General features: G+C 44.0%; 1 protein-coding gene across 2 annotated transcripts; it reads right to left on the reverse strand.

Moving 5' to 3' along the window:
• Nucleotides 1–3,035: 3,035 nt before the first annotated feature.
• INO80C (INO80 complex subunit C) lies at nucleotides 3,036–26,048 on the reverse strand. 2 transcript variants are annotated; one of them, XM_043558606.1, is made up of 5 exons: nucleotides 24,375–26,048; nucleotides 11,889–11,999; nucleotides 10,849–10,960; nucleotides 9,855–9,922; nucleotides 3,036–3,458 (listed from the first exon to the last, which is right to left on the reverse strand). In XM_043558606.1, the coding sequence occupies exons 1-5, from the start codon at nucleotides 24,528–24,530 to the stop codon at nucleotides 3,327–3,329; spliced, it is 579 nt and encodes a 192-aa protein (XP_043414541.1). In that variant the 5' UTR covers nucleotides 24,531–26,048; the 3' UTR covers nucleotides 3,036–3,326. The 2 variants fall into 2 exon arrangements, with proteins under 2 accessions (XP_043414541.1, XP_043414542.1); XM_043558607.1 differs by lacking the exon at nucleotides 24,375–26,048 and adding an exon at nucleotides 15,692–15,913.
• Nucleotides 26,049–72,089: the final 46,041 nt, after the last annotated feature.

Here is a 72,089-nt window from a genome sequence, read left to right on the forward strand (position 1 = left end):
GCTCAAACTCACAAACCATGAGATCATGACCTGAGCCGAAGTCGGACACCCAACCGACTGAGCCACCCAGGTGCCCACCAGTAGAAGAGTATTTTAAATAACACTCATCATCTCATGCATTTGGAAGAGGACATCATTCCCAGTCTCTTCACAAGGTTCCTGCCCTGTTTGTTCTGTCCTATTTGGTTAGGTTCTTTACTCCCTACTCCACCCATTTCTTTCTTTACCCTTTATTTTTACTAAGTTAGGCACTCCCAACTCAGTTATAGGTCACTGGAAGCAGGATCAAGAGTCTGATGTCTCTTTCCAATGGCCATGGATTCAGAAATAAGATTTCCCACCAAAAACACTTTTGGCCCAATTATAAAACAAAATTCAAAATCCAGACGGATGTATCCTTTAACTTCAGAGATGGGGGCAAAATAGGTCCCTCTCATCCACATGGGCCTTGGAGATTACTTGTCCAACATTACAAGAGGTTCTAATCTATGTGTGATAGTAGATTGTCCTCCTCCTCTTAAAGTGAAGACAAGTTATCAGACAGATATTGGGAAAGAGTCAAACTCTACTCTGAGCAGACTGGACCTCAGTTTGGTCTTATGAAAACAATCTGATTTCTCAGCTAATGTTTTTCTTTTTTCTTTTTTTTTTCTTTTTTTTTTTTTAAGGGGCTGAGTGTATCCTTTGGACATTAGAGGCCAATGACAGAATTGACAAGGTACCTGAGACAAATTGGACATGATGGGCAAAGTCAAGTTCTCATCTGAAGTTGAGGAACGGCCCTCTGCTCACAGAGGGGAAAGCAGAGGGGTGGAGATTAGACCATTGGAAAGAGAGTTGGAAGGACAGTGAAAATGTCCAGGCAGGAGATGATGTATTCCTGAAGTTGGGTAGGAAAAGGACTAGACAGAAGAGGAAGGATCAGTGTGAGCAAAGAGGGGACATGGGGACATGGGGACTGATTAAACATGAGAAGAGGGAAGAAGGAGGAATCTCCAATGTGCTGGGATGCTGCATGAAAAGGAATCCTAACCACCCCCCGCCCCCTGCCACACACACATTTCCAAACTGCCCATGGCCCTGTAATGCAAGAGGCAGCTGATCTGCGGATTTGAAAAAATACCCCGTGTGCAATATTCACTTTGTAGTTAGAGCAAAGGTTCTTGACATGGCTGCACATTAGTATCATCTGGGGAGTTTGAAATTCTTGTGCCTAGGCGCCAGCTCAGGCCAGCTGAATCAGAATCCCTGGGTATTTTCATACCTCTCCCCACCTTCCCCTGCACCAGAGGTAAGGCTAACGTGCAGCCAGGGCTGGGAGCCTCTGGGCCGGGGGACACAGCACGCAACTACCTGCCTGGACTCCTTATTGGAAGTGTCCACAGCTTGAAGCTTAGTTTGGCTCAGCTTGGACCCCTGTTGCTTGGAGTGAGAGAAATGACCTGACCTGTGGGACTCAGCCCTCTGTGCAGAGGCCGGCAGGGAAAGCCTGGAAGGGAAACAGGAAAGGAAGCCAGGTGTATGGCACACGTGCTTCCCTCTGCCTGTGGAAGGAAGCAGCTGTCACACTTCTACATGTCACGTTCACCCAGGGACATTTGTCAGATGCAGATGCCTGGGTCTCACTCTCCTTGGGTCAGGAGTCTAGGGTTCGGCCCAGGAATCTGCATCTTAATGGGTCCCAGGTGACAGTGACAGAGGGTTCACCGCACACGTGTGCACGTGCACACCCCCCAAAACCCTGCGAGGCCTGCAGGAGCAATGGTCTATGGGCCCCTGTGATGGACGCGTACAGGCAGAGATTCTCCTTCACCCTGGACCCCGGTCCAGGAGATTCTGAACAGTTGGGACTGAGGTAGTGCCCAGCAATGTAAGTGTTAGAAACGATTAGGACTTCCATTTCTAAAAATGGTTAAAATGTCCACTTGGGGGCCTTCGTGGAAAAGAGGTGGACCTTCCCGAAGTTTTCTTTGTTTACTAGAAGGTGGAAGTGAAACCGGAAGGGCCCTTGGTTCACTTACTCCTTATTCCCACCCAAAGGGAAACTGGGGGGCTTTCCGAGGCTGACGCTAGCAGCAAGCGCCAGAGGTAAAGTGGGAGCCCAAGAAGCAGCCTCCGGTCTCAGAGAACTTCAGTTTCAGCAGTGGGTCTCAGGCCGGAGGACCCCTGCCCCAGAGGCTCGGATGTTCAGTGCTTGTGGGCTTAGGAAAGGTTCCCACCTGTCCTGGCCCTCCCTTAGGCCCTCTCCGTGGGAGAGGAGAGCCACACAGCCACCTTGCCACCCTCACCACTGGTCACTGAGAAGGTGCTGGATGATGCAGGGGTTGCTGTACCCGGAGAAAAGGAAGCCAGGTTCTGGGCAGGTGCCACCTGTCCAGCAGGCTGCTCTCCCAGCTTTGTTTTTCCTTTCTCTGAGCCAGGAGAGGGTTGTGGGAGGGGTGTTCCCTCAGGAAGAAAAGGCACCTGGCCTCCTAATCCCCCAAAGCAGAGGCAGCTCAGGCCCACAGGCCCCAGGGTCTGGTTCCACTGTCCTCCCTAGAGAAATATGGGAGTGGGCTCGGAGAGGCCCAGGAGTGCTTCCGTCTCTCATAGGAAGGGGAAACAAACCCTGCTGTTCCAGAGCAGGCTTCGGTCAGAGGGGCAGCAGCCGGTACCAGGACAAAGGCCCTTTTGGAGGAGGTGTCAGTGTTCACACCCCACACCCCAGAAATGGGGCCTGGGCTGGTGTTTTCGCCAGCTAAGGCAGCTATAACAAAATGCCACAGACTGGGCGGCTTAAGCAACAGACATGTATCTCAGTTCTGGAGGCTGGGAAGAGGCTGGCCCAGTGCAACAGGGCGATTACTCAGCTCTGTCTTCTCCAGTCCCAATTCTGGACCTCCTCCATGCATTCTGATCAAAAAGAAGGACTAATCTGCTCTAAAGTGGGAGTCACCAGGAATAACCCAGCCCTGTTGTCAGGATTCATTGTAGAGCTTTAAATGTGTTATAAGACAGTTTACAACGTTGAAGCAAAATCCAGGGATGTACATGGGTTAAGTTAAAAGCACAATTTTATATTTTCTCGTCAAACAAGTTGACTTGAGGCAACAACTGAAGTATAATTTAATTCAACAGGAAACATCCCACTTGGAGGGAAAACAGAAAACCAAAACAAAAAAACAAAACAAAAAAAACCCTTAAATTAAAGCCAAACATTCTTTCCAAGGCACAGCACTGACATTTCCAGATTGACAAGCACAATGAGTTTGTTTCCATGAAACAAAATCATGAGTCCAGAGTTTGCCTTTGAAACAGCTTTCCACATCATCTCCATTTCTCAAGGCTCAGGGAACGATGCTCGTGGCCTTCCTCAGGGCCAGGTAGCCAGTGACGACATCAGATGGCAGCCTCCGGATATAGGAAAACTCTTCAATGGTGCTGAACCGCAGCTTGCTCTGGGGGTCAGTGTAGTTGGCCTGGGTGGGAAACAGGCACAGGGAAAGGCAGAAAATTGTTGTTAGTGCTGAACATTTTAAGTTCAAGCTTAAAGTTTTTTTCTATTGTACTTAAAGTAAAATATCTTCATTTTGCCTTCCTCTGTCACCATGAACGCTAAACTGCTCACTCTGGCAAAGACTGGTTAATCTTCCCAGACTTGAGAAATAATTCAGGGTATGGACGAAGGGAAGAGGAGTGACCACATCAGACACTACGATTCTTCTGGTTGGTGTCACAAAGGCTAGAAGAAACAGGTCCAAAGTGGAATTCATGAGGATCATCCCTCCCTGGTCCCTGCCTTCAAACCCCCCCTGCTTTGGGGCTCCTGGGTAGGTCAGCCGGTTAAGTGTCTGACTCTTGATTTTGGCTCATGTCATGATCTCACGGTTCGTGAGACTGAGTCCTGCATCAGCCTCTGTACTGATGGTGTGGAGCCTGCTTGGGATTCTCTTTCTCTCTCTCTCTCCCCCCGCCCCCTGCTTCAAACAGATGTTCTAGCTCCATCCCCCAAGGCAGGGAACAGGGGCTTGCCGTGCACACTCGCCCCTCCCTGTCACACCACGCCTGCCCCATGTGCACTCCACTCCTGCTCCTCCACACCGTCCCCGTGCCACTCCTGTGGCTCCCTGGGCTACACCGCAGAGCTGGAGGGGCCGCCCACACCCACCCTCCCACTGGAAGGGACCACTGCCCTACAACTGCAACCAGAGCCATCTTCACAACTTGTGCTTCTGATCATGTCATTCATTCCTCAGCAGATCTCTCAGTAGCTGCTCTCTTTTCTCAGGACAAAGGGCCACATCCTCAAGCACTGCTCCTCAGAGCCGGCAAGCCCTCCTGGGCCCTCCTCCTTCCCAAGCCTCTTCCGCAGCCACACGTCCCCACTCTGGTTCCAACTGCTCTGGCTCTCAGGCCCTCCCTGCATTCATGCCCCATTCGCCCTTTCCTGAGGAGGGGCCCCCAACTGGGCCACTTTACTCCCTAATTGCCTGCTTGTCCTTTAGGACTCGGCCCCCAGTCATCTCATCAGGGAAGCTTTATCTGCTCCCCCACTCTCCCCACATCTGTCTCTCACTCTTACACTTATTATCTGCATAACTCTTTGACTAAGGTCTAGGCTGAGAGGCTCCATGAGGCAGGAACCCTGTGCTTTGCTTATCACCGCATCTCTGCCCCTAGTGCAATACGGAGTGCACGGTGGGCCTTCAGGTGGTGTTTGCACAGCGAGTGATGACTGAATGAATGAATGAACAAATGGACTATCAGGATGATCACAGAAAACAGAACTCACTTCCCACTGACATATCAAAATTATCTTTTAGTGTGTTTTCCCCACATGCAAAGTGGAGAAAATAAATTCACTGACTGTATTACCTCAAGTCATGTGGCTTCTACAGATTTTGAAACAAAACATGAGGATGAGTCATTTGGAACTCCTTGAAAAAATTATAAAAGATGCCATTAAAGTCTAGACAGATAACGTCCAGTTACTCGAGTGTGGACTGTCTGCTCAGTGCAGATCAGCTCTGTGTGGCCCCCAGACATGCAGCAGTGCTGTTATTTCAGGGGAGAGGGAAGGCTGAAGAAGCAGGAAGCTGAAGGGAGTCAGTGGTAGGTTTCTCACACTCTATAAAAAGTCCTCAATTCAGCCACAGGGGATCTCCCGAAGCTATTTAACATCCAATGTGTCAGGAAAATGAGATTATTCCTAAAGATTCATTAAAGCTCTCCATAAAATAAAACTTCAATCCTTTGGCTTAATCTAGATCTTGCTTTCTGTACCACATTTCCTGTAATGACAGTAATATCAAGGAAGGCTTAAGTAGAGAGAGCAACAAGTCCCCTTTGAGGGCTCCTGGCCACGCAGCGGCCGGACGAACTGGCTGGCAGGGGAGGCTCTACCGCAGTTCCAAGCAGGGGTGCAGGCCTGTGCGTCTGGCTTTGATCATCTGGCCTCCATATATGAACCAGCTCTGGCCTGGCTCCACTTCTGTGGCTGCCTCACTCCTACCACCACACTGTGCTGAGCCGGCCCGCCCAAGTTCAGACCTCGGTGCCAAGAAGGCTGAGGAATAAATAACGCAGAATACAGAGATACTCTGGCACCGACAGAAAGGTTACCAACAAAAGCTCGCACAGACCAGACCTGACCTAGTATTCTGAGCAGAAGGGAGGAGGCCAAGTGACACCCCAGAGGTGAACAAGGGAAAAGCTGCACTCCTCCAGTCTGCCCTCCTCGGATTCCACGCCTTGAGCCTGAATACAACAATGACCGCCTTCCCGTGGGGCGCCAGTAAAGACCTGTAAGGCTCCCCTGGCTGCAAGGTGACCGGCAGTGTTCACTGCTCACCCAGAACCACTGTACTTCCCATCGCTTTGTAATGAGGGCTAAACACAGGTGTGACCCTGCACACCTCCCTGCCTGCCCACGCCCAGCGGACAGGTGTGCCAGTGTTAACATGAGCTGGGCTTCATTTTTAATTATGTAACTTTAATTAAAAAATAAATTTTTTTTTCAATGTTTATTTTTGAGAGACAGAGAGAGGCAGAGTGTGAGTAGGGAAGGGGCAGAGAGAGAGAGAGAGAGAGAGAGAGAGAGAGAGACAGAATTCAAAGCAGGCTCCAGGCTTTGAGCTGTCAGCACAGAGCCCGACATGGGGCTTGAACCCATGAACCGTGAGATCATGACCTGGGCCGAAGTCGGACGCCCAACCGACTGAGCCACCCAGGTGCCCCTATGTAACTTTAATTTACATAAGCAGCAAATGGACATATTCAGAGGAAAGGGAAGAGAAGGGAAAAGGAAAAGAAAGGGAAGGAAGAAAACATTATGAATAAGACTAAAGTCCTCTTTTCCAACCCTCTACCATCCAAAAACCCTTGCCTTTCCCCAAGGAAACCACTGTAAGTGGGCACGCTTCCAGACCTTGTTTGTATATACCCTTACACACATATACAAACACACCAGAGAAGTTACCCAGTATATTTTTGTGAGCGGGTGTTAGTTTCTGCATAAGTGGTACAATGCTGCTTCTACTACTTTGCACCCTCAGTAAACGATACAACTTGGAAGTTTATCCATGTTCTTGCATACACGTCGGCCTCACAGGACAGTATGAAAACACCCCCAACCCCACACCCCGGTTGACTGACCTTGATTTTGTTTCCAATATTTTGCTCACCATCACATTTTCTCATAATCACTTCTGCATGAAGCTCCTTGTACACACTGCTTCCCTAGAAGGCAGACTGCTGGGTCCCAGGCTTTAGCTTTTCTGCCGCAATAGGTATTGCCAAATGTCTTCCAAATAACCCAGACCAAAGTATTCCCACTTCAAAAGGGCCATGTGTGAGGATATCCACTTCTCTATGTTGACGTTTATAACCAAACATTTTCATTTCTTTTTTTTCTTTTTTTAATTTACATCCAAGTTATTTAGCATATAGTGCAACAATGATTTCAGGAGTAGATTCCTCAATGCCCCTCACCCATTTAGCCCCCCCCCCCAACACAACCCCTTCAGTAACCCTGTTTGTTCTCCATATTTAAGAGTCTCTTATGTCTTGTCCCTCTCCCTGTTTTTATTTTTGCTTCCCTTCCCTTATGTTCATCTGTTTTGTCTCTCAAAGTCCTCATGAATGAAGTCATATGATTTTTGTCTTTCTCTGACTAATTTCACTTAGCATAATACCCTCTAGTTCCATCCACGTAGTTGCAAATGGCAAGATTTCATTCTTTTTGATTGCCGAGTAATACTCCATTGTAGATATATATACCACATCTTCTTTATCCATTCATCCATCGATGGATATTTGGGCTCTTTCCATACTTTGGCTATTGTTGATAGCACTGCTATAAACATTGGGGTGCATGTGTCCCTTCGAAACAGCACACCTGTATCCCTTGGATAAATGCCTAGTAGTACAATTGCTGGGTCGTAGGGTAGTTCTATTTTTTATTTTTTGAGGAACCTCCATACTGTTTTCCAGAGTGGCTGCACCAGTTTGCATTCCCACCAGCAGGGCAAAGGAGATCCCCTTCCTCCGCATCCTCGCCAACATCTGTTGTTGCCTGAGTCGTTAATGTTAGCCATTCCGACAGGTGTGAGGTGGTATCTCATTGTGGTTTTGAATTGTATTTCCCTGATGATGAGCATTTTTTCATGTGTCGGTTGGCCATCTGGATGTCTTCTTTGGAGAAGTGTCTATTTATGTCTTTTGCCCATTTCTTCAAAGGATTATTTGCTTTTTGGGTGTTGAGTTTGATAAGTTCTTTATAGATTTTGGATATTAACCCTTCACCTGATATGTTGTTTGCAAATATCTTCTCCCACTCCATCAGCTGCCTTTTAGTTTTGCTGATTGTTTCCTTCGCTGTGCAGAAGCTTTTTATTTTGATGAGGTCCCAATAGTTCATTTTTGCTTTTGTTTCCCTTGCCTCTGGAGAAAACATTTTCATTTCTTCCCTACTGATGATTTTTTTTTTTAAGTTTATTTATTTGAGAGAGACAGAGACAGTGCGAGTAGGGAGGAGCAGAGAGTCAGAGGGGGAGAGAGAGAATCCCAAGCAGACCCTTGCTGTCAGCACAGAGCCCAACGTGGGGCTTGAACTCACAAAACCATGAGATCATGACCTCAGCTAAAACTAAGACTAGGACACTTACCTGCCTGAGCTACCCAGGCACCCCTCTTTTCTACTGAGGAGGCTTTTCCCTTATTATCAGTGAGACTGAATATCTACTTACTGGTCATCTGCATTTCTTCCTTGTAACTGTATTCATATCCTTTTAGCCAGCCCTTCTATGGGATTGTCTTTGAATGATTTGGTAGAGTTCTTTGTATATTCAAATTTTCTTAATTCTTACATACAGTGCGGCAAGAAGTTTTAGGTTAGGTATGACATGACAAGTCCTTGTCCATTACACAAAGGGACCTGGAACAGTGCTTCTCAAAACGATTCTCATGCCTCCTGATGTGTGCAAACCAGTGCAGTAGCCCATGAGCTGCCTAGTGGTGAGGATAAAGCTACCTGCCCATAAACCCTAGCTTCTCCAAGGAGAAATGTCCATTTGGAACCGTAAGAGAATAACTGCTGCCCGACTAGCTCTCCTGCTCTGAACAACTATTAAAAAAAAGGGTCAAATACATAAGGTGACTATTTTCAGGCAGGAGACAAATCAGCGTAGGACTACAACATTGCTCACAAGTTGAACTCCCCTCCAAGGTTAGAAGGGGATATGTACTCTGAATGGAGGGCAAAAGAATCCACCACACACACACACATACACACACACACACACACACACACACACACGCATGTGCACGCACACACACGCTGTGTTACAGCACTTCTACTCTCCCTGTTGTTTTTTTGTGATCACTGTTTAAGGGTCTATGTTAGAAAGTTTGTAGTGCACCGAGGAGTGTGTGCTTTCCGGAGGAAAAGCTATAATACACAACTGATTCAGAAAGTATAACTAATATTATTTTCAAAAATATAAAAAAAACCTCAAATCTTCCCCAATGTAAAATGTAGCCCATTAGTTCAGTCAGTTTGTTACAGATGTTTGGAGTCCTACATTTTTATAAAAATGTAAAGCATTTAAATGATGTCTATGAGTTTTGAAAAGTGAAGTGTGCCTCATTATTTCTACAGTTATGAGAAAAGGCCCATCTTCCAAACATAAGAGTGGTGAAAAGGACAGAGAAGCGGGGCTGAAGGAGATGAGGTTCTCTGAGGTTCCCAAATTCAGCAAGTTGCCCAAGTCTTACTTGTCCAACAACGTTGCTGGTGTTGGAACTGTGTTCCCCAGAAGCACTTTAGGGGTCACAGAAGTGGGGAGGACAGAGGACCAGATCCACAGGGGACCACACTCGATCAGTGGGCTCCCAGGGATTCTGTCAGAGATTTCACTTGGAAAAGCGATGCATAAAATGTTTCCAATGCTTACAAATAAGTTTGAAAATCATTGCCTTTACCATAGTGTGTCTTTAGTCTTTGGAGAAGTTTAAATTTGTTTTTTAGAGTACGATCATTTCTAAGATGCGAGAAATTTTTTAAACCTCAGCAGTTAAAAAAGAAATTATTGTTTCATTCATGTTATCTCATATATTAATGAGAAAAGGAAGGGGAAGTGAAACTCGAGTCTCCCACCTTCTGGAGCAATCTTCCCTCCAGCCTGCCCACACGGATGCCCCAGGCTGCAGCCACTCTAAGATAAGCCTGCGAGTGCTTCAGCACAAACCCATTACCTATTCAAAGTATGCAGGCTCCAGGCAGGGTCAGGGCTGGTCGATATCAACACTGTCTAAATAGTATTGTGAAATCTCCTCTTCAACTCAGTGCTAGGAGACAGAGATGTAATTATACTCACAAGAAGACCTGAAACATCAGAATACTTCTTAGCTGGTTTGAAGGATGGAGGAGCATCAATACTGAAGTCTATGGGAGGAAAAAAAGAAAAAAGGAAAGAAGATAACTAGGCTGGCTTTAAAATATTCAGATCCCTTTCCTTTTCTCTCCTAAAATGCTGTTGGATAATATTTCTGAAATTAATATTCTGCGATCAAGTGCTCCCAAAACTCTCCAGGGGGATAATGCATTACGTCACAGACCAACTGCAGGCTCTGGATGCAGCCCTGCCCTGTCCCCAGGGAGCCTGTGCTCCAGCAGAACCACCGGAAGAGCTCATCTGCCCACAAGCCACTCTCACTGTCAGAGGCTACATGGGCTGAGGGCGATGCCAAACAACCCCCTAATTGGGTCTGCGCACCCGGACACCGGAATGTCCACACCCGGACTGCTGACTAATTCACTTGTCACCCATCTGAGTCACCCCGTGAAAGATGTGCCATGGGACAGGACGCAGACAGAGATTTGACCTCTACTTTCCGATGAAGTTGAACAGAACTTACAACAGTGCTTTACACAGATTGGAAAATACTGCAGCATAAAGCATTTACTCTGAAAAACAACAGCCCAGAAAGCAAAACAGAGTTAGCCTCTAAGCTAGTTGTTAGAAACCCTCCTAAATCTTGGGCAGCCTTGGAAAATACATTTTAAGGGGAGACTCTTGAGTAAGAAGTTTGCCTGACAGAAACGCCAGTACGACCATATCAGGACCTATTCCTCCAGACGGAAATGTTAACGGTGACACCAAAAACCACACACGCATGACGACACAAACAGGTTCAACACAGATACAGTTATGAGGAAATACGTACAGTATCTCCCTATAGTGAGGCAACTATAGAATTCTTAGGCTAAAAGTCGTTTCCTACATTAATGAGGACACAGCCAAATCATGTAGGTTTGCTAGAAGTTGCTAGTCTGAACATTATAAACATGAAAGGCTCCAGACAGCTCACAGTTAGGGTCGTTCAGTTGCCACGGCAATGCCCTTTCCGAAGCGAGGATCTGTTTCAGGTTCTTCCAGGTTCTGTTCTTCTTGCCAGCTACCGCGCCACCGTGGCCAGAGTGCTTGAGTTAAAGACGTGGATCAGAAGAAACAAAACTCAGTGGAGGCTACCATTTCAGAATCTGAATCATGCTCATTCATAACTGTAACACTGCCCTCATTCTGTCAGCTCTCTTGTGCCCCAAGGGCTGTTTTTTTAATTTTTAAGTATGACACTGTACACTTTAATCTTACTTATAAAAACACAACTTTTGGATTATCAAAACCCATGAGTTAGTTGGTGATAGAATAGAAATAAAAGGTGGTTTGTTTGTTTTAACATGCTTATAGAAAATCACATCCTTTGTTAGGACTAACTTTATAGAATTCACTCATGAATTTCCCATTACTTTAAAAGAAATGCATTACAAAATTAGATTTAAACTCATGACTACATCTCTAAACTCCCTTCTGAGGGCAGGTCACTGCCTCATAAATTACTGGAGATCCTGGAAAACCCAAGTAAGCCTCCCATCATGGCATGGCAAACCTTCTGGAAATTTCTTTTTTGTTGTCATTCTATAAAAATGACAAAGTAAAGTGGAAAAGAATAACAAAGTCTGTTGCAGGCACTGGTAATATTGTATTTTCAAAACTAATTAATGAAAAACTCCTAATGATGTAATATGAGTCTCTATAATAATATAATTATTATATCCTTTAAGAATGAAAAGAAGAGTAGCCTATTTCTACTTTAGAGCAACATAAGTTAGATTTACTTATGCTAAGGAGGAGCACTCCTCCTTCAGTTAATTATTTTAAGCCTCACCTAAAACTTCTGTAAAACCAATGAAAAGGGATGGTGAAGAATCATGGAAATGACCCACCCTCAAAATAGTAGCTTTAACCAGTTCCACAAAAGACACCCAAATCCTTGGGAACCAGCACACTGGGAGATCAGTGGGAAGGGCCCTCCTTCTGCCCCCACCCGTCTCCTAGCAGCCTCCTTACCACAAAGTTTGGATCCTTAAATGGCAATGGCTTGGCAGCTTTTTCCATAGGTCCTGTACTATAATCAGAGGGCACCATTTTATTCTCACTCATGGCTTCCATGCTGATACCCTTAAAATATAATAAGGATAGTCTGAGGTCAGGTTCTTCTAGGTGAGTTCCCTAACTCGGCTCCCAGCAAGACACAAGATGATACCACAGGACATGTGAAGAAAGACAGTGTCCCAGAGCCCTAGCAGGTGGCCTGCACCAGAGAAGGCCATGCCAGACTGGGAGCAGCCCCTGTTGTGCAGAAGCCACAGCAGAGACAGCCAGGACCCCAGTTCCCGGTTCCCTCAATGTGCCAAGCATTAGAGATGGGTGTCCTACCTGAGCCAGCTCATTTAACTCGGACAACTGCTCTTATCCCCAGTTTCCAGAAGAGAAAATAGAGGCTCAGGGGTATGGCTTCAAGGCCACACAGTGATTGCCTCTGGATTCAAACCTGCTGATCTTTCTTGTCAAACTGTGTCTCAAAACATTGAGACAAAAAACGCTCCAGCCCTTGTAAGGGTGTCATCAGCCAGAAAACCCAGGCTACAGCTCTTATGCTTAAGGGGAGCAGCAGGATAGAGGCATTCGGAAGAAGGAACAGAGAGAGGGAGAGGAGGCTGAATGTCCACAGGTCAGCTGGCTAGAGCCAGAGCATCCTGACAAGCAGGCTAAATACTTTAAAACAAAAAACATTTTTATTTTTATTTTTTAACGTTTATTTATTTTTGAGAGGGAGAAAGACAGCTGTCAGCTATGTGCTGACAGCAGACAGCAGCGATGCAGGACTCGAACCCACAAACTGTGAGATCATGACCTGAGCCAAAACCCAGAGTCTGACGCCTAACGAACTGGGTTACCCAGGCATCCCAAACAAAAAACCTTTTAAGTCAACCATCACCTAGAAAAAAAAACAAGCCAAACTAAGAACCACTTCTGATTTTTAATGTGATTTCCAGACTACCATATTGGTTTTTTTTTTTTTTAATGATACATAATTTACATACAATGAAATGCACAGATCTTAAGTGTAGGTTTCAGGAGTTTTGCCAAATATTTACACTTGTTTCATCTATGTCCCTATCAAGATACAGAATATTTGTATCATCCCAGAAAGTTCCCTCAGGCCTCTTCCTAGTCAATACCTTCCACCCTCAGGTGGTATCTCCCAGAGATGGGATCTGACAGCGGGTACTCTTGTGTTGGCTTCCTTAGTTCAGCACAGAGCATTTGAGACCTGCAGTCTTGCTGCAGAGGTCAGTAATTTGTTTCCCTGTATTTGTGGCCACTGAGCAGAGGAACGCCACCACAGTTTGTTTATCTACTCTCTGCTGATGAACATTTGGGGCAGTTTTAGTCTTCGGCTATTATAAATAACGCTGCTGTGAACATTGTGTACCAACCTTTGTGCAGACCTGTGTTTTCACTTCTCTTGGGTAAATACCTAGGAGCAGAATGGTTGGGTAATAGGGAAACTGCCAACTCATTTTCCTAAATGGCTGCCCTCTTTTACACTCCCAGCAGCAGTGTAGGAGAGTGCTGGTTGTGTGTGTGTGTAAATTCCATCACCACCGCCCCCACCCCCGCAGGGACATCCATGTGGGGGCCACGGGGCCACTCGCTCTGCTGCAGTGGTTCTCTGAACAGTCTCCTCTCAAAGACCATCCCAGACTCTCTGCCAAGGTCTCTGCATGTGGGCCTGTGCCCCTCCTCTGTCCATACCACCTCTGCTGTCAGGCATGCCCCTCAACTCATTCCCCCTTCACGATCTTTCCTAACTCTTCTCTATTCCAGAGCCCAGCTCGGTGTCAACTCTGTGGGAGCTAAGAGGCCTCCAACTTCTCAACCTTTTCCCACCATCTGTAGCCACGAATGTTCTATCTCTTCTCTCTCCCTCCCTGCCCCATGAGTCCTTCCCTCGGCCCTCAGCCTGTATCTGCACCGTCCTCAGCTCTCGGCCTGAGGACGGGCCCTGTGGTGCACACCTTGCCCACTCCCTTCTCTCCAGCACAGTCAGTGACACACTCTTAAATGCAAGCCCGGTGTGAGTCCGCAATTTACAGCGGGCCAGTGGGCCCCACTGACCTTCAGATTAGAAACACACCCTGGCCTCCTCTCCTGCCTCAGCGTTCACTCCCCCATCTTCCTGTATTTTTGTATTTTCTGGTACAAAATCCATCGAGTCATTTTCTATATGGCACAAACAGTTTCCAATTTTCCTGTGCTCATTTGTGCTTTACTAAGATTATTTTCATTGGGATTACTCCATGTCAGTTTTAATTTTGTAACAAAGATTAGATTTAGCATTTTGTACATAACTTTTATTGCCCTTCTACTTTTTCCTTCATGGTCATGACATTTCTGCCAGGTACGTGTATCCTAGGAGACCCAATGTGATGAGGAAAATTTGATTTTCCCATCACATTTAATCAATAATCAATGTTACCTTGTATAGGTTTAGCCAGTTGTCAATGTCATTTTGTGTTGACTATTTGTAAGACTAATATCTATTATAAATTAGATAAATGATGGATAGTTCGTGTTTATGTCTTAGTCGATGAAAAAACAGCAGCTTTATGATATAGGGAACAACAGACCAAAAGAAGGAGAGACCAAGAGACAGGTGAGCAGATGAGAGACGAGACTCAGAGAGTGAGAAGGCAGAGCAGGGACACACCCTGCCTGCTTCACTGTATGGCTCAGTCTTCCGTCCCCTGCATCTAACCCAGTGCCTGGCACAGAGTAGGTTCCAAATAACAGCTAACTGATTACCTAGTTGGCTAGAGTTAAGAAACAAGACAGCACAGAGTAACTCAGTGCCAACATCCATATCTTAAGATGCACATGCTCAGGAGTTTATTGTAAGGAATCCTCTCTGGGGGGAATGCAGTGGCCGAACACAAGGAAACACAGGAAGGATGACTCAGAAATGACAGGGCCAGGTTACCTATGGGGCATGGGGAACCGGGTAGAAAGGACAAGGAGATGGGAAGGGCAGACAGGAGTAAAACTTCTCTGAGTACAGCTTTGTGTAGAGTTTTGACCTTCTGAACCATGTTAAAGTTTCACATACTAAAAACAAAAAGTAATAATAATAGTAATAAAACCAACAAGGATGGGCAGCAGGTAGGGAAAATGGACTACAAACGAAAACAAATCAACCTAACTGTATTTTGAATGACAAACATAACCACACTGAAGGGGAGGAAGGGAGAGAGAATTCCAGTGACCTCTGAACACAGTATTTTAGCAATATAACCTAAGGCTAAAGGCAAAAATGACCATAAACAATTGGTAGGTTTTTTTCTCACAAGGGTGCAGGTTAAGAATTCTGAAACTACTATATACATAGTCTAAGAAGGAGGAGATGAGGAATGACGGAAGGCTAGAATGAAGCCTGTGCTACGGGGCTGAAATCAGAGGTTAGCAATGTGGACTCATGGTTTTAACACAGCATAGATCGAGAAAGAGATACAGAGAGTAAGGGGGAAGAACACACACATACAGAAACACACCAATAGTTGCTAACTCTCTCCACTGAGAGGGCTGGAAAACAACAGGCACACCTGTGTTCAGATCCTGGTTTTTGAAAGTTATTCTCCTAGAACTACTGATCCTTAAAAAAATAGCTGGTTCTAGGGCTGGGGTAGAAAAGTACAAGATGAGCCTGTGGTTCGAGAAAAGTAAGAAAAGAGCTGTATCAGTTTGCTAGGGCTGCCATAACAAAATGCCACAGATTGGGTGGGTTAAACAACAGAAATTTATTTCCTCACAGTCTGGAAACTACAAGTCCAGGGCAAGATGTCTGCAGGGTTCTCCTGAGGCTGCGCTCCTTGGCTTGTAGATGGCTGTCTTCTTGCTGTGTCCTCACATGGCCTTTCCTCTGTACACTCCCCTCCCTGGTGTCTCTTCCTCCCATAGGGACAATGGTCGTAAGGGATTAGGGCTCCACCTTTATGACTTCATTTAACCTTAGTTACCTCTGTGATGTCCCTATCTCCAAATACAGTTACATTCTGAGGTGCACTAGGGTTAGAACTCCCTATAAATCTTGAAGGGAGGGGCACCTGAGTGGGTCAGTCAGTTAAGCATCTGACTTTTGATTTCAAAGAAGGTCATGATCCCACAGTTTTGTGAGTTCAAACCCCACATTGGGCTCTGCACTGACAGTACAGAGCCTACTTGAGACTATCCTCCTCTCTCTACCCCTCTCCTGCTTGTGCTGTCTCTGTCGCTCTCTCTTGAAAAAAAAAAAAAATCTTAAAGGGACATAAATTCAGTCCATAACAGCACTCAAAAACTGATGGGGGTATATTAAAGGACACAGAAGCCAATTTGAAGAGGTCCCCACTAGCTAAGGACACTTTGAGAAAAAAAAACCAAATAACACTGATCTAGAATATATAAAGAATTGTTATCACTCAACAACAAAAAGACAATTCCATTTTAAAATGGGTCAAGGATTTCAATAAACATTTCTTTGAAGAAGACCTACAAATGGTCAACATCATTGGTGATTAGGGAAATGTAAATCAAAACCACAATGAGATACCGCTTCACACTCACATGGCAACATACAGGATGGCCACAATCAAAGACATAACGTGCTGGTGAGGATGTGGAGACACCGTAGCCCTCATATGCTGCTTATGAGAATGTAAAAGGGTATGGCCACTTTGAAACATAGTTTGGTATTTCCTCAAAATGGTGAAGAGGATTATCCTATGACCCAGTAATTCAACTATTAAGTGTATACCCAAGAGAATTAAAAAAAAAAAATAAGTCTGTGCAAAAACGTGCATGTTCATAGAAGCATTTTTCATAATAGCCAAGAAGTGCAAACAACCTACCTGTCCATCAATGGAGTGTTATTCAACCATAGAAGGGAGTGAAGTACTGATATATCCTACACCACGGATAAGCCTTGAAAATATTATGGTGACTGAAAGAAACACACACAAAAGGCTGCATATTGTATGATTCCATTTACGTGAAGGGACTAAGATCAGAGATGGTCAGGGGCTGGGAGGTTGGGGGAATGGGGAGAGACATCTAAGAGGAAGAGGGTTTCTTTTCAGGGTCATGGAAATATTCTAAAATTAGATGGTGGCACAACTCAGTGAATATCCTATAAACCACTGATGAGTACACTTAAGAGGGTGACTTTTATGGTATGTGGATTATAACTCAATAAAGCAGTTAACAAATAAACATGGATGAATGAGTAAAGCTAGTCTCAAAAAAAAAAAAAAAAAAAAAGCTAGTCTCGAAGTATCTCCCCACGGGATACCTTAATACAAACAGTGGAGAAACCCTGCAGACACCATCTGACTAAGTGCTCCAAGCTAACACTGTCAGTAACAGAACATGTGGCCATCGTGTGCCAGGATGTGATGCACTGAGAAGGGGACAGTGTCACTTCTGTACTCCTGCCAAAAATGTATTACGCATATCTAATCACGAGGAAATATCAGACAAGCCCAAACTGAGGAATATGCTATAAAATAAGTGACCAGTACGCATCAACAGTGTCAGGTCGTGAAAGATAAAGACCGAAGAACTGCTCTACATAAAAGGAGGCTAACAACATATGACAACTAAACACAATGTGTGATCCTAGACTGGACCCTGGACCAGATCAAAGACAAGCGTATGTTCTATGTATCGGTGTCAGTGTTGCTTCATTGTGAATGCCCTAAATTGGATGGCTGTACTATTGTTATGTGTCGGAGAATGCCTTTGGTTTTAGGACATCCACACTGAAATATTTAGAGCAGTAAAACAAAACAAAACAAAACAAAACAAAACAGGGGTACCTGGGTGGCTCAGTCGGTTACACATCTGACTCTTGATTTCAGCTCAGGTCATATCTCACAACTCGTGAGTTCGAGCCCTGCATGGGGCTCTGCACTGACAGCTCAGAGTCTGCTTGGAATTTTCTCTTTCCCTCTCTCTCCGCACTTCCCCCACTTGCACTGCTCAAGTGCACACACTCTCTCTCTCAAAATAAATGAATAAATATTAAAAATAATAATAATAAATAAAATTTTTAAAAACTACAGTGGCCAAGAGAGATCTCTCCCCTGGGGTACAGCCAGCTGCTAACCTGATGGCGAATGAGCCAGGGGCTCCACGGACCTCGAGAGGAAGCTATAGCTGGCATGCAGGTCAGGAAGAGTGACAGTCACCTGCTCTTTCAAAAGGCAAAGGAGGAAGCCTAGCCCACTGCTGGAAGACACATGAGATGAACAGGTCTAAGAAAACCCACTGCTGTCAGAAGAAGCAAAGGGGTACTTTTCTCAAGAAGCTTAGAACCAGGGTGGCTACGGGACTACTCCATGAGGAGCAGGCTGATGGGCATGGACTTTCAGGAGGCTGGACCTACAGGAAGGCCTAAAGTACGTGACAGACAGGAAAACAGCCCCAAAAACCATGCAGGGAGCATCACATCAAAACAGAAAAGCATACTGTTGGGGTTTTTCATTAAGAAAATGACTACTTATGTAATGTCTCCACCTGGGAGAGAATAAACAAACGGAGCTGCTAAGGCAGCAAGGAGAGATCCCAGAGGGACATGGAAAAGCAGGCCCCAAGCCCCCCCCCACCCCACCACCCCCAATGATTACAGAACCATCCACAGAACACGCTCAGCTGGCAGCCACCAGCCTCAAGTTAATAGCCGTAAGGCTTTCCTCCCCTGCAGGAACTGCAGAAAGATGGCATCTCTCCCTTTCTCTGCATGCCTCTTTCCTGATTCCTAGTGGAATCAGGTGCTGTGTGCACAGTGAAATCCTGGGAAGGAATACGGGGCGCTCTTTGATGCAGGCTGTTCCCAGGCCCCAGGGAGAAACGGGAACGCTGGCGGGCAGAGAGGCCTCGCTGAGATTGGGGAGGCCACCGAGAAAAGCAGGTACCTCAGCAAGTGTGTGCGGGTGGGAAGGTCTGGGAGCTCTGCCAGGGGAGCGGAGGCACCGTCAGACAGGTGCATCTGCTTGGGGGGGGTGGGGGGAAGGGTGGGCGAGACGGCCAGAAGTCTGCATCGCCGCCGTTCCAGGAGGCACCACAGAGAAGGGGCAACAAGGGAACGGAGGTGCTGTGCTCAGGCCCTGATTTTCAAAGCGGACCCCACCTGCTCATTTGGTCCCTCCATCCTCTGTCCTTCCCTTGTCAGCAGGGCCAGTGAGGAGCCAGGCTGAGGAAGGCACAGAGAAAGGAAGCCATCCCAGCGAGACCCGAGCCACATGGCTCCAGAGCTGCCTCCTACCTGGCAAACTCATGGCTCTCCTCCCTCTCACACCAGGCTCTAAGAGAACACCCCCACTCCGGGCCCACAACTGGGTGTTCTGCCCTTCTCTCCTCCCTCACCCCAACCTCCCCGGGACTGCGCCCTCATTCTTCCCTCCCCAGGGCTTCAGCCATGCCCAGAGCCTGGTGCCTATTAGTGATGCGATCAGAGGGAGCGGCCTGCAGTCAAAGGGAGGATCAAGTCTGTGAGGCTGGAACACAATCAAATAACATTTTGAGTGATGTGCAGTTTCCACATTACTAAACCATGTTAACACCAAGAGACTTCATGAGATGAGCCATCCCATCCCTGAGACATGAACACCCTACGAAGAAGAAAGAAGTAATGCTTAGCACTCAGGGCTGCCCCTCTGTGCAGCTCGAGAAGAGCTGACCTAAGGCCCAGGGAGGAGATACCTGGCCGTACCAAGGCAACACAGGCCTGCAGTCCGTAAGGCCTCTGCTCGCCCAATAACAGCTACATCTCTCTGGAGGGCAGCCTGCATAACTGACCCAGACTTCAGGATAACGTGGTCACAAAGAAGAGAGACAAATGCCCTTTGTCTTATCACTGAAAACCCAAATCCTCAGTTACATCCATCTAACAGTATTCTAGAATCAAATCGCTGAGCCTAAACCAAAACTATAGCGTTGTGGTAGGGTTACTGAAAATAGCTCAAGTGTGAGAAGCAAGCTAACTATTCAATCAAGTCGATTAAATAAGAGCACTCAATCCCTTGAGAAGTCTGTCAACACAGAGAGATTCATGAAATAACGCTAAGTGAAAGCAGGGTCCACAATGTCATACATCAAGGACAATGATGAAAAACTGTATCTCCACATAGAAAACACAAGCTGTCGGGGAAGAAGTGGGTGACTTTTTATGTCCACTTTAAAAATAGAAAAAAGGAACTTCTAAATCTAACATTATCATGATTTTCTTTTAAAGTCGGGGTAGAATGATTACTTTTTGGACGAACAAATCAGTCTAGCATTCTCTGGTGCCTCCAATTACAGAAGAGTCTATGATCAACTACACTCTGCATAATAATAACCTTCTCAAGGAGCAAGCAACTGCTGCTGCTTAACATATTTAGTTAGATGTTGTGTTCACTGCTTAACCATCACATATCAGTCTATTGTGTAACACTCAGGCGACAGGACAATTAGGTTTCTCTGTAGATTCTACCAACTTCAATATGCATCTGGAAAGTCTACAATGCCATATACTGATCTAATCAACCCCCCCAAAAGCATTTCTCTGTACCATGGATTTGGTTCTATCAAATATTTAATTCTATCTTCCAAGGTAGAAGAGTGATAAGAGTGATATCAAGCGAGGCAGTCAAGAAAAGAGAATGTGGACTCTGTACAATCCACCTGGGTTCCAATCCTGACTACTGTGTGTAGTTTGTGTGATCTCGGGAAAGTTACTCAATCTCTCTCTCTCTCTCTATGATCCTGTCTTTTTATCTGGAGAATAACAATTCACAGAGGTTTATTTTAAGAATTAAATGAGGTAGGGGACCTGGCTGGCTCAGGCAGTGGAGCATGCGACTCTTGACCTTGGGGTAGGAAGTTCAAGCCCCGAGTTAGGTGTACAGATAATTTAAAAAATAAAATCTTAAAAAAAGTAATAATAATTAGGGGCACTGGGTGGCTCATTCGGTTAAGCGTCCGACTCCTGATTTCGGCTTAGGTCATGATCTCGAGGTTTGTGGGTTGGAGCACTGCATGGAGCTCTACACTAACAGTGTAGAGCCTGCTTGGAATTCTCTCTCCCTCTCTCTCTCTCTCTCTCTCCCTCTCTCTCTCTCTCCCTCTCTCTCTCCCTCTCTCTCTCTCCCCCTCCCCAACTCGTGCTTGCTCTCTCTCAAAATAAATAAACTTAAATAATAATAATAATAATTAAATAAGATAGTACTTAGAAAGTGCTCAGCACACATTGCCTGGGATACAGTAAATCTCAATAGGTACTAATTATTATTATTTATAATGATTTCTTTCACTTTAGCAAGTGTATCTGCTCGCCAACCTAAGTTAACACTAATCATTTCAATGTATCATAACCAGAGTGAAAGGGAAATAGCACTTTCCAGATTATGTCATTATTGATCAACACCCGTATTTTACACGGAAAATACAAATCCAGTTGTACAATTTAGCAAGCACGAACAGTAATTTCTGCTGAATTAAAGATTCACTTTGATGAAATAATGAAATTATTTTAGTACTATTAAACTATTTAATACTATTTCCTAGGACTGACATAAAGGAATTTCTATAAATGCTTTGCTCAGAATATCAAAAATATCCTTGGGACACTTGGGTAGGTTAAGTGTCCAACTTTGGCTCAGATCATGATCTCACAGTTCACAAGTTCAAGCCCCACAGCAGGTTCTGTGCTGACAGCTCAGAGCCTAGAGCCTGCTTTGGATTCTCTCTCCCTCTCTCTCTGTCCCTCCCCCCCCCACACACTCTGTCTCTGTCTCTGTCTCTGTCTCTTTCAAAAAATAAAAATAAACAAAAACATTAAAACATATTCTGTTCAACTCCTGAAGACTTCCAAACATAAAGCCCTTTAAATTTCATCTATGTACACAATTTTACTTGAGAAACAGCATGCACATTCTAGAAAGTAAAACCCACCTTAAGAATCCACAATATCAAGTTATTTTAACCAATTTCAAAAAGCATTCTAATGTCGTATATAAATGTCCCTTGTAAAGTTTTAAATCCCATGAAAGTTTTACAGACACTGCTTTTTTGTAAGAAACAAAATAGCTGAAACTATTGAATTTAGGAAATTTAGATACTGAAAGATCTGTAAAGTCCCTTTCAACTCAAGAAATACAATTGTTTATATAAAGAGCACTCATTTCCCACTGATAAAAGCTTAAGCAATCTGATATGTGTGCACAGCTCCAGCCCTTGAAGGCGCTCCCCATTCAGACCCACCACCCCTCAGAATCCACCTCAAATCCCTCTGCCTCCCCACCTTTCCTTCTGTGACTACCGTCCCTGCATGAGTCCTCATCTTCCTGTCTCTCACCACCTTAGGGCACCAATACCATAGAATACCTATAACCAACTTTGGTACATGGTTAGAAATTACTGTATTTTCCTAATTGTTTCATAAATGTGACAGGTAGAATTGTTAAGAAGGCCCTTCAGATTCCTGGCTTCTAGTGTTCATACCCCTTCTACCAGTTATTCAAGCAAACGCTAATATAGGTATCACTGTGAAGGGGTTTTGCAGATATAATTTAGGTCTCAAGTCAGCCAACCTCACACAAAGGAGACTATCCAGGTGGGCCTGCCCCAATCATATATATCCTTCAATCTGGGTTCAGAGCTCAGTGTCAAGAGAAGTCAGAAACATCTGTATGTGACAGGGATTGGATGCAAGAGATTCTCCACAGCTGGCTTTGAAGATGGACGAGGCTGTGTGGCAAGGAATGAGACCAGCCCAGTCAACCCTTTGATTTCAGCTTTGTGATACCCTGAGCAGAGAACCAAACGTCAGTCACACTGTACCAGGACTTCTGACCTACAACGAGATACCTGTACACAGCCACCAGAATGGCTAAAATTAAAGATAGATGATGCCAAGTATTGTTGAGAGCATAGAACAACTGGAACTCTCATTCTTTACTGGCAAGAATACACAATAGTGCAACTACTTTGGGAAATGCCGTTTAACAGTTTCTGAGGTAAAAGTGTATCTAAATAGTGGATCCAGCAATTAATTCCACTATTACCCATTTACCTAAGAGAAATGAAAACCTGTATCTGCACAGACTTCTATAGGAATGTTTAGAGCAGCTTATCCATAAAAGCCAATCAAATGTAAACTCAAATGTCCATCAGTTGTGGTATGTTTACACAATGTACCAGATACTTGATACAGATAATATGAATGAATGAATGACTCTGGAAAACAGTTTCACAGAGAAACTTAAACACAAAATAGTATGTTCTATTTATTCCATTTATATTCTGTTCAAAAAGCAAAGTCAATCTATGGTAAGAGATATCAGAACACTGACCATGACCTCATTGAATCCTTTGAACAACTCCATTGGGAAAGACCAAACCCACTTTGGGACGAAGAAACAGAATCAATGTGTGGTTACCTGTGACAGGGAGGGTACTGACTGGAGAGGGTCACTGGGGAATTTTCAGGGGCTCTTGGAAATTCTCTTGATCTGGCCACATAGATATATACATATATAAAAAGTCATTGATCTGTACTCTCAAGATTTGTGCATTTTACTGCATGTCAGTCCTATCTCAATAAAGTATTTAAAAAGGGTAGGGGGGAGGACTACCATTACAGCTACAAAATGCAACGGGCACTTAACATCTCTAGAAGGTCGCTCTTGGTTCTTGGTGAATGATGCCACGCTATGTGCTGTAGAGGACAAAGGAAAACACTCTATCTTTTCCCTCTTATTGCTTTAAATAAAAAAGCAGAAGCTAAGAAAAATACTAATCTAACCAAAATACTAATCTAACCAAAACACTCCTCTGCAGAAAATCCTTTGCTGGAATTGTGGAACCTAGATTGCCCAGATACCGTGAAACCTGTGCCAGGCACTGTGCTCAGGGCTTTCCGACCATGACCTCATTGAATCCTTTCAACAACTCCACTGGGAAAGACCAAACCAAACCCACTTTGGGACGAAGAAACAGAGTCAACAAAGTACTTTTCTGAGGATGAAGGAAGTCATTCTTGGTATTCCTACATGTAGGACATTAGGGCGCTTTGCACCTCACAGACACTCGGTAAACGTCCAAAGAAAGGACGAAGGTGAGACACGTTGACTGAAAGAGCAAAGTCCTGAATCTCCATCTAAATGCGACCTCGACGATGGGATGATCAGGCTACTAAATCGGTATTAACAACCCCACCCTCCTGCTCTCAAGGACAACGCAATGCAGTTGGTGCTTGAACCGAATCCCACTTGTCCACACTAGGGAAAAAAATGCTTCATTTGCACCGCAAATGAGAGCCGCATCCACCGCAGGCAAGACAGCAAGGTCCCGCACCTTCGCCGGGCCATCAGCGCCTGGCCGCCTGCGCCCTCGCTCGGCCCCGCCCTGCGCACGCGCCTTCGCTCCGCCCCGCACGGCCCCGCGCACGCGCAAGCTAGGCGAGCCACAGCATACCTGCGTAAAGCTGGCGCCAGCCACTTTTTTCTTCTTACTGGCGCTGTAACCCCCAGCGCTGCTGCCGTTGTGGGAAGGACTAGCTGGCCTCTTCTTGCTGTTCCGGGCTATCCCCGGAGTGGAAGTGGTGGCCACAATTGGAATTTGAGCCGCCATCCCTACCGAGTCTTCCTCCACCCCCACCCCCCACCTTCTCTGTGTGGGTTTTGGAACTTCCGGCTCGCTCTTACTTCCGCCTTCATGTGTGAAAATCTGGCCTGGATTCCCAGCGCCTTCGCGGACCTCTTTCGGCCAAATCTAAAAGGCGGAGGTCGGAGCAGTCCCTTCCGTGGGGGCTGGATGGTGTCAGCCAGGCGGTGTGCTGCTACTCCGGCGCTCTGAACCGGGGCACGTGCTTGGAAATCCGCAGTGACTGAGGAACAGAAGATCTCCATCTTTTTTCAAACACTGGGTTGTTCTATTAATAACCGTGTTGCCTTTTCTCACGTCAGAAGAATAATTAATAATTGATAATAATAATAATATTAATATTTGAGAGTAGAGGTAGGGTTGTTCGGAGTGGACTGAACAGACTGAACAGTGGTGCTGGCATTCCCCTTGGTCTCTGCCTTCTCATGTGGAAGAAATTTGTGTATATTCACTGGTGTCCAAATGGACTGGAAGGGTAGAGTGGTTTTTAACCTTTTAGGACCCCAGATCCCTTTGAGAATGTAAGTCCCTTCCCTACCCCCACCAAATGTATACAGGTGTAGACAGAATTTTACGAGTGGATTTCAGGGAATTCACGGATCTGCTAAAACCTAATTATGAATTTCAATCCCCTCTCCCCCGTTATTTGCCATATACTATATGGGTTGTAAGGAGTTGGTTAAACCATGTCTTTTTTGGCTCCTACTAGAATGTAAGTTCTATGAGGTGAAGGCTAGTTATCTTTTATTCACTTACCTTACCTGGGTCATACTGCCTTGCAAGTCGTTGGTACAAATTTTGTTTTTAATGAAGTAATTCATAAATGAACAAATGCCCTGCAGTAACTAGTTGAAGCTACCGTGTTCTAAAACAGGAAATGTACATGTATGAATCTGGGTATTTGAAGGAAATAGGCTGCAGAACAAAGTAGATTTAAGAGAGAACAGTTAGGGAAACTAGCTATAATGTTACTGACATCTTTTCTCCTTTGGAGAAAGGAATGCCCTCCTGGTGTTAAAATGTTCTCTCCCGTGCCCCAGTTGTTACCCTATAGTCCTCTAAATCTAGTCTTCCTTATTCTTTATCTCGGTGACTGACCACTCCAACCAGTCACCAAAGCCAGAAACTAGGTGTTGACCCAAGGCCCCTCTCTCTACTGTCCCACCCCCTCAGCTCACTTCTTTCCTTTACTCCTACCCTGATGACTCCATCCTCCTTCATCTGGGTCCCTGCAACAGCCTCCTGATGGAAGTTTGGGCTTCCATCTTTTCCTAATCCTCCCTGACTCCAAGCCTTCCTTCACACCGGCTGCCAGAATGGGCTATCTGAATCATAACTCTAATCATGCCATTGATTTCTTGTATTCTTCAAGGCCCTTTTACCTACAGGAGGAAAGCCAAAGAATTTTTACCTTGGTATATAACTGGGCTCTGCCCCCCTTCTCTTGCTTAGTTCCAAACACTTAATTCCCTGTGCTCCATCCAGGGACTAACTCTATTTCCTAAACTGGAGGTTGTTCTAACTCATCATACTTTCGCTTTCATTTCTTCCTCTCCTAGGAATGCTTAGCTCCTTGCCTCCGTTCAGATGCTACTTCCAGCAAAAAGCTTTCTGCCATCTAGTGCCCCCTCCTTCCCCTCCTCCTCCCCTTTTCTCACCCCTGCGCACCCTTCTCTGAGGGCTTTGACCACTGCAGGCTCTGTTGGGCTCCTTCGTATAATCCCTTGGTAAATGTTTATTGAGTTCAAATACCAATCTGTACTTTTAAGGAGTCAAGCAAGTGGATGCACTGCCATCTGTCTTCCCGTGGTGAATTAGGTCCTGATCTTGGCTGAGCCCTTCTTCCTGAAGCCCTTCCCTGGGGATCTGGAACACACCAACCTTTTATTTTCCTCTTTCTTAACCACTTGTTCTCTCTCTTACAGTTATCATCCTCTACCAAATGGTTTCTATCTAGTCCTACCACCAGTTTTTCCCAGTGCAGGTCATATAGTGCTATTCCCCCAGCAGATACATATATTTAAAGTTTTCCAGGTGATTCTAATAATGAGCCACGATCTCCCTCCTCGCTCCTGAGACACTCAGTGTTCTTGATGCTTGGTCAAAGTCTCTCTGTCCTCCTCAGTCTGGACTTATCCCAGCCCTTTCTCCAACTCATCAAGCCTCAGGTACCATCCAAATATAGACCACTTTCAGCTTTGCTTCTTCTACGTAGATCTTTCTCCAAAGATGCATAGCCAGATATAAAATTCCCCACCCAGATATAAACTCAAGATGCTTATAGGATCTCACACTCAGTATAGCAAAAACAGAATTTATCATCCTCCTTGATCCTCTAAAATATGTTCTTCTTCAGTCTTTCCTATCAGTAAATGCCACATTATCTACCAGTTGTTCAAACCAAAAACCAGGTAGCCACCTTTGACTCCTCTCCTTCATCCACCTTCACACCATAACCCTACACCAACCACCATCTCTCTCTCAGACTCCCACATCACCTTATTTGTCTCCCTGCTTCCACCTTTGGTCCCTCCAAACCAGTCACCATCTGGGGTTCCAGGTGGTCTCTTTGACAATACAGATGTGCATCTTTAGATCACACCCTCTACTTGAATCCCTTCAGTGGCTTCTTATGTTTCATACAATGAAGTCCAGTGTCCATAACATGGTTTCAGAGTCCTTCAGAGACCCGCCCATCCGTGTCTCCAGCCTTGCCTCTTGCCCAGGTCTCCACATTTCCATTCAGTTTTCCCTTCTGTCCATTAAAACTGACCAGTTGGCTCCCTCCTCCCTTGGGCCTTGACATATACAGCACCTGCTTATGCTTGGAAGCAGCTTTTCTCCTAGCCATCCTCCTCTGGTCACATTTACTCCCACCCACCCTTCATATTTTTTTTTCAGCCTCCTGTATCCCTGTGGTCTGGTTAAAACATCTTGTTCCATGTTTCTACCAGTCTCGGTCATGTAGGACCTGTTGATTGTGTGTTTTATGCCAAGCCCTGAGGATGGAGACAAGGATAGAGATAGGAGAGAGACCTTAATTTTTTTTTTTAACATTTTATTATTTTTGAGACAGAGAGAGAGAGAGCATGAACAGGGGAGGGTCAGAGAAAGAGGGAGACACAGAATCTGAAACAGGCTCCAGGCTCTGAGCTGTCAGCACAGAGCCCGACGCGGGGCTCGAACTCACGGACCGCGAGATCATGACCTGAGCCGAAGTCGGATGCTCAAACGACTGAGCCACCCAGGCGCCCCATGAGAGAGACCTTATATTTGTCTTCTCAGCTGCATATAAACTCATTTGTCAGAGTCATCAAGGACTGAGCGGCAGAGCACCAACAGATAACAGCAAGGAGAGTGAGTGGAAGGTGGGAGCATGTCCACTCCAGGGAGCAGGAGCTTTGGGCTGGGGAGAAACCTCTCCTATGTCCACCTGGGCAGCACCCAGCATTGCAGTGTTGGCACATGTAGAGACTGTATGCATCTGCTGCGTGTATAACTCGTGCTCCCATGCCTACTGCTAAAGATAAATTTACACCGATGACCCATGACCTGCTAGCTTGCGTGTTGAGGCAGGGCCTTTCCCAAGTCCCCTCCCTAGTTATTCCTGAGAAGTTGCGGGGCACGTCTCATCTCTGCTGCAATATGAGCCCTCGTGTATTTCCTCTCCAGCATCCTTGCTGGGACCTGCCGTTCCTGTGTCCTTCACCAGTGCCACACTTCCTTCGGCAAAAGCTGCTGGAGCCCCCACCGGAGCGTTCATGCCCTCATTGGGGCCTGGCAGGGAAGCAGCCTCAGCCAGAGTCTTGATCCCAGTTAACACTTAATGATTAAAAATGCATAATATACTTGTTAAGCTATCCCATATCATTTGATGCACCCGTGTTACCATCTCGAAAAATCTCAAGAAACACAGTGGATATCTGGAATCACACTACTGGAAAGAAGACTCACTGCCCATCTTCTCTTGGGAACTTGTGTGAAGTGTGATAGTCACTGCTCACTGCTCCAGGTGATGCGGGGACTCCTTGGTGATGTGACAAAACCTTGAAGCTACAGTCAAGACCCTCAACTTCCCCAAGGTACAGCCACCACAACAGGCAGTAGAGTGTGCAGTGCATTTCTGAACTGTGGGGATGTGCGGCCCCAGAGAAACCCACTGCCATGAGAAGGTGCTGGAGCCCCTCGGAGGTCACTGTCGTCCTCTCCGGAGTGTGAGATCAGGGTTCACGTGGACTGGGTGGGAGGTGAACTTCTCCCTGTTGTTCCATCTATCGGGAGCCTTCTCTAATCTCTGTTTCCACTCTTTAAGCCAAGCGAGATGTCAGATAAGGAGGCATTCACAGCAACTGGTTTCCTCCATCACAGATCTTACTACACAGTGTGGTAAATGCCTGTGGGTTGTACCACATTTGGGCAGAGACAGTTTCTTCTTCGTCACTGTTTTGCAAGCACTGCAGACCCGCAGGGATGATCTGCTGAGTGCCTCATTATTTAAACAATCATTGTGTAGAAGGAGAGAGCCAGGCAATGGGGGCTGAGAGGGAGGGAGCTTTGTTCACACAGTTGTTTGCTTATTTTTCCCCTGACAGATGCATGGAAAGCAGGAAAAAATGTGATTGAAAATAAGCCCGACCCTAACCTTTGCAGGGTCCAGGGCAAGAATACACATGAAAGCCTCCATACCATATGTCTTGAGATTTAAATGTACAAATCAAGTACTATACTGTAAAACAGAATACATTCAACCCTCTATCTTGGCAAACATGCCTTCATAACTCAGAAGGCTAGAGCTGGATTTAGTATTCTCAGATCCCTTAGAGTTCTGCCCCAGACATGGTAGCCTGAGGAGAGCCTTTAACCTGCTCCTTTTCTTTTTTTTTTTTTTTTTTTTCCTGAAATTTATTGACAAATTGGTTTCCATACAACACCCAGTGCTCATCCCAAAAGGTGCCCTCCTCAATACCCATCACCCACCCTCTCCTCCCTCCCACCCCCCATCAACCCTCAGTTTGTTCTCAGTTTTTAACAGTCTCTTATGCTTTGGCTCTCTCCCATTCTAACCTCTTTTTTTTTTTTTTTTTTCCTTCCCCTCCCCCATGGGTTCCTGTTAAGTTTCTCAGGATCCACATAAGAGTGAGACCATATGGTATCTGTCTTTCTCTGTATGGCTTATTTCACTTAGCATCACACTCTCCAGTTCCATCCACGTTGCTACAAAAGGCCATATTTCATTTTTTCTCATTGCCACGTAATATTCCATTGTGTATATAAACCACAATTTCTTTATCCATTCATCAGTTGATGGACATTTAGGCTCTTTCCATAATTTGGCTATTGTTGAGAGTGCTGCTATGAACATTGGGGTACAAGTGGCCCTATGCATCAGTGCTCCTGTATCCCTTGGATAAATTCCTAGCAGTGCTATTGCTGGGTCATAGGGTAGGTCTATTTTTAATTTTCTGAGGAACCTCCACACTGCTTTCCAGAGCGGCTGCACCAATTTGCATTCCCACCAACAGTGCAAGAGGGTTCCCGTTTCTCCACATCCTCTCCAGCATCTATAGTCTCCTGATTTGTTCATTTTGGCCACTCTGACTGGCGTGAGATGATACCTGAGTGTCGTTTTGATTTGTATTTCCCTGATAAGGAGCGACGCTGAACATCTTTTCATGTGCCTGTTGGCCATCCGGATGTCTTCTTTAGAGAAGTGTCTATTCATGTTTTCTGCCCATTTCTTCACTGGGTTATTTGTTTTTCGGGTGTGGAGTTTGGTGAGCTCTTTATAGATTTTGGATACTAGCCCTTTGTCCGATATGTCATTTGCGAATATCTTTTCCCAATCCGTTGGTTGCCTTTTAGTTTTGTTGGTTGTTTCCTTTGCTGTGCAGAAGCTTTTTATCTTCATAAGGTCCCAGTAATTCACTTTTGCTTTTAATCCCCTTGCCTTTGGGGATGTGTCGAGTAAGAGATTGCTACGGCTGAGGTCAGAGAGGTCTTTTCCTGCTTTCTCCTCTAAGGTTTTGATGGTTTCCTGTCTCACATTGAGGTCCTTTATCCATTTTGAGTTTATTTTTGTGAATGGTGTGAGAAAGTGGTCTAGTTTCAACCTTCTGCATGTTGCTGTCCAGTTCTCCCAGCACCATTTGTTAAAGAGGCTGTCTTTTTTCCATTGGATGTTCTTTCCTGCTTTGTCAAAGATGAGTTGGCCATACGTTTGCGGGTCTAGTTCTGGGGTTTCTATTCTATTCCATTGGTCTATGTGTCTGTTTTGGTTAACCTGCTCCTTTTCACCCCTTGCTGCACTGGGCATTGTGAGGCAATATGTGCACACATGTGGAAACCCAAATACTCAACTTCATCTGTCTCCTGCCCTACCTCATGAACAGCTTCCTCCTTACCATGCCTCCGGCTGGGGGTCTATACTTGGACCTGGGGGAAAGGCCCACAGGGCCATCTGGACAGGAGATTCTGGGGTCCCTAGTACCCAGAGTATGTGCTACAAGAGAGGTGGCATGGACCCAGGTGGACACATATCCCTGTCTCCATAGACTCCTTGTTCAGTGCAGAAGACCTTGACCACAAGTGTGGTCTGAGGGACTCCCCTATTACTGAGGTCCTACTCCTAAGAAGGCATCAGATAATGAGCATGAGTGAGGTGAAGAGGGCTTCAGCTTCCCCTGAAGCTGAAGGGGGGAGGAACAGGGAAAGGCAGGTGAGGTAGAGATACAGTTTTGGATTAAGTAGCAGGAAGTTATTGTGATTTCCATCTCTGAGGCTGGGTTTTCTCAGTGAAGGGAAGGTAGTGTCACCTTCTAGGTGAAGTGACAACTCTTAGGAAACTTTGGAAAAGCCAGTGTTTAACAGTATCATCAGAAAGGACTGAGAAGGAACCTGCAAGAAACTTCCAGGCAGTGCCGAAGGCCTGCCACAGCTGCCCACATACACTTTCGCAGGTAGGGTACAGCCCAACTCCACGATGCACTTTTTATGTCACCCCCGTGTGAATGGCAAGCCCTCGAGTCAGGTTTGGTGCCTCTTGCACAGCCACACCTGGTGGATGGAGGCTCAAGCCATCTCCCTTGAAGTTTGACCTCAGCAGTTAATATCGCTGTGCAAAGTCTGAATGAGGGAAAATAGTTTGAACAGTGCTTATAGTGGCTGGAATTACTTCTTAAATCTACGCGTGTTATGTAAACACTAATTTAACATTACAAATATGGCCCCAAAAGGCTGACAAAGGTTTTCTTAAACAGTGGGGTGCTTACCTTTAATTCTGAGTCCCAGGATCATGCTCCCAGGATAGTATTTTCCTCATCCCTGTAACCAACCCTGGTGAACATTCCCCTCTCAGAGCTCTGGTCCCTCCCTCCTCTCTTACCAGAGGACCCACCCATTACTTAAAATGAATTATTATTTTACTCTGTGCATACCAGAGAGAAAGAAAATAATTATAATTACTATAATTCTCCCATCTCTGAGATTCCCTCCGTATTTTGCTCTCCCTAAACCTCAAATTTGCTAATCCCCATGCTGTGACAACACCTGCCTTCTTAAATTGTCTGCCTGCTTCTATCTGCAGCCCCACCCCCCACCCCCACCCCCCACCCCCGCCCCAAAAGCCCTGTAGCACATGGTTCCTAACTCTGGGCTATGTTGTTGATTTTTGTTTTTATTCACATGTGACATTTTGTTTCCACTAGCTGTACTTGCACTTTGAGAAAGTACTGGAAAAAGTCAGTCCAAAACCTCTGGGGACAGTTGCTTGTGGAATAAAACAGAGATGGTATGGAAGCTCAGAGATCTTCATTTTCTAAGCTCAGAAAGAAATCCTCATAAGACTCTGAGAAGCTGGGTCTTCCTCCAAGGCACCCTTCACTCTGCGTCCTCTGTGTCCTCACAAGACAGGGCAAGTGAATCAACCAGTCCAGCTCCTAGAGACTGCCTCAGCCCTGGGGACAGGGGGCAGGGCCAGAAGAGCCCATGGCCAGCCCAGTGAGGGAGACTTAATCTGAACAAAAGGATAGTGTCAGCCACCTTCTTCCCTGGGATATGGTTTAGTAGATACTGCAAATAATTTTTGTACATAAGCCCCCACTCCCTGCCTTGTCTGGGGAAACCAGGCTTGCTGATGAGGCTTCCACCTGCCATTGTTCCAAAGAGCAAGAAATGGAACACATGATTGTGCTCTCAGTGTTTTAGAAAACCGTTCATTCTATAAAGTCTCAAACTACTTAGGATGCACTATGACTGATCTCTGTCCTTCCTTTAACTCTCACTGGGACTTGGTCGGGTTGTGACCATGCCCAGCTGCCCTGCCCTCCATCCGGCTCTTGGAGGGCGGCCCCCCCACCCCAGCCTGGCTTCATTCCTACCTCAGCTCCTTTGAGCCCAATCCCTGGACCTGTGTACAGAGTGACTTCTGGCCTCTTGCCTCAGCAACCCCCTGAGACTCTTGTGGAGCTCTTTCTGAAATGTTCTATTTGGTTCCACCTACTTGCAGTAAGAATCTGAACTTTTCACAAGGATTGGGAATTGTCAGAGAATTAAACATCTGAACATTTGTACTTTGCTCTAACACAAGCAAGTTCTCATGAGTTATAACTGGTGGATAAGGCATTTTCCCTGTACTAAGTGGCCCCGCACCAATATGCAGTTTGAGTTCTGGCCTTCTGATTTTCATTTCTGCCATTACAAAGTTGGTTTAGACATCTCTTCCAGCACATCCATATATTTGGAAGATTTTTTTTTTTTGTTTCTAATATGTTGTGGACTAAAGTGATGGATCCCCAAAGGTATGAGAAGCATGTCTAAAATTGGGGTGCCTGGATGGCTTAGTCAGTTAAGTATTCAACTTTGGCTCGGGTTGTGAAGTCATGGTTGGTGAGTTCTAGCCCCTCCATCGGGCTCTCTGCTGAGAATCCCAAGAGTCTGCTTGCGATTCTCTTTCTCCCTCTCTCTCTGCCCTTCCCCCACTCACACTTTTTTTCCCTCTCTCTCAAAAATCAGTAAACATTTTTAAAAATCTATAAAAAAAGAAGTATGTCTAAAATCATTACAGATACCTGGGAATAAGGCCCTGGTGGGGCCAGAGTGGGCATCCATGGACCAAAGGCACATGCTTCAGTGTGTGGACTTTGGGAACTTCAGTTTGACTGATTAAGGACTTCATCTTTAAGTCTTATAACTTTTTGGCCTCAGTTTCCTTATCTGTAAAATAAATTAACTGTCCTTGTTTACCTAAGTTTTCAGAGATCTTTAAAATATTTTATTAAAGCTTAACACACATACAAGAAAGTATAAGAATCATAAGTGTACAGTCAGATGAATTTTTACAAAGTAAACATATTAATAATCCAGGTCAAAAGACAGACCATGATTGGCACTTAAAAGCCCCTGTTTTATGCCCATGGCCAACCCCTTCTACTCCCCAAAAGTTACCACTGTTGTGGCTTCTAACACCAGAGACTCATCCTGAAGTTTTTGCAAATGCAATCATGCACATTGTATTTCTGTTGTGTCTCTCTTCTTTGGTGACATTCATTTTTGTGTCCTATAGCAATGGTCCGTTTTCAATGCTGTATAGTTTCCCATTGTGAGAATGTACCACATGTATTCACTCTGCCGCTGAACATCTAGGTTGTTCCCAGGGCCTTTTGGCTCTATTGAATTAAGTTTCCATGAACATTGTACATATTGGTGCACATATGTACACATCTCTGTTGGATTATACCAGGAATGGAATTTCTGGGTCATAGGATATGATATGGCTTAGTAGATACTGCAAATAATCTTTGTAACAATTTCCTTTCCCATGAGCAGCAAATGAGAATTCTAATTATTTCAAATGATCAAGGAATTTTTTTATTGAAAACTTTTCATAGTATAACTATGTTTGTCAAATAAATGCCCTTAGCAAAGGGAGAGGCAGTGGAGCATGGTAGCAATCATACTAAGTGAAATTCAGGTGAAGCATGCAGTCATTCTGGACCTTGAAAGTCCTCATTTCTGAAGCAGTGCTGATTTTAACAGCACTTTCATCTGTAAAAGTCTTGGCTCATTTTATGAAATTCCATGAATTGAGATGGGACCTATACCATTTAAAAATGAATATATAATCTTTCATGGTGTTCATACACACGTACCCACATTGCTGTTTTTATGAGAAATGCTTCGTTCATATACTTTCTGGCATCTTCCTGTGCTAGGTCCAGTACCAACTCTGGATGGATGCTAAACAACAAACTTACACATGTGTGCCATAGACACACTGCTTCAAATGAAGGGATTGAATTGGAGCAAGGACACTGTATGATGGAGAGAAATTTGCAAGAAGAGTTCTTGCCACAGAGTGGAGTTATTCCACTCAGGTAGCAAGGCTGAGCTGGCAGACAGTCAAAATCCAGAAGGAACCAAGGACAAGGCAGTGCCTAGATCACTGCAGGCAAGCCAGCTCACTGCTCAGTAGCACACACACCTATCTCCTCTATGGCTGGGCAAGGTAGGTAGCTACTGCCTCCTCTGCCAGCCTCCTGTCTGCAATGCCCTCCTGTGTCAAAATATGGGTTGGGGCCATTGGGGGGGGATGAAGCCCGTAGTCTGTACTCAGGCCCTAGCAGCAAAGAAGACTTGGAGAATGAGGATCTGGCATTTTCAGCTAGAGAGAAGGGGGTCCCACACCCTGGAAGGGGTTCAGGTGTGGGACCACTAGGCCTATGGTTACTGATGATAACAAGAGCTAAGGCAATTACCATCTGTTCATTCTTCCTGGATTTTTAAAAAAAAATTTTATTTAAAATATAAATATAAATTTAAATTTATATAAAATTAAAAAAAAATAGTCTACGGCCATACCACCCTGAACGCGCCCGATCTCGTCTGATCTCGGAAGCTAAGCAGGGTCGGGCCTGGTTAGTACTTGGATGGGAAGAAACTGTCTGTGGCTATTTGAAAGCTCCTTGGTTGTGATTTTTTTTTTTAATTATAATCCAAGATATGTCAACAATTGCCAATCCCAATTGCTATTATTAGCATCAACATTCTCATCAGTGGGAGATAGTGTCATTATTGTTAAGCATCCCCACTAGCTTCCAGGAATAATGGAGCTGGCATCTGAATGATTCTCAGGTGGTACCTCATGGGGCTGAATTCACAAAGAGCTTCTTTCTCATGTGACCCAAATATTTCAGAAACCAATGGTTTTTGAGAATTAGTACTAACTATTCCAGACGGCTAAATGATGTTTTCAGATCCCAGACACTGACCCCTCAGCCCCCTCCCTCAGAACCCTCAGTCAGCCCTGTGCTCAGTATATTTGGTTTGTACTCCTTCCTCTGTGCCCATGGTCCCACTGCCCCCACCCCCCAAATGGCATATTCTCTCTCTTGTGGTGCTCCTATTCTCTCCATCCTTCCAGGCCTAGCTGGCATCTTTCCCAAATTCCTTGAGACCTGTCAACACCACATGGGCCTTTCTCTGAATTCTTGTCACGCCAACAGCCAGAACTACACAATTCAGTCTTTTGTTAAATCCTGCCTTGTGTTATCTTCTCATCGATTCCTCCATATTGCTCTCTAACTAGATTATAAACTACTTGTCTTATATTGCCTCAGAACACCTGATACGAGGTTGACTGATTTGAGGCTAGACATTGTAGCATATGGCATAAGAATTTCTAATTTCACAATGCCTGGTCATTCAACAACCACTCCCCTAGAAAACAAATACCAGGAAGAACATCTTCTCATATACAGTTTTCTCTCATAAATCATTGCCTGTGTTACAGTTCAGATCTACTTACCTGCTAAATGTTCCTTGGTTTTCCTGTTGGCAAGATAACTGAACTGATTTTTTAATAAAAACTCTAAATGCAATATGACAAAAGATAGTACCTCCTACACCTGAAGCATCTTTGCCTACATTTCATTACACTCTTCCATGAAGTGAAGAGAGAAAGTCTTCTGTTTACACGGTACAAGGCCCATCTTTCCAGCCCTGACACTGTCTTTCTTCATCTGTGCTTGGTCTCACTACTCACTCCTTGGGCCCCCATGATCTTGGCCTGGAAATCCACCAGGGTTCAATTCAGACACATTTTCAAGTGAATACTATTCACTTCCACTCTCAAGCAGAATTAAAGGTTTGAGGGTTATTTCTAAAACCATACTTTTATTTGCTTCATCACATTTTAAAATATTTTTTAAATGTTTATTTATTTTTGAGAGAGAGAGAGCATGAGGGGCAGAGAGAGAAGGAGACACAGAATCCAAAGCAGGCTTCAAGCTCTGAACTGTCAGCACAGAGCCCGATGTGGGGCTAGAACTCACGAACCAGGAGATCATGACCTGAGCCGAAGTCGGATGCTTAACCAACTGAGCCACCCAGGCACCCCTTATTTAAAAAAATCTTTAGAGGGGCGCCTGGGTGGCTCAGTCGGTTAGGCGGCCGACTTCGGCTCAGGTCATGATCTCCTGGTTCGTGAGTTCTAGCCCCACATCGGGCTCTGTGCTGACAGTTCAGAGCCTGAAGCCTGCTTTGGATTCTGTGTCTCCCTTTCTCTGACCCTCCCCCGTTCATGCTCTGTCTCTCTCTGTCTCAAAAATAAATAAACGTTAAAAAAAATTTAAAAAAAAATCTTTAGAATTCATTAGTAAAATGTATTTTCATTTCAAAAATAGTGAGTTGAGGGGTGCCTGGGTGGCTCAGTCGGTTAAGTGTCTGACACCTTGATTTTGAACTGTGAAATCAAACTCTCACCAACCGAGATCGAGTCCCACATTGGGCTCTGTGCTGATTGCACAGAGCCTGCTTGGGTCCCTCTCTCCTTCTCTCTCTGTCCTTCTTCTGCTCGCTCTCTCTCTCTGTCAAATAAATAAATAAGCTTAAAAAAAGTGAGTTGAAAGTCATTTCTATCATTGGAGAGTTGATCAGTATTTCAAAGGGCAGCGAGCATTTGTTCTAATGGCAAAACCCAACCTATCAGCAGTTGTTAAAATAAACACGCTTACCATCCAAACCCACAGTCTCAATATATCATCTCCCTGTTTTCCACTTCCCCATTTTTCTGGCCCCTGTTTCTCCGTGTAGATAATCTTGTTGTCTCTTTGCATCTGCTCATGGTTCTGCTTTGGCCCGGGTCTCCTGGCTATTTGGTTTCTCTTCCCTTTCCTGTTTTTTCCCTGTTACCTTCTTTACCCTTTGGTTGTAGCCATAACTTGGGCTGGCTCAGCATTAGGTCACGGGAAGTCTTGGCCAGCAGGTGTCAAAAGGGCAAAGCAAGTCTCAGAAACTTTCCTAATCACAGAGCCCCACCCTAGTGAGGCACTGAAGAAGACTCCATGTTTTCACTTCTTGCCCCCCAGAAAGCTGGCTCAACCATGTGCCTTCAAAGTTTCTCCTTCTTATCTAATATCTGCAGAACAACCATGAGCCTAAGTACTAGTACTAGTACTAGTACTGAGTACTAGTCAGCAGTTGTCTTGACCTCCCCTCATCCTGAGTGTCAGAGGCACTTAGCTCACACACAGCCCCCTGCAGTGTGTACCCAGATCATAGGGCAGCTTAACTGACATGATGATGTGGATTTTATGTGATTATATTTTTGTTTCTATTACATTAAAAACTATTTGGGGATAAAATAACACTTTAGCCTTAGAAGTCCAATGTTACATTTTTACAACTCTTCCATTTACCATACATTTGGGTTTTAATTCTTCTTTAGATGTCATTTCCTTTATATTTTACACACCTGAAGAGAGGTCATTGACTTCTCTATTCCAAAGATACCTATCTAAAATTGGAAAATCTTCCTCTCGCAAATGACCTTCCAGATCTATCTTCTGCGCTTCCTCCTGCTTTCTACCCGAGGGCTGACCCAGATGGACACACCAAATTCTCTTTCCTCCTCTGGGCTCAGGTGGGTTCAACTGATGGGGAGCCTCAGCAGGAGGTGGGTCAGGGGATTTCTTCCACTAGCTCCCTCTGGGCAAGGTCACTTTGAGTAAGCTGTATCCCTCAACCAGAGGATCCAGCTCTTCTCGAGGAAGCCATCTCTATACCTCTTCTCTTCTTCTTCCAGGTTTCCATAACAGCCCTGGGAGCCACACTCCTCCTCGTGATTTCCACACCTCTCTAAACTGTCCCTGTCTATTTCCTGCTGATAGACTTTGAAAAGTACATGAGATCCCCATTTAGAACCGATGACAGACTGAAAAACTGCCACACCACTTTTGGGTGTAGGCTCCTTGAACCAATCTCGTAACAAAGGACAGCAAGTGGGTCATCTGGGTGGCTCATTCAGTTAACTGTCCGACTCTTGGTTTCTGCTCTGATCATGATTTCATGGTTAGTGAGTTCAAGCTCTGCGCAGGGCTCTGAGCTGACAGTATGGGGCCTGCTTGGGATTCTCTCCCTCTCTCTCTGTCCCTTCCTCACTCACGCCCTCTGTCTCTCACAAAATAAACTTAAAAAAGCTAATCCCCCCCCCCAAAAAAAAGAAAAGAAAAAGAAAAAGGAGACCAACTAGCTCAAAGGAGGCACAGTTGAAAACTCCTTTGATTTCCACTCAAGGCAGTTGTATCTCAAATATATCATTTAAATTCAATGATTCCATAATTATCATAAATCAGTATACTATAACTGCAAATCCTGTATTGGAGTTGATTAAAGTATTTTTTCTGTTTCCTATTTTATTTTTTTTTATTGAGGTATAATTGCATATAACATCTTATTAGCTTTAAGCATACAAAAAAAATGACTCAATATTTGGATGTAATATGAAATGGTTACTCCAATGAGTCTAGTTAACATCTGTCACCATGTATAGTTATAAAACTTTTTTCTTGTGATAAGAACTTTTTTTTTAATGTTTTTATTTATTTTTGAGACAGAGAGAGACAGAGCATGAGTAGGGGGGGTGCAGAGAGGGAGGGAGACACAGAATCCAAAGCAGGCTCCAGGCCCTGAGCCATCAGCACAGAGCCTGACACGTAGCTGTAACTCATGGACTGTGAGATCATGACCTGAGCTGAAGTGGGGCGCTTAACCAACTGAGCCACCCAGGCGCCCCAATTGTGATAAGAACTTTTACTATCTACTCTCTTAGCAACTTGCGAACATGCAATACAGTATTATTAACTATAGTCATCATGTTGTACATTACATCCCCATGGCTTATTTTATAACTGGAACTTTGTATGTTTTGACCCCCTTTACCCATTTTGCTATCTCCCACCCTCTGCTTCTGGCAACACTCATCTGTTCTCTGAATCGTAAGCTCAGTTTTTTGGGTTTTGTTTTGTCTTGTTTTGTTTTTAGATTCAACAAGTGATATCATATGGTATTTGCTTTTCTCTGTCTGACTTATTTCACTTGGCATGATGTCTTCAAGGTCCATCCATGTTGATGAAAATGGCAGAATTTCCTTCTTTTATATGACTGAATAATATTCCTGTATGTGTGAGTGTATGTATGTGTGTGTATACACCACATTTACTTTTCCCATTAATCCATTGATAGGTGGATTGTTTCCATATGTAGACTATTGTAAATAATGCTACAATAAATATGGGGGTGCATATATCTTTTCATGACAGTGTTTTTGTTTTCTTCAGATAAATATCCAGAAGTGGAATTGCTGGATCATATGATAGTTCTATTTTTAATTTTTAATTATTTTTTTTATTTAAAGAAAAAATTTTTTATATTTATTTATTTTTTGAGAGACATAGAGAGACAGAGCACAAGTTGGGAAGGGGCAGAGAGAGAAGGAGACACAGAATCCAAAGCAGGCTCCAGGCTCCAAGCTGTCAGCACAGTGCCTGATGCAGGGCTCGAACTCACAAACTGTGAGATCATGACCTGAGCCGAAGTGGGACGCTTAACCGACTGAGCCACCCAGGCGCCGCATCTGTTTTCCATAGTGGCTGCACCAATTTATATTCCCACTAATAGTGCACAAAGGTTCCCTTTTCTCCATATGCTCCACAACATTTGTTTTTTCTTGTTTTTTGATAAGAGCCATTCTGACAGGTGTAAGCTGATGTCTCATTGTGGTTTCGATTTGAATTTCCCTGATGATTAGTGATGCTGAACACCTTTTCATATACCTATTTTCCATCTGTATGTCTTCTTTGGAAAAATGTCTATTGAGATCCTCTACCCATTTTTAATTAGATTGTATGTTACATGAGTTCTATATATTTTTTGGATATTAATCCTTTATCAGATATATGATTTACAAATATTTCCTCCCATTCTGTAGGTTACCTTTTTGTTTTGTTGATATGGGTGTGAAGGCAATCTTGCTGTGACATCTGTCGCCCCAGTGACATTGGTCACCAGGGTTAATTTGACTGATCTGGTCAGCTGCGCAGATGTTCCCTTCCTCCCTCACTACTCCATGTGTATCCCTCCTGAAGTGGACAGACTTCCTTGATAGAGGAGGGCCATTCTTGGGTCAAGGGTATATGAGTAGCTGTGCTTCTCTGCTTCCCTAGAACCTCCAAATAAGCTCTCAATGTCCATTTTGTTGATAGTTTCCTTTACTGTTCAGAAGCTTTTTAGTTTGATGTGGTCCCACTTGTTTATTTTTTTGCTTCTATTACCTTTGCTTTTGCTGTCAAATCCAGAAAATCATTGCCAAGACCAATGTCAAGGAGCATATCACCTATATTTTCTTCTAGGAGTTTGATTACTTCAGGTCTTATGCTCAAATCTTTCATTCATTTTGAGTTTATTTTGGGGTATGGTGTAAGACAGAGGTCAAATGTTATTCTTTTGCATGTGGCTACCCAGTTTTCCCAACCCCATTTGTTGAAGAGACTGTCCTTTCCCCACTGTGTATTCTTGCCTCCTATGTCATAAATTTACTCACCATATATGCATGGGTTTTTATTTCTGGGCTGTCTATTCTGTTCCATTGATCTATGGACCTGGGGAATTTTTTTGGCAATACCATGCAGTTTTGATTACTGTAGCTTTATCATAGAGTTTGAAATCAAGAAGTGTGATGCCTCCAACTTTGTTTTTTCTTTATCAAGATTGCTTTGGCTGTTCAGCGTCTTTTAATTAAAGTCTTAAGGTTGTAAAATCATTACAAAAGGAGTAAATACTGTCAAAGTCGTTTTGAAATGTCTTTTAAATTGAATCAAATTTGGAGTGGGAATTTTAAAAATCAAACTCTTTTAGTTTGAGAGTTTAAGAATCAAACTCTTTCCCTCTTTCTTCAGGAAGGGTAGGAGGAAGTTGAGTTGTAATTTTTTTTTAAACAAAGTGTTTTTTTTTAAATGTTTATTTATTTTGAGAGAGAGAGAGCAAGTGGGAGAGGGGGAGAGAGAGAAGGAAAGAGAGAATCCCAAGCAGGCTCCAAGCTGTCAGCACAGAGCCCAACTGAGGGCTCAAACTCATGAACCTCGAGATCATGACCTGAACTGAAATCAGGAGTCAGATGCTTAATTGACTGAGCCACACAGGTGCCCGGAGTTGTGATTATATGGCACCAGTATAAACAACTTCATTTCACTTTGCTCAGCCAGTTGATGTTTGGGGAAAGCCAAAGTTCAGCCTGAAAACCAAACCTACAAAAGTCCTCAGGCATTTGGGGTGCCTGGATGGCTCAGTCAGTTGAGTGCCTAGCTCTTGATTTCGTCTCAGGTCGTGATTTCACTGTTTGTGGGTTAGAGCCCCGTGTCAGGCTCCACTCTGACAGTGTAGGACAGAGCCTGAATGGCATTCTCTCTCTCTCTCTCTCTCTCTCTCTCTCTCTCTCTCTCTCTCTCTCTCCCCTCCCCCTCATGATAAATAAACGTAAAAGAAAAAGTCCTCAGGCATTCAATATCCTTAGCATATCCTACATGCCAGGACCTGTGCCCAACATGTCACATCCATTTTCATCCATCCTCTCTCCATCTTTTGGTGTCTCTCCCCCTCTCACACACACCCCTCACTGGACCTGCTATGCTTTGGGCTCCTTAATTTCATGATGTCCCTGCAGGCTACAAAGGCAAGCAGACAGCCTCTTGCTTGGAAGGGGACACGCAGGGGACACCACTAATGACTCACTCAGGCCTGCCCACAGGTCACTTCACCTGACCGAAGTCACCAAATTATGAAGCAGGACTGCCCCATGATAGCAGGCTGACTCATCGCTCTCACGGCCCATACTGTGATATGCCTTTCAGAAATCAGATGCCGTATCTGTTTCGTCTCATGGAGGGAAAAGGGTCTCTGTGAGGATGTAAGCTCCTTTCTCACTCCTCATGAGTGATGTATTGAGGGAGCAAACACAAAGTAGAATCTTACTGTTTCTCAGAGACAGAGACTCTGGGGCAGCTCCGGGGCTCCTACAGGAAATTGTGGTGATCCCACAGAAGTCCCTGTGAGGAACTGAGCTCTCTGCCCCTCCCAGGCCACCACTGGGGCAGGGTGTCAGAAATGTTAGCCCTTCCTTCAACTCAGGAATACACCCTGGGTGCATAAATCCTGGCAGTGTATAAATCCGGGCGGGTTCACCTGTTAGTTGGCTGCACAGGCTACTCAGACCACTTGATTATTCCTTGTAACCCAACCCTGTGTTTTACACTGAATTTGGGAGGGCCCCTCCCCCATAGCATTATGGCAGGTGTTATTGTGTCCAAGTGACTTATGAGTCAGGCGGTTTCAGACAGTGAACGGGGAGCAAAGTTGATGGTTCCGGCAGCCCCAGTGTTCCTTTGCCCCATCGGGTGGCAGCCTTTTGAGGCCTACAAATGCTTTCTGACCCCTCTCTCCCTGCCCTGGGTTCATGGCCCCTTGCACAGCAGATCCTCCACCAGACCTCTTGGGCAGGCAGCCCCTCTCAGCCAGGGTTTCCCACCCAGGTTCCCTGCTGTGCTTTATGGACTACAGAGTGCTCGGGCTCAGGGGCCCTCCAGGAGCACTGGGGGCTGATGTTGGCCCCTCAAGGACACCCGCTGCGTAGAGAGAAGTAATCATGTTCTCAGAAGTCACCAGGTCTAATGCCACAGAAAAAGAGAAAACGTTGCTGCTATTGGCGTGGTTCCAGACTTCACTATTGGTGTGATTCCTGTCTTCCCTCTTGGTGTGGTTCCACTGTTCACTATTGGTGTGGTCCAGTCTTCTCTATTGGCCAGAATGCCTCCACAGCTTTGCTCCAGGCTGCATTTTTGTGACACAGGACTGAGAAGCATTTAGCTCTCCACCACACACCTCTTCCCGAAGCGGGTCATCATATCTTTCACACACACACACACACACACGCGCGCACACACACACACACACACATAATGCATGCACACATACATATCCATGCACAAAATACGTGCATACCTATATCCATATATCACACATATATTCATACATATATGCACACACATTACACATAACATGCACATACTTACTCATACACCTTTGCATACATAACACAGACACATACATCCACACTCACATACCCACACACATATACAAATACACATACAATCAGCCTTTAGCAGTGTCTCTGTCTGTTGTCCAGGCAGGGTGGCTGTAGTTCTGATTCAATGCTCTCCATCCCCAATCTCCCTTTGATGGGAAGTTGGAGGTGCAGGGTTAGTGGCCACTGGACCAGTTCATCCCTATCACGGTGAGGTGCTAGTCAATAAATAACCTCTAATTCAAGAAGTGGAGTAGCCAGGATTTAGGACATGTATGCTTGTGGCCAAGGTGAGTGTGCTTCTGAGAGTCATATGTTTTCTTCCCTCCAGCTTTGGAGGCATCCAGGACAGAGAGGCTTTTTAACTTTTCATTTTTATTTTTTGATGCTTTGTTTGGTTTTGCCTTAAGTCCCTATCACAGGCAGGTGGCGGATGCCTGGTTTTAAGGAATCGATAAACAAATCCATTAGCTAAAAGCAGTGACTGTCAATAATGGTGACGACGACCACAAAAATAGATGTTTGAAAGGATGGATGAGAGATGATATGAGAAAAAAGGTAACTTGATAAACTCTTACTTTGACCTTTTAATTTTTTTCTCTCAGCAACTCAACTACTCAAAGAAAAGCCACTTGATTTTTTTTTTTTAAGCGATAAATTAATTGCTGGCTCCTAGCCCCAAATCTTCCTGGCTGGTGAAGAACATGAGCTCTCCCTGCTGGAATGTCCTCCTCCTTCCCAGCCTACAAAGCACCAGCGTATGTAAGTGGTGGGGAACCACCTCTTGTCCTCTGCCCTCAAATGGCCTCTTCGGGACTGGGCTTCTTTGCACCATCTATTCCAAGGGCGCCTCAGGGAGTGGACATGTGGGTCAAGACAGCCCGTGGTCCGGGTTTCCAAGCTGGGTCATTGACTCCAGGCATCCGGAATCCAGTGAGTGGACATGAGTGGGTCCCTCTAGGGCCAGACTCTAAAGAGCACTGGGTTGACCACGAACCAGAATGAAGTTCAAATTGTTTACAGCACCACGCTCAACAAGGCATCGGTTCTACAACCAGGTCTGGTTTGTGGCCTCCCGGTGCCAGTTCTGCCTCTCAGAGAAAGGGCTCAAACCCGGAGGAGATTGGGTACTTCTGTAATTCTCCTAAGGACATATTTAGAGCACAGCCTCATCTCCAGAGGGCGCAGGATGCCAAGCAGCTTGAAGCAAGTTTCTCTGCTTTCAGACCCCCACAGGGAGCCCTGTGTGTGTGCATCTCCCTCCTTGTCTCCCGCCTTCCTTTCCACATACTCATCCTCAGGGCATCGAACTAAGAGAAGGCTAAAGCAGCCTTACACATTCTGTCCACACCCAGATGAAAGAGGGAGAGCTCACTGAGAACTACTGCAGTGACTCCAGGGAGGTGGCCTTTCCTTGCCTCTGGGGCAGACTGGTGGGGAGGACAAGGGGGCAGAGCAAAGAAGAAAGTAGCCACACCCTTTCCTCCCTCCCTCCTTAACATGCTTCCTTTGGAGGAGGGGAGAGATTTAGGATTAAATCTGGAGAGGAGTTGACATTTTTTTAAAGTTTTATTTATTTATTTGTTTATTTCTTTCAAATTTTGTTTTAATATTTATTTATTGTTGAGAAAGAGAGAACATGAATGGGGGAGGACCAGAGAGAGAGGGAGACACAGAATCTGAAGCAGGCTCCAGGCTCTGAGCTGTCAGCACAGAGCAGGACATGGGGCTCAACCTCGTGAACCAGAAGATCATGAGCCAAAGTCAGATGCTTAACTGACTGAGCCACCCAGGCGCCCCTTATTTTTTAAGTTTTTTAAAGTTTATTTATTTATTTATTTATTTATTTAGAGAGAGAGAGAGAGAGAGAGAACAAGTGGGATAGAGGCACAGAGAGAGGGGAGAGAGAGAATCCCAAGCAGGCCCTGCACTGTCAGTGCAGAGCCCAATGTGGGGCTCGAACTCACAAACTGTTGAGATCACAACCCAAGTTGAAATCAAGAGTCAGACCTTAACCAACTAAGCCACCCAGGTGCCCCTGGGAAGGGTTTGGCATTTTAAATTAAATGGCACTGGATTCTCCCAACCCTCAAAGTAAAAGTAAGTCTGAGATGGCAAGGAGTCAGGAATGGAAATTCAACTGAGTATGTTTAAAGACAGAAGGCAAAAGAAAGCCATTTCCTGTTTGTGCCCCAGCAGGTTCAGCCTACTAAATAGGTCAACTTTCTCCAGGCCCAGGAGACCTTGTCTACCCTGGGGAAATCCTTCTTGCTTTGAGTTTGTTCCAGACTATCTGGATCTGACTTAGGAGCATAGGCTTAGGAGCATAGGAAGATAGAGTCAATCAGACTTAGAGAGACTAACTCTACTCAGCTGCCTGCTGCATCCTTCCCAGGGGAAAATGAGGACAGGGCTGACCCCAGCTCAGACAAGAAGCTGGGCAAAGGGAAGATATAAGAAAGAAAAACTATATACAGATTACTTTCAAAAAACCTTAGTCTGGACACACCAGTAAAAACAAAAACAAATAAAAACAGAGATCAGAGTGGTAAAGAAGAGGGCTGTCCAAGCAAGGAGGTATCCTTGGCTTCCCAAAGACAGGGGCATGATGACTCCTTCCACTCGCTCATACTCTCCGCCTTTAAAGCAGCCAAGGAATCTCCATCTGAGGTCTTGGTTTTCCCTGCCGTCAAAATAGACACCAGAGCTGGTGCCAGCACGAAAACTGCATAAAGCCACTGTGTACCTAAAATTTCCCCCGTCGTCAGTGTTGCCAATTACTGTGGCCCTTATGGAGACTGGTTACCTCTGTAATTCTCCTAAAGATATATTTAGGGCATTCTTGCTCTGTAACTATCTTCGGGACTTCGCAATAATACAGTATTCTGCTAATTTTAAACACGCGCGGTCCCAGCTTACAAACAAGTTGTGTTCCAAAAGTAGACACGCAGGTTGGTTAGTTGGCTCCCAGAATTCAGTTTCACATAAAAACCGTGCAAAACCAAATCCATGATAACATGTGCAAACTAGTAAAAAACAATCCTGTTGCAATATGGTAATGAGGCCAAGCAGAAAAATATATATATATTAAAATTGACCAAGTAGATAATACCCTGACTAGCTTAAATCCAGGTACTTAAAAAATTCTCCACTAATGCTTGAATGTTGCTGTTTCCTGCCTCTTGAAGCCTTGCGCCGGGTATAAAGCAGATGTAACAACGGGAGATGTGGAAAATTGTGATGGAATTTTTGGCAAGTCAGAGCAACCCACACATTTCCCCTCTTGGACTTCCCGGAGCCAGCCTCCCCAACCGTCTCTATCCACCGACCACTTCCTGGCTCCACCCCACCCTTAACACATTTCTCCGTCTTCCTCCTCCACCTTTAGCATGAAGGCCACACACAAGGTGTTAAGGTTTAGGGGAAGTGGGGCTGTCATTTCTATTTTCACATTTACTGAGATAATTGAACTGCAAAAAGAGAAAGTCACAGGTCCTCAATTGCCAGGTGCTAACGCAGCCTGATCTGACGTGGCCGATGTGCTTTGGTGGCACCACGTCCAGACTGAGGGGGCTCAGGGATCAATCCTCAGTCAGTCTCTCCCTGCATCTAGCATGGTTTTCCCATTTAGGGCTGCAGACCGTGTGCTCAGGGCAGGGAACATCATTTGTGGGGCCCAGTACTAAATAAAAATGTGGGGCCAAAAGTATTGGCTTTTTGTTCAAAAACTATTAAGAATTTAAAGACAGTGACCAGCAGAACACTATATTCAACCACAGGGCACCTATACCTTGTCACCATACGGGCTGCGTACACGCTGAACGTGGCACCAATGTGTTGGACAATCTCTACTCTCCTGGGTCATAACCATTTCCCTTCCAGATTCGCCAGTTGACTTTCTTTAGCCTCCTTCCATTGTGGGAACTGTGCAAGGAACCCCTAAGAAAGGCACCTCTAGGGGAGCCTGGGTCACTCAGCCGGTTAAGCGTCCAACTTCAGCTTACATGATCTCACGGCTCACATGATCTCACGGTTCGAGCCCTGCGTCCGGCTCTGTGCTGACAGCTCAGAGCCTGGAGCCTACTTCGGATTCTGTGTCTCCCTCTCTCTCTGCACCTCCCCCATTCGCACTCTGTCTCTCTCTCTCTCAAAAATAAATAAACATTAAAAAAAACAAAAACAAAAACAAAAAGAAACAAAAAAACCTTCCCCTAATACAGGCTTTCAAAAATAGGAACTCAGGGCTCTCCCACAAAGACAACAGACATATGGCTGCAGTGGTCTCACTGGGTCCTTCCTGTTTCAGTATCTGTTTGTTCATTGGTCCACACCTTCAGCATGCTGGCTATATCCAGGCCTTTCTTTAGTGCTGTAGCCAATACTAAACCCCAGTGTGATTGTTAATTTTATGTGTCAGCTTGACAAAGCCATGGAGATGCCCAGATATTTGGTCAAACATTATTCTGTGAGGATGTTTTTGGACGAGATTAATGTTTGACTCAGCAGACTGAGGAAAACAGATGGCTCTACCCCCATGGGGGTGGGCATCATCCAATCAGTTGAAGGCCTGAATAGAACAAAAAGGCTGACCCTCTCGTGACTAAGGGGATAAAATATCTCCAGCCTGATTGCCTTGAGCTGGGACATCAGCCTTCTGCCTTCAGACTCAAACTGAAACATTGGCTCTTCTTGGTATCCAGCCTGCTGGCTTTCAGACCTGGGACCTCCACCATCAGGTCCTCTGGGTCTCCAGCTTGCTGACTACAGATCTTGGGACTTGTCAGCTTCTCTAATCGTGTGATCCAGTTCTTTATAATATCTGTCTATCTATCTATCTATCTATCTGTCATATTTGTAAATAAATGTTTGTTTTTATATGTCAAGGGATATGCATATATGTGTATATCCTATTGGGTCTGTTTCTCTGGAGAGTCCTGACTTACACACCCAGTCTGTCCAAAAAGTGCAGTTAGGGTTGAAAGTGCTCATTACAACAAGCAAGTCACCAAAGGCCACCAGAAACACACCTGTAGTTGACTTAGTGGGTTTATTACTCATCACACTGGAGAGCATGCTCACCATGAGGAACTGGGGGCTTCTGCATAAGAGGGTATTAGAAAGAATTATGGTAGATTTGGGCTTTGGGGGTATTTGAGGAGGAGCCTGGACTGCACAAAAAAGTGAGGACAGAAAGTGAGACGATTCTGTCACTGAGTATCTCAACGAAACTTAGCTACAGAGAGGGCTCACTAGAGTAGGTATAAAGCCATCGTTCATATTAGCCAAGAGAGGGATTTATTTATTTTTTTAAATTTTGTGGGTAGCACAGTAACTTTGTGCTTGTCTGCGCTTGGACAAAATTATGAAGTGCCCTTGTTTTTTGTTTGTCTTTTGTTTTTTTATATAAATTTAAAAAGTTTTTTAATGTTTATTTATTTTTGAGAGAGAGACAGAGCGCAAGCAGGGGAGGGGCAGAGAGGGAGGGACACACAGAATTGGAAGCAGGTTCTAGGCTCTGAGCTGTCAGCACAGAGTCTGATGTGGGGCTTGAACTCGTGAACTGTGAGGTCGTGACCTGAGCTGAAGTCAGACATTTAATCAACTGAGCCACCCAGGTGCCCCTTTTTATAATTTTTTAAAGTTTATTTATTCATCCTGAGAGAGAGAGCAAGTTTGGGAGGGACAGAGAGAGAGGGAGTGAGAGACAATTCCAAGCAGCTCAGAGCGGGGCTTGAAACCACAAACTGTGAGATCATGACCTGAGCTGAAACCAAGAATTGATGCTTAACCTACTGAGCCACCCAGGCACCCCTGAAGTGCCCTTGTTTTGTCTCACTTTATCATGGTTTCACACTGGCCTCTTCTGATGCTGGTGCTCTGTGAGATTATTTATGCCCCTGCCCATGTTCTCAGGCATTTCTACTCCCCTGGTTCTCCAAACATCTGGCCTGCCCCTCCACCCAGAGGAGAGCCGAAAGCTTTACCTGGGAGGCAGATGGGCTGGATGTCCCCTGTGCCACATGGAGGGACCCGGGAACTTCTGAGGGAGTAGCCACAACACGCAAAATCTTCTCTCTTGCTTATTGTGGCTCCTTTTCTAAAATCTCCAAAAACTAAGTGCTGTGCTGAGTCCTTTACATATATTCATGAATCCAATCCTTAACACAACCTTAAAAGGTAAGTGTAGGATTGTTCTCATATTATTGATGAGGTATCCAAGGTACACACAGAGTAAATAATGAACAGCCAAGAACTCCCCTCCACCCCCCAGTAAAAAGCCCCTCGTGGGCTTGGTCACGTGGCACGATGCTGCATTTCTGCATCATGGCAGTCACAGTAAAGTGTCATTTGGCCATTGATCAAAACAACCTGCACTGCTCCCTACTGCCTAGAGAATTAAGCCCAAATGTCCTAACAGCCAGACCCCACCCAATCTGGCTCTCAACTACTCTGTTGTCCTTTGTTCCCTCTTTGCTCCTAAGTGAACTCTCTGCTATAGCCACAGCCATACATCGCAGCCCCCTGAACACAACAAATGCGCTTCCATATCTGTGGCACTCCACTCAGCGAGAATATTCCCGTACCCCCATCCGATCGCCGTTCTGTCCCTCCTTCCCAGCTCGGGTCTAGCTTCCTCTGTATGGCTTTCCTGGCAAGTATGCTGTGCCACTCCATATTGTTACTTATGTTGTTATGCATCACCCCTGCTGTTCCAGTGACACCTGTGGTGGGGAGTTTGCAAAGTGATCACAAAAGTTACCCCCCACGGCCGTATGCGGCTCCTCCCTAGTGTGACTTCTACATTCAAGAGGCAGGGTCGATGTCTTCAGTCTCTGAAGTTTGAATTTAAATCTGACCTTTTATGGCCAGTGGAACATTAGAAAACTCTGACGCCACCATGATAGGAACCTGGGGAAGCCCGTGAAGGGGGAGAAACCACCAGGAGCAGAGATAGGTTATCCCAGCTGGTCAACCAAAGCAAAGACGAGCTGTCCTAGGACCAACCAGCCTGCCAACGGCCAAACGTAAGAGTGAAGCCATTCTAAATCGTCTAGCCTCAGTTAAGCTGACCTGGACAGAAAAGGCATCCCAGTCCACCCGTAGAAATATGGACAAAATAATAAATGGGCTTTTTTTTTTTTTGGTATGCCAGTGCATTTTAGGATGGTGTGTGTTATGCAGCAAAACATCAACACCTCAAGCTGTCCAGTCAAAGAACAAAAGGCAGTGATACCTGGTGCCCTGCCTAGGTTTAGTGACATTCTGCTTGATCACCATGGGCCTGACTGTGGCTCCCCAGAGAGATTGTAGTAATCACATACCCAATCATTCATGATTGGGTATTGAGTGCTTGTAGCTTAAGGGGTAATAATTTTAAACATTTTATCTTTTTTAATGCCCTCAGCAACCCCGTGAGACAGGAACAACTATTGTGGGTTTTTTTTTTTTTTAATGTATATTTATTTATTTTGAGAGAGAGACCGAGAGCACAAGCAGGGGAGAGGCAGAGAGACAGAAAGAGAAACAGAATCCGAAGCAGGCTCCAGGCTCTGAGCTGTCAGCACAAAGCCCAACGCAGGGCTCAAACCCATGAACTACAAGATTATGACCTGGGCTGAAGTCACATGCTTAACCGACTGAGCCACCCAGGCGCTCCTATTGGTTCTTTATAGATGAGAAAAGTGGAGCATTGAGAACTTAAGTAACTGGCCCACAGTCACATAGCCAACAACTAGCAGTTCCGTGGCTTGAACCCAAGTGTTGTTGTTTTTGTCTTTCCAAAAGCTTGCACCACTTTAGACCTGGGCTGTTAATAGGAGACTGTTCTATCTCCTTTCCTTCCCTCCTCCCTCTCCTCCTCCTCCAGAATTTCAGTGATCCTGCAGCCTGGCAGTTATTTGGGTTGTAACTGGCCTCATGCTATTTTAGCTCTTAGAGGATTGGAAGTGCTTCTTACACATCTCTTTATTTCTTGTTTACCTTTTCTGAAGCTCAAAACAAATAAGAGAGAGCATGACCTGTTCCCTCTAGACAACTCCTGAGTGAGAGCCTTCCAGAACTGTCAGCCAGCATTTAGCCAACACCAGCCCAGTTCCAGGGTAAAAGTGACTTAGAGAAGACGCTGAGAGGCTCGCTGGTGCTCCTGTCCCAGCGCCAGGCAGCAGGTCTGGCATGTCACAGATGCCACAGCAGTCACCACTGGCCGAGTGAGTGAGTCACCGGATCCAAGATGCAGGAAACAACCTCACCTGTCGATCCAGGACCAGGTTTTTCTACTTTTAGTTACAGAACATTTTTTTGTTTTTTAAAAGAAAAGTCTGGAACAATCCCTTCCTCCCTCCTGGATATGGTCCTCAGCCCCTCTCCCTCTGCCTCTCCTCCCCTTCCTTTTTCTCAGTGCTTCCTCTCCTTCCCTCCTTCCCTCCTTCTCAGCCCTGCACTTCTCTCCCTCCCTGCCTCTCCCCCTTCACACACAAGATTACCTTTCCCTTTGGTGAAGTCCAACCTATAGTAACTGCGCACAATTCAGAGCAGCAGGCCTGTGTTACCATGGCAACCCGTTGCCACTGAAGCTTTTCAGCACTCACTTCTCCCCTATATTTTAAATAGAAAATCTGCATGCTATGTCTTGTCCTTCCCTACTTGCCACTTCCAGTTTGAGCAAACCCCAGCCCCAGATTCTCCAACATCTTTAAATGTTTGTAAGCAGCCATATTTCTTTCATAAACTATTTTTTATTGTATTTTGAATAACTTCAGATGTAACGTCATCAATTGAGTTAATTCTGAATACATCAGAACACTTTTTCTCCGTGGGGTGTACCTGGCTTACTTAATGAGGGTGGACAGGTTGAATCTGTCCTTATGCAGAGGCGTTGATGGGAGCTGAATTGTCCACACTGAGCAGGACAGGGTTCCGTGGGACCCCTGGAGACTCTGAGGGAAAGCAGGAGCAAACCAAAAACCCAAGGAAATTGCCCAGCCCACTGGGAGCAGGCAGGAGCTTGTAAAAACCACAAAATCACCCAGAACTCAGCATCCCCTCCCAAGTCCTTGCTGAGCAGAAGGTCATAAATCTGTTGCCAAGGGAAGAGTATGTCCCTTGAAATCAAGCAGAATCAAGTGTTTTTCTCAACTTTGTTATTGAACTACCTGTGCTGGGTGACCTTGGCCAGGTTCCTTACCTTCTCTGCGTCAGCTCTGTAGTCTACCTTTCACAGTTATGGAGAAATAAATAGGCTAAGTATGGAAAAGGACCTAGAGTCATCCTTGTCACACTCAGTAAAGACTAATTGCCATTATTACTGTTACTATCCTGAGCAAAGTCCTCCAAAGTAGCATCGAGGTGCAAAGCCAGAGTGAGAACACAAGAAGCCAATACCAAGGTTACCGAATAATCAGGCTAGCTGCACAGCTGGTAACTAACCAGGAATCATGGTCTGAACACACCAAGGTTCAGGGTATGAGCTGTCATGAGAAGCTAAGCCACAAAATCTCCTTAGGCACTGTTACATGAGCAACATCCTAGAGTTGTCAAGAGGAGGAAGTTGACCCAGCAAAAGAACGATATAATGACTGCCTTCAAGGAATTCTTCACTTCTCCTTGGCCTCCTGCAGTTGGAATGTGTGTTAGGCAGGCTGAGGATGGAGTGTGGAACAGCGTAAGGGAGAGAACTTGCCTGTGCTCCATCTGGGAGCCAGGTCCCTGCTCAGGCCCAGAAAAGAAGGCTGAACACACACAAAATGGGCCAGTTCACCTGGGCAAGAATTGGGTTTGGTTCCAGGGCTTGACTCTTCAAGCTGAAAAGTACAGCATGCAGAAGAGTCTTAAACTGAATGCGTAACAGGATGGTAAATGAAACACTTCAAGAACACCGGGGCCAGATCAGCAATGCTGTACATTCTGAGACTATACCTAAAAAAGCAATCACTAGCCCAAGACCCCCTTCTGGGAGACGATCAGGTAAAATGAGTGGTGGCTCCTTCTGTGGAAGTTGTCTCCCAGGCGGAGGGAGCAGGAGCAGGACAGAGAATTTGGCACATGTCTGTTGGAAGGTGGTGGGCTAATGTTTTAGAAAAACCTAAGTGAGAAATTTAAAGTTTCTCCTCTTGGCAGAAGAAGAAGGGGATCCAGATCTACTTCCAGAGGCAAAGGCATGCAGGTCTCACGAGTCCGCCATGAGCTCCCCGAAAAGGAACCGATTATACAGTCACAATTCATGCATTGCTGGCTGGAATGCAAAAAGAGGTACAACCCCCCCACAGAAGGGATCGGGAAACAGGAATGTCTAGAAAAAGTACATATGCAATCACTCTTCACATAGCAACTTATCCATGGTATTACATGCCTCCTTCTCTTAAAATTTCACCTTAAGTCGCCTCCTCCAATAGACTTTCCTTGACTTCTCCTGCTAAAGGAGCCCTCCCCTCCCCTTACCCTATTCCCTCTACTCGGTCAGCCTATTCCTTCTCATCTTAAATTCGTCACAAGTCAAATTCCTACTGTTTACCTATCATGTTTACTTGTTCATTTTCTCTCTCAAAAGTCAGTTCATTCTAAAATACTAAAGGAAGGGGTGCCTGGGTGGCTCAGCTGGTTGAGTGTCCAACTCTTGATTTTGGCTAGATCATGATCTCAGGGTCATGGGATGGAGCCTCACACTGGGCTCTATGCTGAGCATGGAGTCTGCTTGGGCTTCTCTCTCTTTCCTTCTTCCCCTCTTCCCCACTCATATTCTCTCTCTCTCTCTCTCTCTCCCTCAAAATATATATATATATATATATATATATATATATATATATATATATAAATAATAATTAATTAATTAAAATACTAAAGGAAAAAGACCAATGACCCTGTAGAAAAGAAGGGCTAGATAAGAAGGCAATTCACAGAAAGAGAAATGCAAATTGTCCTTCAACATTTGGAAAGATTTTTGATCTTTATCACAATAACAGAATTATTAATTAGAACCATGATATCTTTTCTCCTGGATGACAAAAAAATCCAAAAATTGGAAAAGGTATTTTGTTGATGAGTCAATGGAAGCGCTAACATATTCATGCATTCTTGTTAGAATGTAAAAAAAAAAAAGTATAACACTCATGGGAGGGATTGGGAATATCCAGCAAGAGTACCTGTGCTATGACCCTTTGACACAGCAATCCATCTCCTAAGAGTCGTTCACACAGACATACTGACAAAAATATGCAATATCATAAGCATAAAGCTATGAATTATAGCACTGTTTGTAATAAATAGCTACAGCCTGGAAACAACCCAGTTTTCTACAGAGGGAACTGGAATGACTAAAATATGGTACATCTATGCAATGCAGCACACAATACAGCTATGCAAAGGAATGAGGAGGGTGTTTATAAACTGTTCTAGAGTGATCGCCAGGATATATCACTAAGTGAACAAAATCAAGGTGCAGAACAGTGTGCGTGTGTGCATGGTTCCAAAGTCAGAACCATAAGACAAGACACATTCTGTCAAGTCTAGTTTTACATCCCTGCTTCTCTCCATCCTGTTTTCCTCCTGTGCCCATAAGTAATCATGGCAACAGATTTTAGTTTTTACTTTGATTTAAAAATTATAAGCATATATATGTGTGTGCTATATGTATGTGTGTATGTATGTATATGTGTGTGTGTGTGTGTGTGTATATATATATATATATATATATATATATATATAGCTTATAATTTGCTATGCACACATATTTAGTTTCCTATTACTGTTGTAATAAATTGACACAAATTTAGTGGCTTAAAACATAAGTTTATTTTCTTATAGTCCTAGAAGTCCTGGAAGCCAGAAATCTGAAAGGAGTCTTGTGGGGCTAAAATCCAGGTGCTGGGATTTTGGTTCCTTCCAGAGTCTTGGAGGGGAGAATCCTTTTCCTTGCCCTTGTCAGCTCCTAGTGGCTGCCTCTATTCTGTGGCTTGTGACCCCTTCTCCCATCTTCAAAGTGCATCTCTCCAACCTCTGCTTTCATCATCACACCACCCTCTCTTCTCTGTGTATCAAGTCTCCCTCTGCCTCCCTGTTACAAAAATACTTGTGATTACACTCGGGACCACCCAGGTGATAATTTACGATTATCTCCCCATCTCAAAGACCTTAACTTAATCACATCTCCAATGTTCACCTCCCTCCCTCCGCCCATGTCCGGTAACACTCACTGTTTCCAGGGATTATGACCTTAGGATCTGGATATCTTTCAGGCCCATTTTCAGACTACACATTTTTACATAAAACCTTTAAAACAAATGATAAATTAAAATCTACTGAAAATTATTATTTATGGGAGAGGAAGGAAATAAAAAGACATGAAAACTATGTATGTATATATACATATCTATCTATCTATCTATCTATCTATCTTTAAAGTCAGCTTCACTTTTTTAAAAAAAAATTTTAATGTTTATTTATTTTTGAGAGTGAGAGACAGAGCATGAGCAAGGGAAGGGCAGAGAGGGGGAGACACAGAATCCAAAGCAGGCTCCAGGCTCTGAGCTGTCAGCACAGAGCCCCATGCAGGGCTCAAACTCATGGACCACTAGATCATGACCTAAGCCACCCAGGCGCCCTGAAAACTATATTTGACTGTATACATCTTGCTGTATGGCTTTGACTTTGCAACTATATAAATGTTTTGTGCAACTATAAAACAGAATAAAAAAACAAAAAGAAAAAAGAAAATGAAACAAATTTAACTATCCATCTGATGGATGCTTTAACCATGTAATCAACAGGTAGTAATGTGACTTTAAAACAGTAATTTTTATGGAAACCAATTTGGCAATAAATTATATTTAACATAAAAAAATAAAAATAAAAAAATAAAACAGAGGAATTTGGGGGCACCTGGGTGGCTCAGTCAGTTGAGTGCCCAACTTCGGCTCAGGTCATGATCTCACAGTTCATGAATTCGAGCCCCACATTGGGCTCGCTGCTGTCAGCTCAGAGCCTGCTTCCGATCCTCTGTCCTCCCCTCTCTTTGCCCCTCCCCTCCCCTCAAATATAAACATTAAAAAAATAAAAATAAAACACAGTAATTTGAAGGAGGTGGGGAGGTGGGTTAAATAGGTGACGGGGATTAGGGATGGCACTTGTCATAATGAGCACTGGCTGATGTGTGGAATTGTTGAATCACCATGTTGTATACCTGAAACTAATGTAATACCGTATTAGTTAGAATTAATATTAAAACTTTAAAAAATAATAAAATAAGTAAAACATAGTAATTTGTATCTCACCAGTAGGATAGATTCTGACATCAAAGAATTGTGCACACACCCACAAAATTACAAGTATTGTTAGTGTAGTTTGTAAGCTATTATGCGTACATAGTAAGATAAAGCAAACAAGCAAATGTGGTAATACTGTTAAGAATTTAGATATTTAGCACACACACAAAGAGACAAATATAAAATCAAAGAAGTTGAGTAAAATTTCTGTGAGCTTAAAGGAAATAACAATGTGAAATCATGATGATTACTCTTAAAACAATATTGCTCAATTTTGTCCAACAAAAGGTACACAAGCAGTAAGTAACTCAGTAACAATAAACACCTCTAATAGACTGGAGTCTTTAATACATCTTTTTTTTTTTTATGTTTGTTTATTTCAGAGAGAGAGAGAGAGGTAGAAAATCCCAAATGGCTCCACACTGACAGCAGTGAGCTGGATATGGGGCTCAAACTCACAAACCAGAGATCATGACCTAAGCTGAAGTCAGTCACTTAACCAACTGAGCTACCCAGGAACCCCTTCAGATTGGAGTCTTTAAAGACAATTTCTCACTAAAAGAAACTATATTAAGAAATGGGTGATTTCAGGTCTGGGATATGACACAAGATGAACCGGAAGCATCTTTCATAACAAAAAATGGCTAAAGTCATGTCAGAGGTCTCAGGAGCCAACTTAAAGGATTTCACTGGGCAAAGATGAGCAATTTGCACCTAGGTATGTATATGAGATACATAAAAATATTAAATCCCTGTGCTTTTAATTTTACTTTTGGAAAATACCCCTGAACTCCTTTGGAGGATGCTAGAGCATTAACTCATTCTAAAAATTGGTAAATAATTGGAAGGAATCATTTTCCCTGCTTTTCCTATGTGAAACGTATTTCAAAGTAATGACATAGTTAATGAAATTTCTCCTTTGTAAGAGATTCAAGCTATTAAATGTAAAATAAATGGTATATTTAGAATATTGCCATTTTGGTGCGCCTGGGTAGCTCAGTCGGTTGAGTCTCCAACTTCAGCTCAGGTCATGATCTCATGGTTCGTGAGTTCGAGCCCCGCGTCAGGCTCTGTGCTGACAGCTCAGAGCCTGGAGCCTGCTTTGGATTCTGTGTCTCCCTCTCTCTCTCTGCCCCTCTGCCACTCGTCCTCTGTCTTTCTCAAAAATAAACATTTTAAGAAAAAAAATTGTTTTAAATAGAATATTGCCATTTTGCAACCATTAATGAAATAATGTATCTGGGCAATGATCAACAATAACTGCTAAAAAATACTAGGTAACAGGCCAGCACAGAACTGTTAGGTTTTTAATATTCACCTTTATTAATTTTGTCCTGGATGTGCACATGAGGGTTTTGGTTCGGAGGCAGATTTCTCTTTATACTCACAGCAAGACAAACAGCCAGAGGAACCCTGTAGCACTATTTCCCCAGGCTCAGCAAACACCACACAGTGCCATGCCAGAGACAGCTGGAAAAAAAACAAAAACAAAAAACTCCGCACACCCCTGGTGGGCTAACTTCATAGGTGAGATACAGAGAAATATGTATTTCTTCTGTTTCTGAAGGGCAAATATCACTTTCACACACACCGCCCCCCCCCCCCATCACCTTCTGAAAGTGTCCTTGGGGATCAGATAGAAGAGATCCTTATCCTAACTCTTTGGTATGAAAATAAATCTCTGAGGGGAAAGATAAGGCCAATGTCTCTAGTTTTACAACTCCAAGAGCTCTCCAAGGCCCTGGTCCTCTTAACCACCAGAGTTAGGAAAATCTCTTAGGAATGCTCTCACTGTCTGATTAGTCACAAATTGACTTCCAAGCTGGCTCTCAGGTTGGGGGGGGGGGGGGTGGGAATCAGTAAAATTTTTCAGAAAGCCCCAAGTGTACAGAAACATATTTTCCTCTACAATCTCATAAAAACTTTATAATAAATGGATCAGGATAATATACCTGAAGCCACTGATCAATCTTATATCATCAAAAGCCCAGATAACCAGACATTACATGCTTCATGATGCGATATAATAGGAAACTCACAGTACCTCCTTTGAAGTGTTCTTGTCAAATAAGGAAACTAAACCTAATCAAGCCTCTAGACCCAACTACCAGGTTTATAAGAAATAAGGAATAGAAGAATATGTTAGATGATGCCACAGGGATGCAATCAGCCAAAACCAGAGTCTGGGAAATTCTACAGGATAAATGACTTAGTTTCTACAATATCTAAGTACCAAGCAAAAAAGGGGAAGGGGGAAATTTAGAAATTAAAAAGACTTAAAAGACCTAGCAACCAATTGGTATAGGTAGAATTTGTTTGGATCATGATTTCAACAAACCAAGTGAAAGGAAAAAAAAAAAAGCCTGTTTATGAACACTGAGAAAAGTTGAACACCGGTTATTAGATATTAATTAATTATCATTAATTTTAAAGATATGGTAATGGTATTATTGTTGTTTTAAAAAGAAATTTTATCTCTTAGATATACATTTGGAAATATTTACAGATGATAATTGAAATTTGCTTTAAAATAATGAGTGGAGGGGTGCCTGGGTGGCTCAGTCCATTAAGCATCTGACTTCAGCTCAGGTCATGATCTCACTGTTCGTGAGTTCAAGCCCTGCATTGGGCCCTGTGCTGACAGCTCAGAGCCTGGAGACTGCTTCAGATACTATGTCTCCCTCTCTCTCTTTCCCTCCTCTGCTAGCACTCTGTCACTCTCTCTCTCTCCTCTCAAAAAATAAATAAACCTTAAAAAAATTTTTTAAATAAAATAAAATAAAATAAAATAAGTGGAGAAGCACCTGGGTGGCTCAGTTGGTTTAGCATCCAACTCTTGGTTTCAGCTCAGGTCATAATCTCACAGGAAAAAGAGAGTGTGGAGGTTAGCACTTGTTGGTTATAGGCAAAAGAGAGTAACTTGGAAAAAAATGGATCTATTTTATTGCAATATAAATTAGCAGAGAATGACTTCAGGATGGTGAATGTCTTGGAAAAATGCGATCAAAGGGCATCATGCCTAAAAAAAAAAAAAAAAAAAAATTAAGGGGCACCTGGGTGGCTCAGTTGGTTAAGCATCTGACTCTTGATTTCAGCTCAGGTCCTGCTCTCATGGTTTGTGAGATCGAGTCCTGCATCGGGCTCTGTGATGACAGTGTTTGTAGCCTGCTTGGGATTCTCTCTCTCCCTCTCTCGCCCCTCCCCTGCTGGCTCACTTGTGCATGCTCTCTCTCTCTCTCTCTTTGTCAAAATAAATAAATAAACTTAAAAAATAAAATAAAATAACGGATGGAGATCCAGAGGGAATGGGTAAGTATAGATGAAAGAGATTGGCCATTTGTTGGTAATTGGTGAAGCTTGGGCATGAGTACCTTAGGGTTCATTATACCATTCTCTCTGCTTTTATATATGATGAATATGTCCATAATAAAAAGTTTTTTGTTTTGTTTTGTTTTTTCTTTTATTTATTTAAAAAAATTTTTTCTGTTTTTATTTTATTTTTGAGAGACAGAGTGTGGGTGGGGGAGGGGCAGAAAGAGAGGGGACAGAATCTGAAGCAGGCTCCAGGCTCTGAGCTGTCAGTGCAGAGCCCGATGTGGGACTTGAACTCCCGGACTGCAAGATCATGACCTGAGCTGAAGTGGGATGCCCAACAGACTGAGCCACCCAGGTGCCCTGTTTTGTTTTTTCTTTTAAAGCAAGTTCCAGGAAGGTAGGGACGTTATATCTTCCTCCTTCCATATTAGTTTCCCTAAGGGCTGGCATGACAAAGTACCACAGACTGGGGGCTTAGTCAATGGAAGTTTATTTTTTCCGTTCTGGAGGCTGACAGTCTAAGGTCAAGGTGCTGGCAGGGTTGATTTCTCCTAAGGGCCGCAAGGGAAGATGTGTTCCAGGCCTCTCCTTGGTTGGTAGTTGGGTGTCTTCTCCCAGGGTCTTCACATTATCTGCCTCTGTCGGTATATGTACCCAAATCTTCCTTTTCTTGTAGGGACACAAGTCATACTGGAATACAGCCCAACCTAATCACCTCTTTTAATTTAATTACCTTTTCAAAGTAATTTTGACTCTAAGCACAGTTAATTCTGGGGATCTGGGAGTAAGGGCTTCAACATATGAATTCTGTGGGGACACAGTGCAGCTCATAATACTCGCCTATCCCCAGAACCTGGTCCAGTGCCTGGAAAATAGAGGGGCTCAATTAACTGTTGAGTGAATCAATAACTGTTAGAAGACAGCAGCTGGGCAGCAAGACTGTGCCGCCTGAATCCTCCCTTCTCCTTGTGTCTTCTGGTTATAGTTTTTTTTTTTTGTAATGTTTTTATTTATTTTTTGAGAGCGGGGAAGGGGCAGAGAGAGAGGGAGAGAGAGGATCCAAAGCGGGCTCTGCGCTGACAGCGAAGACCCAACGCAAGGTTCGAACTCACGAATCATGAGATCATGACCTGAGCCAAAGTTGTATGCTTAACTCCACCCAGGTGACCCTAATGACAGTGGTCCTTTCCTCCAGCCTGTGGGCCTGAGCTTGTGGCTGTTGGGGGATAGTTAGCAGGAGAGCAGTGCAAGGCAGATAGATCTGCATAGGGTTGGATTTTATGGCCACTACAGGTCTGACAGTCTGCCACATGCCCTGATTTACTGGGAACATTTTAGTAAGAAGCAAGACAATCAGACAAGGCTGAATGCATGGCCCCAGGCAGGGTTCAATAAGACCTGGCAGGCTCTGCCTCCCCAACCACAATTGCCTTTCTCCAACCACAACTGCCCTCTTAACCTCTAACTAATGAGTGCTCAGAACCTACCCTCTCAAAGGTGAGGGGGAGACGTAAATTAACATTAACACACAGGAGTTCCATTGAAATGTTTAAAAGCCAATGAAGTGTCTTTAATTCAGCTTTACGCATTAATTACCAAAATGAAACAAGAGCATACCTGTAACAAAAATTGTGAATTAAAACCCTTTCAGTCTTGAATACATTTATCTACTTAACTATAGAACCATTTATTCCTTTGATTTTTGCCTGTGATATGAAAGAAAAAGAAAAAATGAAGCAATTAGAGGTTATTGAACATATAACCTATTTTAAGATTATGTTTAAAACCTCAAAATCAGGCAATTACAGCAATATTTAAAGCATTTCAGATAAATGCTGTTTTACCAGGCTATTTCTTTTCTTTCCTTTTAATTTCTGGCTTGTAAAATTCAAAAGGGCATTTTAGTTTTTTAAGATTTTTCTTCCTAATTGTAAAGGTAATACATCCTTATTAAAGAAAATTTTGGAGATAGAATAGCATAAAGAAAACATCTAATCCCACCCTCAGAGAAATTCATTGTCAGCCTTCTGGTATATTTCCCTCCAGTGGTTCGTTATAATATTTAAGGTAATGTGATCATTCTCTATAAAGTATTTTGATTCTGACTTGACCAGATCTTTTCCTTATGCTATTAGAATTCCTTGTAAACATCATTTTTTTCTATTTACTTGTTTATTGTGATATTTCTTATATTCAACAAGTACACAAATCTTAAGCATACAAATCGATGAACTTTGACATATGCGTATACCTGCATAATCACCATCCACAGTTCCACTGGGAGGCAGGGGGGGGGGGGGGGCGCCTGCATGGCTCAGTCGTTAAGGGTCTGACTTCGGCCCAGGTCATGATCTGGTGGTTCGTGAGTTCGAGCTCTATGTTGGGCTCTCTGCTGTCAGCTCAGAGCCCACTTCAGATCCTCATCTCCCTCTCTCCCTCTGCCCCTTCCCTGCTCGTGTTTTCTCTCTCAAGAATAAATAAACACGAAAAATAAAAAAACAAACATTTCCACTAATTCACAAAGCTCCTTTTTGCCTCCTCCAATCTTGCCTATTTTTGAGCTTGATTTAAGTGGAGCTAAATTGCAGGTTATCTTTTGTAGCTTAACCAACTGAATCACCCTGGTGCCCCTCACCAGACCCCTTTGTAAAGTGATATACTGATTACCCTCCCACCAGCACCAGGTGAGAGCTCCAGTTATTCCTATTCTCACCAACACTTGACACTGTTAGGGTTTTTTCCCCCATATTGTCAGTCTTTTCAATTTTAGTCATTCTCCTGGGTATGTTGTGGTTTCTCATTGTGATTTTAATTTGCATTTCCCGCATCACTAAAGGCATTGGGCACCTTCTCTTTATGTCCTGTTTAAAAAATCTTTGCCTATGCAGCACCTGGGTAGCTTAGTCTGTTAAGTGTCCAACTCTTGGTTTCAGCTCAGGTCATGATCTTACAGTTTATGAGTTTGAGCCCCGGATAGGGTTCTGTGCTGACATCTTGGAGCCTGCTTGGGATTCTCTCTCTCTCTGTCTCTCTCTCTGTCTCTGTCTCTCTCTCTCTCTCTCTCTCTCTCTCCCTCTGTCTCTCTCTCTCTCTGTCTCTCTCGTGAACTTCTCCTGCTTGCCCTCTATTTCTCTGTCTCAAAAATAAATAAACATTAGGGGTGCCTGGGTGGCTCAGTCGGTTAAGTGTCTGACTAGCGATTTCAGCTCAGGTCATGATCTCAGGGTTTGTGAGATTGAGCCCTGAGTTGGGCTCTGAGCTGACAGTGTGGAGCCTGCTTGGGATTCTCGATCTCTCTTTCTCTCTCTATCTCTCTCTATCTCTCTCTCTCCCCCTCTCTCTCTCTGCCCTTTCCCTCTTGTGGTCTCTCTCTCTCTCTTAAAAATAAATAAATAAAAACTTTAAAAAAGCAATAAAATAAATAAAAATTTTAAAAAGCCAAATCTTAAAAAAAAATCTTTGCCTACAACAGGCTGTGAATTTTCCTAAAACATCATTTTTAATGATTACATAATATTTCATTCTGTAAATTTACCATTTTCCTATTTTGAGATACTTAGGTTGAACCCTATTTCCCACCAGTGTAAGTAAAAGTGTTAGTGCTTATTGTCTTATGTGGGCCAGGTTCTGTGTTAAGTTTTTACATACATGCTTAAAAGAATTATCCAGCAAGTACTGTTTTCATGCCCATCTTATAAAGGGATAAAGAAAGGCTGGGAAAAGCTGGTAACTTACCCAAAGTCATATGACTAGTGACGGAACTGAAATTTCAGTCTAGATGGCTGTGCCTGTAGATCCAGGATGATGAACTGTCTTGCCATTTACTTTTCAAATGGTTATTTCCTCGTGATAAATACCTAGAAGTGGAATTTACTGGGCTGAAAGGTAGGAGCATGTGAATATTCCTGGCAAACACTCCACCAGTCTCTCCCATTTTAATCTCACCATTCATTCACATTGTAGGATTCCCCGTCTCTTGGGCTTCTTTACAGGGAGAGATTAAGAGTTTTACACACTAACAATTATGCTTAGAACAATGATTACGGTAAAAAAAAAAAATTTTTTTAAGTTCTTAAAAAAAACTTCGCATACATACTTTATCTTATTTAAAACCCACAATCATCCTGCAAGGAAGGCAGTGCATTTAGTATTTATAAATGCGCAACCAGGATCAGAGAGAGAAAAGAGTTTGCCCAAAGGCATGTGATTCCTCAGAAGCACTGAGGACTCAAAACATCTAATTTCTGTGCTTTCCAGCTACCACCTGCCACTTTGGCACGTACAATAGACAGTTCTACTGGCTTCGGTTCCCAGCCTGCCCCACCCTGTTTCCACGATGTGTGCCCCAGGAGGCAGCCTATGTCGGCTCTCTGGGGAGAGGCCAGCAGATTAGTGGGAGGAAGGAAGGGAGTGAATTCTAGGTATTCCCACTGACCCCCCACCCCCAAGGTCCCTTTCTATGGGTTGCCTCATCTGCCTGCATCCCCAGACAAGAGCTCTCTACACACCGCGCCCCTTCCATCCCCTGGTTCTAATGACAGCACCCTCCTTCCCTGCAGTGGAGTGACTGCATCTGCTGTTTCTAGCCTCAGAGTTCTAGATACTTCTTTGTGGTTTAACTGGTTTTTTTTTTTCTTCTTGAGACCTTGAAGGAAAGAATCACCTGAATGACAGCAAGCTTCAACACTGTCCCACCAACACACTTGGGCCTTCATCAACCCATCAACTGTTGCAGCTGAACTCTTTTTACAGGCGTGTCCCCTAGTCAGATCCATCCCAGGTAAGGGAGCAGCCCAGCCTCCCTCGCCCCGAGGGTGCTGGTCTCTCCTTCGAGGTGGGGCTGTTGGGACGTTGTGCAACCTCAGCTCTCCAATGCCTTCAAAAACATTGTTGGAAGTTAGTCTGCCTCATTTTGTGTGTAGTGATGCTACTTCCAGCTCTCTACATCCTGAGTAGAATAAACTGATTGTTTTTTAAAAAAACTTTTCTTGGGGCCATAACTTCAAATTTTCAGAAATGTTGCAGATATATGATGCAGAACACTCTTTTTATAGCTGAATTCTCTCAATTTTAACATTTTGCCACGTTTGTTTTGTTATTCTCTCTCTCTCTATCTCTCTATCCTGAATCAGTTGAGAGTTGGCTGAATGCCCCATGCGCCTTCACCTACTAAGACTTGGGTATAGATTTCCCAAGAACAAGGTTATTTTCTTTCATAGCTCTACTGCAGTCCTCAACTTCAGGCTATTTAAAATTGGCGTAACACTTTTATCTAATCTACAGTACATATCGTCTCTCTCTCTCTCTCTCTCTCTCTCTCTCTCATTAACCCAGTAATGTCCTTTACAATGGCCCTATGGGAGAGGCAAAAAATTTGCCTTAGATTCTTTCCCCTTCAATCTTTCAAATCAATCTTTCAAATGGAATAAAAGCCTTAATCTGTGCATGACCATGCTCTCAGTAGGGGGTAGGGGTGGGTGGGGAGGAAAACCAGCCCAGCTTCCTTAGGCCATTGGTGAAAACTCACTGTAGCCAGGAACAGGGTAAAAACAAAACTGTACCGTGGGATAGGCAGGATTGTGCCCACGACCGCAGCTGGAAGACGGGCAGGAGAACCAAGAAAGCCCCTCCACCCCCTAAAACCAGGGACAGAGGGCATACCTACATCTGAGGCTCAATCAGACCAACATAGGAAATACAGCACCACTCCCTCGATGCCCCCTGATTGCTAAACGAGCACATTTTAAATAATAAGTAACAGCAGAATCTTGGGAGAGAGACAGGATAGCAACCAAATGTTCAAACAGATGCTCTTAGATGTGTGGTGCAAAGGGAAGACCTCAAGTTCAGACTTGAACAGGTATTGTTCTGATAAAGCAAGCCCCGTCCTAAACACGAAGGGTCCCTACTGGAATTTGCAGCTTGTGGCACACAGACGGTAACCGCAGCCACGGTTCGTGGCAAACCCAGTCTGATGCCTGTCTGCATTACTTCAAGCCCCCATACTAACGGTCTTACTGAAGGAAAGACATGTCAATTGCCAGGCATAAAAATGATGACCTTAGTCTTTTTGTCCTCCACAAGATGTCCAATTCCAATAAAACATTATGAGGCGTACAAAGAGGTGTGAAAAAACATACTCCCAAGAGACAAAGCAATGATCAGAACCAGACTCAGATATGACACAGACATTGGAACTGACAGGACATTTAAAATAACTCTGATTAATAGGTGATTAATGGAAAAGGTTGACAACATGCAAGATGAGATGACTAATTTCAGCAAAGAGATGAAAACTGTAATAAACTATAATAAATAATCAGACAGAAATTCCAGAAAGGAAAAGCACAGTAGTTACTGGCTCATCAGTAGACTCAACACCACTGAGGAAATAATAAGGATGTTTGAAGGCAGGTTAATAGAAATTCCTCCAACTGAAATACAGATAGAAAAGAAGAGTGTATATGTTGGGTCGGGGGAGGGGAAAGAGAGCATTCAAGGAGTTGAAGGGACAATATCAAGCAGTCTAACATATGCATAATTGGAATTCCAGAATGAGAAGAGAGAGATGGGGGCGCCTGTGTTGCTCAGCTGGTTAAGCTCTTGGTTAAGGGCTTGGTTTCGGCTCAGGTCCTGGTCTCGGGTTCCGTGAGTTCCAGCCTGACCATGGGCTTTGTACTGACAGCAAGAAACCTGCTTGGGATTCTCTGTCTCCCTCTCTCTCTGCCCCTCCCCACTTGTGCTGTCTCTGTCTCTCTCAAAATAAATAAATAAACTTAATTTTTTTAATTTTTAAATTAAATTTAATTTTTAATTTTTTAATGTTTTAGTTATTTTTGAGTGAGAGAGCGTGAGTGAGGGAGGGGCAGAGAGAGAGGGGAACAGAGGAGATCCAAAGTGGGTTCCATGCTGACAGCAGAGAGGCCGATGAGGGGCTCGAATCCACAAACTGCAAGACCATGACCTGAGCTGAAGTCAGATACTTACCAACTGAGCCACCCAGATGACCCTAAAAAAAAAATTTTATTTTAAATTTAAAAAAAAGAAAGAGAGAAAAGAGAGAGGGAGAAAGGGGCACAGGAAATATATGAATAAATAATGGCTGAGAATTTTCCAAAATTAATGACTAGCAACACTAAATCACAGACTCAAGAAGCTTTGGATGAATACCAAAGCAAAACACACACACACAGGCATATCGTATTCAAAGTACTGAAAACAAACACAAAGAGAAAACCTTGAAGTCAGCTAGAGTGCAGAAACATTACATACCAGAGGAACAAAGATAAGAGTTGACAACAGATTCCTTATAAGAAAATAAGGTCCCCTGGCTGGCTCAGTCAGTGGAGCGTGCAACTCTTGATCTCAGGGCTGTGAGTTCGAACCCCCCACTGGGTGTAGAGATTACTTAAAAATAAGACCTTTTAAAAAAAGAAAAGAAGAAGACAATGGCATGACATCTTTAAAGGGCTGAAAGAAAAAGCTTTCAACCCAGAATATCCTATACTCAGCAAGAATGTCTTTGAAGAAAAAAAGAAAAAAAAAGGAAAAATAAATACTTTCTCACACAAACACACACTGAGGAAATTCACTGCCAGCAGAACTACTCTACAAGAAATAGTAAAAGAGGGGCGCCTGGGTGGCTCAGTCGGTTGAGCATCCGACTTCAGCTCAGGTCACAATCTCTCGGTCAGTGAGTTCCAGCCCCGCGTCGGGCTCTGGGCTGATGGCTCAGAGCTTGGAGCCTGCTTCCATTCTGTGTCTCCCCCTCTCTCTGCCCCTCCCCCGTTCATGCTCTGTCTCTCTCTGTCTCAAAAATAAATAAAACGTTAAAAAAAATTTTTTTTTAAAAAAGAAATAGTAAAAGGAAGTTCTTCAGGCCAAAAAAATATATATCAGACTGAAAACCTAGATCTACACCAATAAGTGAGGGGAACTAGAAATTGAATAAATTAAAGTAAAATATAATTCTTTTTTTCCTTATTTTTAATTACTCTAGGACATAACTTACTGCCTAAAGCAAAATAGTAGTAATGTATTACATGTTGTAAGTAAATGTAAAAGTAAAAAAGTGTGACAATAGCACAAAGAATGAGAGAAAGAAATTGAGAACATTGTTGGAAAGCCATTACACTAAATGTGAAGTGCTATAGTATTATTTCAAGATAGATTCTGATCAGTTTAAAAAACTGTATTGTAAATCCTAGGGAAATCACTGAATTTTAAAAAATATTTTTATTTATTTTTGAGAGGACGGGAGAGAGAGAGAGAGCAGGAGACAGAGGATCTGAAGCAGGCTCTGTGCTGACAGCACTCTGATGTGGGGCTTAAACTCATGAACCACGAGATCATGACCTGAGCCAAAGTCGGTCGCTTAACTGACTGAGCCACTCAGGCGCTCCACTAAAAATCTTTTTAGAGAGGTGTACATCATAATTATAGAGGAGAGAAAACGGAATCATAAAGAGTGTTCAAATTACCTGAGAGAAGCCCAAAAAAGAGGAAAAAGAGAAAAGCCCGGCTAGCAGAATGATAGGATTTAACCCAATCATATCTATCACATCAATAATACATTGAATGTGCTTAGGTAGGGAGAGATAAAACATGTAAACAGGAAGCAAAAGGAAGCTGCAGTGGCTGTATTAACATCAGATAAAAGAGATTACAGAGCAAGGAATGTTATTAGGGACTAAGAGGTATTACATCAGAAAAAGGAGTAGATTCTCCAAGAATATGTAGCAATCCTAAACGGGCATACACCTAGCAACAGACGTCCAGCCTCTGTGAAATACAAAGTGTTGGAAGTGAAAGGAGAAACCGTCAAATTCACAACTGCGGCAGAGACTTCCTCTTTCACCTTTCTCGGTCATTGACAGAACAACGAGGCAGCAGATCCACGAAGATAAAAAAGACGTGAACATCACAACCAACCATATCATGTTTCCTCAGCCTCCGGGGTTGGCCTTTCTAAACTCCAATTCTTATTTTTCTCATTTTTCCCGTGTGATTTCCCTCCTCCCCCCATCCCAACATGGAAGCATTTAGGATCTCCTCTTTATCCCTCATATTCTGAGATGTCACGATAATGTTCCTCGGTGTGAGTCTTTCCTTCTGTTTGACTGGGCATTTATTTGGTCGGCTGATGTAATCTAGAGATACTGTGTTCTCAGATCATTTCTTCCCTCGTGTTTCCTTGTTCTGTTTTCTGGAACTCCTATTAGCAGATGTTGGATTTTTAAAGTTTATTTATTTATCTTGAGAGAGAGAGACAGCGCACACATGCGAGTGAGTGGGGAAGAGGAAGAGGGGGAGGAGAGAGAGAATCCTATTCAGGCTCCGCACTGTCAGCGCAGAGCCCGGTGCTGGTTTCGAACTCATGAACTGTGAGATCATGACCTGAGCCCAGGTCAGCCACTTAACCGACTGAGCCACCCAGGCGCACCAAATGTTGGATTTTTATATTAAGTCTCCAATGTTCTCAAATTATCCCTCCTACCTTCCTGATTTCTATATCTTTGCCTTTTAAACCTACCTTCTTGGAGATTTTTTCTTTTTTTTTTTCCTTTTTAAAAATTTTTTATTTTATTTATTTATTTATTTTGAAATTTATTGTCAAATTGGTTTGGTTTCCATACGACACCCAGTGCTCATCCCAACAGGCGCCCTCCTCAATACCCATCACCCACTCTCCCCTCCCTCCCACCCCCCATCAGCCCTCAGTTTGTTCTCATGGAGATTTTTTTCAACATCATCTTCTATGCATTCTATTACATTCATATATTACAGTTATATTTTTAAACTCCAAATGATCTTTCTTGTTCTTTAATCATTCCTCTTTTTCATAGACTCCTATTTTTATTTCAGAGTGAAATGTCCTTTTTTAAAATGTTTTTGAGGATGGTATTTACAGTGTTTTCTTTAAATTATCTACTGCTTTCTTCATTGTCTCTTTTCTCCAGGTTCCTTTGCTTCCCTTCAATTTGTTTTGCAATCTGACTCATTTTGAAGCCTCACTTAAATGTCTGATAGTCTTGATTGGAAGGGACTACCATTATTTAAAATCTAACTAAAACTTCAAAGTGCATGGAACAATAGACTTTATTATGGAGTGATAGGGGCCTTTCTGTGTTACCCTCAGGTTTCTAGAAGCTTCTAGAAGCCTTTTTTTTTTTTTTTTTTTTTTTTTGCCATTCCAACTCTCCAAAAAAGAGTGAAGGAGGAGTTGTGGTGACAGACTCAGCCAGAAAATGTATGAAAGAAATGAGGGAAAATGGGCAGTAAGGGGACTATTGGAATAAAAGAACATAGTGAAATAAATACTGGGTTAGGAATTCCTTCAATCCAAATACGGCAATGAAAGTTGGGAAAAGTTAGGATAAAAACTTGGGGGACACTTGGGTGGCTCAGTCGGTTAAGCGTCCAGCTTCAGCTCAGGTCATGATCTCATGGTTCGTCAGCACAGAGCTTCCTTGGGATCCTCTGTCCCACTTCCCTCCTTCATGCGTGCGCGCACGCATGCGTGCTCTCTCAAATAAAATAAAATAAAATAAAATAAAATTAAATTAAATTAATAAAAATAAATTTCTTTTAAAAATACAAAAATACTTTTCTAAAAATTCGGGATATGCCGAGGTATTCAATGTGTGGTTACCTGTGTTGTGAAGACGGGACAGTAGAGAGGGTGATGTTCGGTATTTGCTGTTCACGTGATTTTACCTGTTGCCAGGCCTGCACGTGACCTCCAGCCTGCACTGACCACAGCCAGGCCTGCACTACTCCCTTGCATCCCTATGTGTGAGCCTCAGCATTTCACAAGCCCAACTACATAATTTGTGGGGTCCAGCACAAACTGAAAATGCAGAACTCCTTATTCAAAAATTATTAAGAATTTCATGGGGGAAATGGGGAGATACTGGTCAAAGGGTACAAAAGGTACAACTTAGTGGAAGTTTAGGGGAAACAGTTAAGTGCATGAGATTGGTCTGCTATTTATGACTTCAAAGAGGTATGCATAGGGGTGCCTGGATGGCTCAGCTGGTTGACTGACTTCAGCTCAGGTCATGATCTCGGGGTTCAAGTGCCATGTCGGGCTCTTTGCTAACAGCTCAGAGTCTGGAGCCTGCTTTGGATTCTGTGTCTCCCTCTCTCTCTCTGCCCCTCCCCCATTTGCAATCTCTCTCTCTTTCTCTCTCTGTCTCTCGTTCTCAAAAATAAACATAAAAAAAAAAGGTATCCATAAAGAAGTAAAGGTTATGAGAGACCCTGGGTCAACAGCAAGTTCACATGGACTCTTGGTCAGGTATTGAATGTACATTTCTCTGCTGGGCCAGCTCTAGAGCCAGACTGCCAGGGCTCCTATCCCAGCTTTCCCACTGAGCAGACACAGGACCTGGACATGTGTCACTGCTTCTCTTTACCCCTTAGTCTTCTTACCTCTACAGCAGGTATAATAATAGTAGCTATCTCATGGTTGTTATACAATAAAATGAGTCAGTGCCTGAGAACCCAAAAACATTGACCTTTGAGGTGGAGACAGGTGGGTGAATC

Source organism: Prionailurus bengalensis, chromosome D3 (genome assembly GCF_016509475.1).
Source record: "Prionailurus bengalensis isolate Pbe53 chromosome D3, Fcat_Pben_1.1_paternal_pri, whole genome shotgun sequence".
In the NCBI taxonomy this organism is placed as follows: Eukaryota; Metazoa; Chordata; class Mammalia; order Carnivora; family Felidae; genus Prionailurus; species Prionailurus bengalensis.

Bases quoted from the DNA above. Each gene is read 5' to 3' on its own strand.
- INO80C (XM_043558606.1), bottom strand. From the start codon at position 24,530: ATGGCGGCTCAAATTCCAATTGTGGCCACCACTTCCACTCCGGGGATA. The intron at 12,000-24,374 runs GTATGCTGTGGC...TTATATTTTAAG, and splicing joins CTGGCGCCAGCTTTACGCAG to GGTATCAGCATGGAAGCCAT. The intron at 3,459-9,854 runs GTGAGTATAATT...TTTCCCACCCAG, and splicing joins CTGATGTTTCAGGTCTTCTT to GCCAACTACACTGACCCCCA.